Source organism: Pinus tabuliformis, chromosome 3_2 (assembly GCF_031772625.1).
Source record: "Pinus tabuliformis cultivar Carrire ecotype Pingquan chromosome 3_2, CPIR1, whole genome shotgun sequence".
NCBI lineage: Eukaryota > Viridiplantae > Streptophyta > Pinopsida > Pinales > Pinaceae > Pinus > Pinus tabuliformis.
Window position 1 is genome coordinate 429,145,563 of NC_142302.1, and position 72,089 is coordinate 429,217,651.

A 72,089-nucleotide genomic window follows, 5' to 3' on the forward strand; every position below is an offset into this window, starting at 1 on the left:
CCTACTTGATAAGTTGTCTTTTGATCTACTTGTTAAAGGTATAAACAGGATGTGTTTACAAACGTGACAAAATGCATGGCAGTTGTGTTTACAGATGTGACATAATGCATGCAAATTGTGTTTACAGATGTGACAGAATGCATGGTAGTTCAGAGGAATCAGTTCAAAGGAATTCTAAATTGGAATTTCAAGAACTATATGTGCGTTATGTTAAGCCAAGTTGCATATGCACGCGAGTTAAATGAAGAAAAGTACTGTATGGATTTTGCACCATGGTATTCTAAATACCAAGGGTTCTTACCATGGTATTGGCCCATAATAATGAGTGTGACAAAGAATATTGATCTCATTAAAGAATACCATCCGCATAACTATGGTTTTGACCCATGGTATTGAAAAGGGATAAAACTATATAACGAGGTGAAGATCAAAGTGCTATATTGTGCAAGTGATGGAAATCTTATGAAAAGTTAGATCAAAATAAAATATGGATGTTATGGGTTTTTTATGCTTTGCTTGATCTAAATTAAGTATACACCTGAGAGTTTAATGATGGATGAGATCCAAAAGATCTGAAATACCTATGCACGAATGAATACAACGATGGATCAAGATCATGAGACTTGAAATGGCTTTTCATTGTATGATATACTCATGGATTGAATAGATCTATGTATTGATTCATATTTTTATGTCTGAATATTATGGTCTGTGTCTTTCTGAAGTTCTAAATAGTTGCAGGTCAAAATTTGCATATCTATACGTTGGTTGGTCTCGAGAAAACAACAGATACATGTATTTTGGACTCTAAAAAGTAGTGTATACAAAGTAAGGGTTTTTGTTCATAAATGAATCATCAATTTTATGAGTGAGGCTACTTATTTGTTGTATGTCAATGATGTCCTCGTGATTGATCTGGGTTAAATGATAATGTCCGAAGTAGATAGTGTTGAATGATGAAGTTCAATGTGGTTATGAATAGTGTTAAGATTACTTGGTGGTTGTGATTGAAGATTAGGTTCAGTTCTATGAAAGGTTTAGAGTGTTGCGGTAGATCTCAATATTACTTAGTATTCTTTTCAGAATTGCAATAGTTAAGTTTTGAGTTTTTTGTATTTTAATATCTCTACACGGGTTTTTCTACCGAAAAGCATGTATGCGCGCAGGTTGCCTTAAGTGAAGTAGCATATGCATTTTGGAATTTGAATGATCAGGACTGTAGTTGATTCTGTGTGTTGATCCAGTATTCTGGGTTCAGTTCTGTGTACTGGTTACAGTGATTTGACTATTCTAGTTAATTGGTTTCATTTTGATTAAGTGTCAATTGATTGGGTTTTGAGTGAATGGTTGATCTAGTTTAATCATAAATTAATGATTAGGTGATTCAATTGTGTTAGAGGTTTCAGTGATTCATTGATTCAGTTGTGTCAAAAGTTCCAATGATTGGTTGATTAAAAAATTGATGATTGGTTTTCAATTATGTTAGAGATTGATGATTGGGTGTGAGTGACTAATTGATTTAGATGTGTTAGATATGGATGACTATGTTACATTGATGAGTTATAGTTTGATTTTTGATATTGAGCTTAAGTGTTGATAATGGGTCCAATCTAAAAATTAGATGAAACATGGCCTACAAGTTATGATGTGTTAAAGCAGGTGGATCCAGTGTGAAATTTCATGAAACATGGTCCATGGATGTTGCTGAGGTTTGGAGCCTTCATTGAGGAAGTCGAAGCTTCTTGGGAGTAGTAGATTATGATTAGATCAGGGCGTTGGAGCTCCCTTCCAGTAGCAGCTGGAGAACAAACGGAGGTTGTAGCCTTCTGCATGTTGGTGCCTGCGTACTGCTCTAAGTTTACACTAGTACAAGAACTAGGGGTTTTGAGCTCTCTTCCAGTAGCAGTTGGAGAATAAACAAAGGTTGTAGCCTTCTGCCAGTGGGTACCTGCATACTGGTATGATTTTGCACCAATACAAGATTGTAAAAATGTTTTTCTTTATATTAAAGAAGATAGAGATGACAACAGTAGGTGGTTTTTACCCACATTGGGTTTCCACCTTAAATCCTAGTGTTCATGTGTGTTGCTTATGTGTAATGGTTTGTTTTGTTCTTCCATCACATGGTTACTAATCAACTAATGTTTAATAAAGTACTGATGCACTATATGAAGACCAACATATGATAAATTAACTGAGTCATAAGTTTACTAGATGTATGCTAGTTGTCCTAAGAGCAATCGCATACACACACAAGTTACTTTCAATAAAGTCATGTATAGAAATCTGAATATGAAATGAACAATTTATTGATTTGAAAATAACGATTCACCCCGCCTCTCAATATTTTTCCCAACAATTGGTATCGGAGTGGGTCCTTTAGCAAAAGCTTGATTGCTTTGAGACAATGAGAAAGAAGCAAAAGAAGAAAGCACCTCAAAAGAAGAAAACATCTCACAAAAATAGTGATAGTGTTAGAGAAGATTGGCTATTAGATGGAAAAAATATTCAGATTCAGAATCACCTCAAAATGAAGATGAACAAGAAAAAGAATTATCAGGTACTCATTTTTGGTCCTCTAGTGATACGTTTATCTATTCATGCAATATCGAAGACAATGAATGTGACAATGAAACAACTGAATTTTCTCTTATGGGTAAATGTGAAAGAAATCTAATAGAGGTAGAAGTTAAAAGGATCATAGATAAAATTAAAGATCAACAAGATCTATTTGATAAAAGGGAATGTACCTACAAAGAAGAGGTTACAAGGTTAAAAGCCCAGTTGGGGGAAGGAAACCAAACAAGGAAGCAATACAAGGAAAAGGAAGATCAATGTCAAAGGCTACATGATGATGTGACATCATTCAAAAATCAATTGAATGAAAAGGATACAACAACCAAGGAACTTAAATAAAGAACTAGTTACTGTGAAAGTCTTGAAGATGAGGTCGTCTCTATAAAAGAAGATCTTGAGAGTCAAATAAGAAGAATGAGGAACTACTTCAATCATTTGAAGAATAAGAAAATGAGATTCTCAAATTAAAACAACAAGAGGAATAAGGAAGAAAAGTTGAAGAAATCGTGAAGAAGCAATATCTAGGAAAGGAAAAGCAATATCAGGTTGAGGTAAATATCCTAAAAAGTAAATTACATGAAACAGATAAACCTTTACAATTTCAAGATAGTACTAAGATTTTGCATAATATTCTTAGTAGCCAAAGGTCTCCTACCATCAAATATGGTCTTGCTTCTCATGAAACTATTAAAGGTGGATCTAGCTCACAAACTGAGGCAAGGAATTCTAATGCAAAATTTGAAATGCTCAACAAGGAGATAAGAAGTCAATCCCATCAACAACCGAGGAAAGAAATCCTTTAAGGAAAATCAATCTTTCCTAACTATAGAATTGTTAATTGATTCTTTCCTCTGATCATTAATGTTGAATGTTCTATATGTCATAATTTTGGACATTTTGCAACGAGGCATAGAATTAAAATGTTTCAAGGTAATAACCATCTCATACAAATATCATTAGCTTCCAGGTACTTTAAGGGATATTGTTTTTCTTGCAATATGTTTGGTTACAAATCCATTGATTTATATAGAAGTAATATGAAACATATAAGATGTTATGCTTCTAAAAATTTTGGGCATGTAGAAAAAGAATGCAGGAACAAGTATATAGATCATCATAGACAATATGGTAAGCAACCAAATAAGAAAAATGATATCAGAAAATCTAAACAATATGGATCGACCAATCAGAAAGAAATGGAAGATGAGATAAAGTGTGGTCTTGGTCTCTGCTCATTTGAAGACAAAGATGATAGTTGATGTTCTCATCACATGACTGGAGATAAGAGTAAAATGGAGTCTTTGATGAAGAACCATCATGATAATGGTATTCTTCGAACTGATGTTTCAACAAAATTTCTACTACTAGGTACAGTAAAAACATACTCAGGGGGAACTAAAAGCATGAAATTTCAGTATTCCTCTTTTCATACATGAATCTTATGAAGACAAGTCACATATATACACGAGTTAGAAATTGGATACTCGCATATATGTTGGTTTGATGAAGAAACAGTGGGACAAACTTAGAAAAAGGGTCTGATATGGATCAATAAATTATCAATTGTATTTTACGTTTTGATGGATCATAATTACAGTATCTTGATAATATTCAAAAGTTCTTTTGGCCCTCATAAGTTGTTGATGACTTGATGTATGAATAGTTGGTGATGATGCCTTGATGATTCTTACTGATGTATGAAATGATCGGATTTGATAGTGAACAATTGGCATAGGTTTAGGGGGAGCACTTGATATGCTTCTAATAATGCATTGTTGGCATTATTTTTTCTTAGAAGTCCTTCATACGTAATGATGCTTATCAATGAAGATGATTCTTATGTTACTGAAGTGTTCAAATGATACATCATTCTATGCTGCAGTCATGAGTTTCCTATGATGAAATTACAAATGATACTTATATTTCGTGAGCCACATAGTTGTTTTGATTCTTCTTATCAGATTTATGGATGATTCAGATCTGCATATAGTACATATGTTATGTTTCTTACATGGCGATATTCATAAGTTCAAGGAGAAGAAAAAATCTTGAGTACACAACTTCATTAGATGATGATAAGTGTCACTCATTTCTTTTATGATGTTATCATCATGCCTTCAAAGTTGCATAAATTTTGATATGGTGGAATTATGGATGAGGATTGTTGCTTTTGATGGTATCAAGAAAGTTTGACAAATGACCGTGAGCTCATGGTTTGCTTTTCTCATTTATGAGAAGCTAGATACATATTGCTATCTCTATACTGGATACATGGATGATTACTTAAATTGCACATTGGTAAATAATGTTGGTTGGCCAAGAAAATGGTGGTATTGCAAGTTTCATGAAGATGTGACTATTTGTAAACATGGCTTACTTAGTGACATAATGATGATGACTTCTTACTTTATGATGATAAGCTTGGTTCTCACATATGTTGATTATCACGGTTGATGCTTATCAGATGTGGGATGTTGGAGAACTCCCTAGTGATGATACATGGTTGATATATTGAAGGTTGTTATGGAAATATCACGCATTTCTTGCTACGATGGTCATGTTATGTTCATGGATGATGACTATGGTGTTTTCACATTTATATTATATGATGTGAATGGTTTTGTGAAGATTTAGCATTACTGCTTGGAGATATGGCATATGCTTAGTTGATTCATGAAAAGCTATGTTTTTGAATATAGATTAAGGTTTTTTCTACTAAATAAAAAGAGCAAGCTGATCTTGATAAGGTCAAGAAGATGAGTTGATCACAGATATATATGAAAATCTGTATGAAACATTCTTAGTCATAGGTTGACGATATTAAAGCTACATTGTCTTATCTTGCGAATTGATGATGTACATTTATAGGTTGTTATTCTTAGTGATGCTGGCAGATGCTTATGGTGTAGATCATATATGGTGTATGATAGTTGTTGATAACTGTCATGGTCTTGTTTAAGTCTTTGGTATTCTCTATAAATCTCATGTATATCATTTGATGTAAAGGTCATGTAAAGACCTATCATGTAATAATTGTCATATTCATTCATGTATGGACTTTTGAGATCATGTCAAATATGTAATACCACTTGGTTAGGTGGTTGAGTCAAATATGTATCCCCACTTGGTTAGGTGATTGATGTAAGTATCGTTCCTTAGTGATAGGAAGGGCATACTCAATTGATTCATAGAGTCATGTACTTCATTTTACATCCGTGAGAGATTTTGGCATGAGATTAGCGAGAGCAAAATCAGAGATTTCAACATGTTCTCACGGGGAGCATGGTTAGTATTCATATTCAGCAGTTTAGATATGGAAGTCTTCATTTAGCATTGGCCATCCCTTTGTCCTTGATGTCAAAGTGGGAGATTAGCTTGTTGTTTGGAGTGTAGATTGATGTTTTGAAAGCTTGGTACTTGGTTTAATGTTATTTATAGGTTGTGGTGACTGAACACTAAAGTGGTTGACATCAAGTCCAAAGGGGGAGATTGTTGGAATTATTATGCATGTGTTGTCCTTGATGGAAAATCACTTGTAACAGAACAAGTATATGGTAACTAGATGAATCCATAGGTTAATTTAGAAGAGATAGAATGATGGGACAAAATACCATAATTATGGGTCAAAGGTTTATAGATCAAAACCGTAAGTTTGATATGCAGAGATTATTGGCATTATGAATTAGGTGCTATCCTTAATGGAAATCTACCTGATGAGTTGTCCATGATGACGACCTATTTGATGAAATGGAATCCTACTTGATAAGTTGTCTCTTGATCTACTTGTTAAAGGTATAAACAGGATGTGTTTACAGATGTGACAAAATGCATGGAAGTTGTGTTTACAAATGTGATAGAATGCATGGAAGTTGTATTTACAAATGTGATAGAATGCATGACAGTTGTGTTTATAGATGTGACAGAATGAATGGCAGTTCAGAGGAATGATAGAATTGGAAGTTCAAGAACTATATGCAGGTTATGTTAAGCCAAGTCGTGTATGCATGAGAGTTTAGTGAAGAAAAATTGTGTATGGATTTTGCACCATGTTTCTAAATACCAGGGGTTCTTAGCATGGTATTGGCCAATATTAATAATGGTGACAAATAATATTGATCTCGTCCAACAATACCATCAACATAACTATGGTTTTGACCCGTGGTATTAAAAAAGGCTAAAACTATATAAGGAGGTGAAGATCAAAGTGCTATAGTGTGCATGTGATGGAAATCTTATGAAAATTTAGATCAAAAGAAAATATGCATGTTATGGGTTTTTGATGCTTTGCTCGATTTAAACTAACTATGCACCAGAGCATTTGATGAGGGATGAGATCCAATAGATCTGAAATAATTATGCACCAATGAATACAATGTTGGATTAGGATCATGAGACCAGAAATGACCTTTCATTGTATGATCTGGTCATGGATTGGCTAGATCTATGTACCGATGCATGTTTTCGTCTCTGAATATTAGGATCTAGGTATTTCTAAAGTTTTGAAGAGTTGCACAATTTTAGGTCAAAATTTGCAGATCTATACGTTGGTTGGTCTAAAAAAATTGTGTATGCACTCGAGTTGGCCTCTACAAAGTAGCATATAAAAAGTAAGGGTTTATGTTCATAAATGACTGATTAATCTAATCAGTGCTGCTACTTCTCTGTTGTCTATCAATAACGTTCTCATGGTTGATCTAGGTTAAATGATAATGTCTAAAGTAGATATGACTAAATGATGAATTTGAATGGGGTTATGAATATTGTTAATATTACTTGTTGATTATGATTGAAGATCAGGTTTATTTATGTGATTGATTTGGAGTGTTGCAGTAGATGTGAGTATGACTGAGTATTCTCTTCAGAATTGCAGTAGTCAAATTTTCAATTTTCTATATTTTCATATCTATATGCGAGTTTTTCTATTGAAAAGTGCATATGCATGCGAGTTGCCTTAAGAGAAGTAGCGTATGCATTTTGGCATATGAATGATCAAGACTGCAATTGATTCTATCTGTTGATGCAGTATTTTGGGTTCAATTCTTTGTACTGGTTACAGTGATCTGACTCTTCGAGTTGATTGGTTGAATTTTTATTTAAGTGTGGGTTGACTGGGTTTTCAATGAATGGCTGATTTAGTTATATGATAAAGTGATGATTGGGTGATTCAGTTGTTTCAAAGGTTTCAGTGATTCATTGATTCATTTGTGTCAGAACTTCTGGTGATTGGTTGATTCAGAAATTGATGATTGGGTTTCAGTGATTGGTTGATTCAGATGTGTGAGAGATGTATGATTGTGTTACAATGATGAGTTACAATTTGATTTTTGATATTGAACTTAATTTTTCATAATGGGTCCATTCTGAAAATTAGATGAAACGTGGCCTACAGATTATGATGTGTTGAAGTAGGTGGTTCCAGCGTGAAAAATCATGAAACATGGTCCATGGATGTTGTCGAGGGTTGGACCCTTCAGTGAGGAATTCGAAGCTTCATGTCAATAGTATTTGGTGATTAGATCAAAGGGTTGGAGCTCCCTTACAGTAGTAGCTAGATAACGGGTAGAGGTTGCAGCCTTCTGCAGGTTGGCGCCTGCGTACTAGTACATGTTTACACCAGTACAGGAACATGGGGATTTGAGCTCCCTTTCGATAGGAGCTGGAGAATTAACGAAGGTTTTAGCCTTCCACAGGTGGGTTCATGCATACTGGTATGAGTCTGCACCGATACAAGATTCTAAAAAGCCTTTTCTTTATATTAAAGAAGACAGAGATCACAATAATAGGTGTTTCTTTCCCGCATTGGGTTTCCACCTTAAATCCTTGTGTTCATGTGTGTTTCTTATGTGTGATGGTTTATTTTTTTCTTACATCACATGGTTACTGCTTAACTAATCTTTAATAAAGTACTAACACACTAGCTGAAGATGAACATATGATGAATTAACCAAATCATAAGTTTACCGAATGTATGCTAGTTTTCTTAAGAACAGTCATGTACACATATTGGTTACTTTCAGTAAAGACACATATATAAATATGAATATGAAATGAAAAAGTTATTGATTTGAAAATACTGATTCACCACCACCCCACCGCCCCCCCCCTGCCTAGTACCTTTCCCAGCACTTTGTGCTATAAGATAGACCAAGATTGGATATTAAATGAAAAAAATATCATGAAATTATTGGAAAATTTTGGAGGTCCACTAATTGAGAAAATCTCGGAATGTGTTTCCTGTCATTTAATGAAGATTCCTAGTGGTGGGAACTAGATCCACTTTTTGAATGATTTTGGAGGGGAAAGTTGTCTAATTTCAAGGAGAATTCTTCCTCATCACTTTGTATAAGTACCAATTCTAATTTTTCTCTATAATAAGGTATTTCTTAGTATTCTTGTGGAGAAAACTTGTTATTTAGCAGCTCCACTCTCATTTCTAGCAAGGCTGTAATTGGATTTATTCAAATAACGATGTTTGATGTCATTTTTAGCTTCTAAATCTTGCTTTCCTCCATAGGAATATGATTTTCCTTGGTCTTGGCCACCACATGAGGCTTAGATCCCTCTTCTACAATTTCTTTATCTCCTTTGAATGTCTTTTTCACTTGCATCTCTTATTTCTGCATTTACTATTCATGTTTCTTTTGTTGCAGGTCATATTGGTTAAATGATTGAAGTTGTTTGCTTCATAGGTTATTTATAGTGTCACAAGTTTTATTAATCCTTAGAACATATTCTAAAAGTCATATTCACCATTAAGCTACTTGGATTGGTTTACTAGTTCACAAATCTATAATTTCTGGAAGTCCCTTGTAGCAAAATAGTAGTAATTTTCTACTATTTTATAGAACGTGTTAATGAGCTTAATATGAGTTGAATCCACTTGAATTTGGTCATAAAAACTTTCAAGTTAATAATAAAATTTACCCCATAGTATTTTCGCTTGATTAGGCTAGGCATTTGGTAGGTTAACTAGCTCACTAGTTCTTGAATTTTCAGTTTTTAGAGTAGTAATTTTATACTATATTTTAACATGTGTTAGTAGGGGTATTTTGGAGTGCTTCCACTTGGCACAAAGTCCTACCAAGTCCTACTTAATAAAAAAACATTTCTTCTATCATTTTAATTTGATTTAATTGTGGGGAAAACTCCACAATTAAGCGTGCTTGAGCTAGAGGCTATCTGGGATGGGTGACCTCCCGGGAAGTCTTGGTTACTGGGTGCAAGCCCCAAAAGTGATGATTGATGCTATGTGATTCATTTTACTAGTTTCAATCCCACTTCTTCACCCTTGGGAGCATCACCCAATGCAATGAGTGCTAAGTGGATTATTCAAAAATAATGAGAAATTAGTCAGTTATGACTACCTGCCATGGAAATGGTCATAGATGAATGAATTTCTTAACGCAATTGAATCCCAAAAAATGATATCTAATATAATGCACTACGAAAGACCCTCAATACTTAAATACATAAGAGTGAAGGGAGCTCTACTTGCATGGTTCATGAGGCACAATACTTGCTAAGGTTTTGCAAATGGGGTAGCAAGCTAAGTGGGCTTGATTGTGGGGAAAACGCCACAGTTAAGCATGCTTGAGCCAGAGGCGATCGATGATGGATGACCTTTTGGGAAGTCCTGGTTACTGGATGCAAGCCCCGGAAATGATGATTGACACTTTCTGATTCATTTCACTAGTTTCAATCCCACTTCTTCACCCTTATGAGCATCACTCGATGAAATGAGTGCTAACTGGATTATTCAAAAATCATGAGAAATTAGTCAGTTACCACTACCTCTCATGGAAATGGTCATAGATGAATCACTTTCTTAATGCAGTTGAATCCCAAAAAATGATATCTAAGTTATCTCACTGTTGTAGCAAAACAGGGCCTCCTATCGCACCTTTCGTAACACGTGTAAACTTGACCATATTTACTCCAAAATCTCATTTTTTATCCCTTAGGATTGAATAATCACCTTCAGGCTTTGAACCATGATTAAGTAAGACCAAAATACCTATTAAGCCTCTCCTCTTCACCATTGCAATTCACCTCTGCAATTATGGTTAGTGGATAGACTCATGACTTGAAGAGCATAATGATGATTTTCATGATTACTTCATGAAGTACCTTATCAAATCCATTGAAAAAGTATATCTTTAATGCAATGATTGAAGAATGATTTCATTTTATTTCATACATATTAAGCGAAGGTTTCTATTTCCAACATTGTTATTTCTATTGCATAGAATAGGCTTGCATTTGATGTACCATTTCCACTCTGCAAATAGGTTAACGTTTCATTTCTATAAATAGGATTAAAATTTATATTCATGAAAAGTAGAATAGATTTTCCTTTCTACAAAAGTAACTAGGATTTTATCTGTTCAAAATTAATTAGTTTTCTTTTCTGCAAATAGAGTAACATTTCCAATTCTGTAATTAGTTTAGGCTTGGATTTCATAGCATTCACTTCATTACATCAGATCAATGAAAGGACACATTTCATGTTGCATATATAGTGTTGACAACTCTTAAGTTTTCACGAACCCCGGGTTAATAATTTAATTTTGTAGCCTTGGGAGTGGCAACATTCTTGATGCAATACGAGGGCTTATCATTTCTAATAGGATTTATATACCTGGGATTATAATATTTATCTTAGGATTTATCATAGGATTTTCTCATTATGAAAATTGATTATGATCAAGCATGGTCCAACATCACATTGTAACAAACATTGTCTCGATATGGAAATCAATAATGGTCCACCATTGTCCAACATCAAATTATGAGAAAGATTGTCTCCACATGAAAATTAACCATGGTCAACCATAGTCAACCATGCTTATTTTAAGGTTTATAATATTTATCTTAGGTTTTATATACCTTGGGTTTATAATATTAATTCCTTGGGTTTATTAATCTACAGGTTCATATTCCTGCGGTATAATATTATTCATTGAGTTTATAATAATAATACTAGGGTTTAATATAAATCCATTACGTTTGTAATCATGGTCAACCATGGTCTAATGTCACATTGTGACAAAAATTGTTTTGATATGAAAATCAACCATGATCAACCATTGTCAACCATCGTCAGCCATGACAAATCATGGTCAACCATGGTCAACTATGGTCTAATGTCTCATTGTGACAAACATTGTGTCAATATGAAAATCAACCATGGTAGGCCATGTTTGTTTTAGGGTTTATAATATCATCTTAATGTTTATATACATTAGGTTTATAATATTAATCCATTGGGTTTAATATTATTTCCTTTGGTTTTAGTATTATTCCCTTTGGTTTATATTATCGATACTTTGGGTTTATATTATGAAACCATCTAACAAAAAGATAAAAAAGATAGATCAACGACTTAAAAATCGGCCTCTTCTAGGGGGAAACGTCCTTTACATTACCCAAATGAATAATTCTTGAATGATACAAATGAAAATACCTCCTTTCTATATATAGGAGTCTAAGGGGTCATAATATAATCATAGTCAACATAACAATAATAATGTAAGGGCACAACAATAAAAATAGTGGGCTTCTATGGGGCACAATAATAACAATATGAGGACTACACAGGCACAACAATATAATAAGGGGGTTGCATTAATAACAATAAGGGGTTACACTAGTACTACAGGGACCTAACATTCCCCTCTTCATAAAAAAGTGTTATCCTCAATGCTTGAGTAGTTATGGATGCTTCTGTATAAAATTCTCTTCCTCCCATGTGGAATCTTCAGTGGGTAATTTCTTCCACTTGATGAGATAATTTGAAATTGATCGCTTTCCCAGTTATTAGGTTCTTGTTTCCAAGACTGCTTGAGGTTCCAATATGTTTTTTTTCTTCCTCGTCAAGTTCTGACAATATTGCTTGAACTGGGAGCTTGTGACCTATAACCTTCTTTAAGCATGAAACATGGAAAATTGGGGGCACTCGGGAAGATGCAGCGGACCCCATATGACCTCTGCAGTTAAGCGCACTTGGTCTAGAGTAGTACTGGGATGGGTGACCTCCCGGGAAGATGCAGGAAGCTCCTATTTGTATGCCATAGTAACAATATTTTTCAGCACCTTGTAAGGACCATAGTGCTTTGGTGATAATTTATTATCCTTCTTAGCTTGCTTGAGGGACATTTGTTTGTATGGTTGTATTCATAAAAATACCTAGTCACTTATATCAAAACTTATTTCACTGCAATGTTGATATACATGTTGTTTCACTCAATTTTGCACGAAAGTGAGGTTATCCTTTTTCTTCTTGATATGTCCTTCTATCTTGAGAGTTTGAGGAGTGGTAATTCCTACCAATGCATTACAAGATATGGTTGGATTCATTTATTCTTTGTCTAGAGTTGGTTCCTGGTGTATATCCTCTTCTTTTGATGTTTCTTGATCCTTTTCTTCCTCCTCTTCACAGTCAATGTAAAATATTTTCTTGTCGGCACACTTATGACCTTTAGTGGATTCACTATCACAACTATAACAAAGGTCATTTTCTCTTTTTTCTTCCAATTTTTGTGGTGTCAACCTTGTAGGTTGTGGAAGGCTAAGAGCAACAACAGTTCCATCTTTATAATTGTGAGTGGTAGGATTTCTTGTTGCCATAATTTTTCTTTCAATTTTTCTTTCCATCCTGAATGCCTTCTCCAATGAATTAGGTTCCCAAAGATGAAACTCATGTTGAATGTTATCCTTTAAAGTCCCTATGAAGGCATCAAACCTTTGCTTCTCTGGAATATCATTTACCCTTATATTCAATTTTTGGAAGTCCTCAATGTGCTCTACCATTGAACCCTTTTGTTTGAGATTTATCAATTGGCTAAAGGAGTTTCTCTTTATATCCACATAATGTGTTATCATTTCCTCCATGAAAATTCATCAAGTGACAAGTTGTTTATGAGAACAAAGCCTTTTATACCATAAAAACTGATTCAGTTCTAAATATATAGATGCAATACCTACCTTTTGTAACAGTTGCACATCATGTAGATCAAAATATTTCTCCATTTGTAGTATCCATGTTATGGGATTCTTGCCATCAAACTTCATCATATCGATCTTTGGAATATGGTGGGTATTCAATCCAATGTTAGATTCTAGCAAATCATGATTAACACTTATTTTTCTCTCATCATGAGTTTCCTCTACTACCTCTTCGTCATTAGGAGGCCTTTCTTGTAGCAGCTTTGCCCCACCTTCCTTCAAACCTTCCATGTCTTTCTTCAAATCTTCCATGCCTTTCTTCAAATATGCTTACATACCATTGATATTAGCTTCCATGGCACATGAAAAACTATTTACATTATCTTCGATCACATTCTTCAAATCATCCATCCAATTTTTATTACTAGGTGTTTCTATTTTCTTGTTTCGAGTCATTATTTTTATTTCTTTTAGGAGCTCGATATTTAAAAGCCTGCAAATGTGTAATTTTAGATCTTCAAGTTCCAAAATTTTGGCCTGTGGTAGCCCTCTGAGTCCTCTTTCTAACCCCATGAGTCTAATCAATATTGGATTCTTCAATAAAGAGTTATTCCAAATATCCTATAATGACCTGATTATAGACGAGTTCAGTAGAGCGAATGTGTATGACCTGCCCTGTGTCACTGTTTTGACCTTCGGACCTGAAAAAAATACACCAAAAATTACAATCCATCCTCTTTCTATAACTTCTTATGCAATTTCAATTTGATGCTCAGAGAGAAAGTTATGACAATTTTCCCACTCTCACCTGTTTGGAATGTAATTCGGGAGTATGCAAAAAACCTAAAAGGCTTGGACCATATCTCCGAAAATATAGCGAAACAAAACTTGAATTTCGGGCCCGAGCTTCACTATGTGGCGGCTAAAATGAGTTTTAATCTTAGAGTCTAGACCTTTCTAGAAAAAAAATTATATAGAAAATTCCACGATGACCTATTTGAGATGTAATTATGGAGCTGGTAAAAACCCTAACTTCCTCAGATCATATCTCAGAAAATACAGGGAGACAAGATCTGAAATTCAGACCCGAGGTTCAAAATGATTTCGGCTCAAATGGGTTTTTTTTTCTAGCTTCTGAAACTTTGTAGATAAAAAAATATATCAAAAATTCTATGATGACCTGTTTGGAGCAGCAAAACCCTAGAATCTAAAGCCTTGATACCAAATGTTATGAAACTAGCTTACAAAAAGATAGAAAAGATAGATCAATGACTTAAAAATTAGCCTCTCGAGGGGGCAATCTCCTTTACATTACACAAATTAATAATTCTTTGATGATACAAATGACAAGACCTTCTTTCTATATATAGGATTCAAAGGGGTCATAATATAATCATAGTCGACATAACAATAATAATATCAGGGCACAACAATAATAATAGTGGGCATCTATGGGGCACAATGATAACAATATGGGGACCACATGGGCACAAAAATATAATACGGGGGTTGCATTAATAACAATAACAGGTTACACTAGTAGTATAGGGACCTAACAATTTATGTATCTAAGGGTTCATATTCCAAGAGTATAATATTAATCATAGGGTTTATAATATTAATCCTTGGGTTTAATATAAATCACTTGGGTCTATAATCATGGTCAACCATGGTCCAACATCACATTGTGCCAAAGATCATCTCAATATGAAAATCAATCATGGTGAACCATCGTCAACCATCATCAACCATGGTCAAACATCATCAACCATGGTGCAAGATCACATTGTGACAAATATTGTCTTAATATGAAAATCAACCATGGCCAAGAATGTTGAAACATAGTCAATCATGGTCAACCATGGTCTAACATCGTATTGTGACAAAGGTTTTCTCAATATGAAAATAAATCATAGTCAACCATGGGGAATCAGGGCCCAGTGTCGTATTGTGACAAAGATTGTCCCAATATGTAAATAAACCATGGTCAACCATGTTTATTTTAGAGTTTATAATATTTATCGTAAGGTTTATATAACTTGGTTTATAATATTTATCTTAGGGTTTATCATAGGACTTTCTCGACATGAAAATCAATCATGGTCGACTACGGTCAAGCATCGCATTGTGATGAAAATTGCCTCAATATGAAAATTAACTATGACCAACATCGCATTATGACAAAGATTGTCTCGATATGAAAATCAATCACTGTCAACCATGGTCCAATGTCACATTGTGATAAAGATTGTCTCAATATGAATATCAACCATGTTTACGTTAGGGTTAACAATATTAATCCCTTGGGTTAATAATCCCTTTGGATTTTAGTATTCATTACTTCAGTTTATTATTACCTTGGGTTTACAATATAAATCCCTTTGGTTTATTAATATAAGGGTTCATATTTCGAGGGTATATTATTATTCATAGGGTTTATAATATTAATCCTAAGGTTTAATATAAATCCCATGGGTTTATAATCATCGTCAATCATGGTCCAACATCACGTTGAGACAAAGATTGTCTCAATATGAAAATCAACCGTTGTCAACTATCGTTAACTATGGACAATCATGGTCAACCATGGTCTTATGTCACATTCTAACAAAAAATGTATTAATATGGAAATCAACCACAGTCAACCATGATTCAACGTCACATTGTGACAAATATTGTCTAAATATTAAAATCAATCATGATCAACCATGGTCAAGCATGATCCAACATCACATGGTGACAAAGATTGTATCAATATGAAAATCAACCATGGTTAACCATGTTTATTTTACCATTTGTAATATTTATCATAAGGTCTATATACCTTGGTGTATAATATTTATCTTAGGTTTATCATAGGACTTTCTCAATATGAAAATTACTTATGGTCAACCATGGCCAAGCTTGGTTAATTATGGTCAACATTAGTCAAACATGGTTGAGCATGGCCAATAATGGTTAACCATTGTCAACAATGGTCCAATGTCACATTGTGTCGAAGATTGTCTCAATATAAAAATCAACCATGGTAAATAACCATGGTCACATTGTGACAAAGATTGTCTCTTGGTCCAACATCGCATTGTGGCAAACATGGTTGTCCATGGTCATCGATGATCAACAATTGTCCAATGTCACATTTTGACAAAGAATGTCTCAATATGAAAATCAACCATGGTCAACTGTGGATAACCATGGTCCAAGGTCGCTTTGGGATAAAAATTATCTCAATATGAAAATCAATCATGGTCAACCATGGTCCAACATGACATTGCGATAAAGATTGTACCAATATGAAAATCAACCATGGTCAGCTATGGTCAACCATGTTTATTTGAGGGTTTATAATATTTATCTTAGGGTTTATATACCATGGATTTATAATATTAATCCCTTTGGTTTAATATTATTCGCTCTGTTTTACTAATATAAAGGTTCATATTCCTAAGGGATAATATTAATTGTAGGGTTTATAATATTAATCTTAGGGTTTAATATAAATCGCTTAGGTTTATAATCATGGTCAACCATGGTCCAACATCACATTGTGACTAAGATTGTCTCTATATGAAAATCAACCATGGTCAACCATGGTACAATGGCACGTTGTGACCAAGATTGTCTCTATATAAAAATCAAACATGGTCAATCATGGTCAATCATGGTCATCCATGGTCCAATTCCACATTGTGACAAAGATTGCCTCAATATGAAAATCAACCATGGTCAACCATCATCAATCATTGTCCACCATGGTCAATAATGGTAAGGCATGGTCAACCATGGTCCAAATTCGCATTGTGACAAAGAATATTGTCTTAAGCTATAAATCAACCATGGTTAGCCATGGTCAGCCGTGGTGAATAACCTTGGTCACATTGTGACAAAGATTGTGTCATGGTCCAATGTTACATTGTGTCAACCATGGTCCACCATGGTCCATCATCACATTGTGGTAAAGATTGTCTTAATATGAAAATCAACCATGGTCAACCATAGTCCAACGTTACATTGCGACAAAGATTCTCTCAATATGAAAATCAATCATGGTCAAAGATTGTCCAACGTCACATTGTGACAATGATTGCCTTAATATAAAAATCAACTATGGTAATGTTATTTTTGGGGTTGATATACCTTGGGTTTACAATATTAATCCGTTGTGTTTAATATTATTCCCTCTTTTTTTAACACAAAATAGCTAATGAGTAAGCAAAAGTCTAGACCTCCTTATTGACCATGGACTTAGTGAAAACTTCCTCGGATTGCCTACTCCTAGAGCATAATCAATACACGTTACAACATGCTTCTAAGACTTGAATTTTTTTAGTATTAATTTCTTGAGTTTATTATTGCCTTGCATTAATAATATCAATCCCTTGAATTTATTAATCTATAGTTCATATTACTTAAATATGATATTATTAATAGGGCATTTAAAATATAATAATAATAATAATAATAATAATTTATAATACAATAATAATTATTATATTATTATTATAATTATATATTTATTAATATCAAATCCAATTCATTGTATATCAATAACATTTAATAATATATATAACAACATTTATTAATATAATTATGTTAATAACTACTTATTTTTAAAATCTTATTTATCATCCAAATTAAAATTAATACCGTTTCCTTTAAAGAAATTCTAAATATACAATTACTCCTAAATATACATTTAATAATCCTGTTTTTTTAAATGTATTTAAAGAAATACGTCCATATTTTCCGAAGCTGCTTTACGTGATCATCTTTAACGTAAATGTTCCATGAGTAACTGATTCCTGTATTCCAAAGGGCAGCCTGATAATATCAGGAAACTGCCCAGCATGAAATAGGGTTTACCTGAAATTGGTCAAAAATGACAACAAACTGGACCTTTCTATGTTTTTATCCAATTTTCAATTTCCAACGGGCTGGTACAGTAAACTCTCGTCTAAAATATGACCATTATATTTGGTTAGATTATTTTGCATCTTTTAAGTACGTGAACATTCTTCCGGTAAACAATACAGTGAAAAGCTGAAAATTCGTAGGTTGGACTCAAGAGCCTTACCGTCTAAACCGCCCAATCCCAGTAATAATAATAAGAGCACAGGCGAATAATGTGAGGCATAAGAGGCCACAATACAATTTCCATGTACGATAGCATGCACTTACCAGGAATGGAGAAAATAGCCACGAATCCAAACAAACAAAAAAGCAAATAAGCACAGTACTGCAAGCTAATAATGTCATCTCAGGTCAGAGGCCGCAATACAATTTACATCATTCATGGTTGTTTAACTATTTTGAAGTTTTTGGTGAAAATTTAATGAAATGTTTTTTTAAGTCTTATTTTAATTTGTTGTTAAGAATGTGTTTTCGAGTGTATTTATAGATTAAGTTATAACTCAAACTTTAACTTCAGAATTTTTTTAATAGATTATAAGCAATTTTCAAAAAAAAATATAACAATTTTTTTTATTAAATATAACCAATACACCACTTATAAGAATGGACAAAATAGGCATGCATCCAAACCCATAAAACAGAAGCACTAGGGATTGCAACAAGTAAAGTATTCGCGAACCGCTCGATCTTGAATTTTGAAAAGACAAACGTCCAATATAGAAATAATATCAAGGTTTTGCGTGTACACTGTAATCACATCGGCTTGGCCCATAGACAAATGAATCTTACAGTATCGTACTGGCCCATAGACAGATAATCTTACAGCATCTTAATCATGTAGATACCTCTTTTCCATAACAAATTTGATAAAAATATTAGCTCAAAGTTTATCTATAATTAGAGTTTTGAATAACAAATTTGATAAAAAGCTTAGCTGAAAGTTCATGTATAATTAGAGTCTCTGTAACATATTTGATAAGAGTTTAGCTGAAAGTTCAGGTATAGTGAATTGCAGCATGGTTCAAATTTGTTCACGTTTAAGTTAGGTGTACTATCATTATAATTCTTAGGTATTTTTTCCCTTTTTCATAGAAAATTCGAAGAAATCCTTTTTAATCAAAACTAACATGTTAAAACTAAAAACGTATTAGGTATTTTTTCCCTTTTTCGTAGAAAATTCGAAGAAATCCTTTTTAATCAAAACTAACATGTTAAAAATAAAAACGTACATGAAGAGTGATGTGCATGTTTGTCGTGCTTTTAAATTTTCAACTCCTAAATGCATCTAAGGTATATTAAGGGTGATGTGCATGTTTGTTAAGCTTTTAAGTTTTCAACTCTTAAATGGAATATTCCAAAGCTAAATTATATTATATTCTAATTTGAATAGTATTTTACTTTGTAAGAACTCCAGCGTAAATAAGGGGAAGCTATTGAGATTGAAAAAAGGTCCAACAATCTCAATAGAGCTTTAGTTTGCTGCCTCCCCTTTTTATCTTTTTCAAACTTTCGTTGCTCCCCCTGGAACCTTCGTTCCTCCTAGGATTTATCCTTCTTGCTTTGTGGTTTTTATTGGCTTTTTCCTGTCCTTCTCCTTTTTTTCTTGTTTTCTTTTTTTTATATATTTTTGTATTATTATCATTATTTATTTATTCTTAATTTTATTTATTTATATTATTTTATTTTATTTTATTTATTTATTCTTTAATTAATTAATTAATTATTTATTTATTTTATTTTATTTTTATTTATTTAATTATTTATTTTTAACTAACTTTTAGCTTTAATAGCTAACTTCTTAATTAAATTTATTTATTTATATTTTTATATATTTATTTATCTATTTTTATTTATTTATTTATTTAATTTTTCGTTATAATATATATTTATTCTGAGTAACTATTATCTTAAAAATACCTTATATATATTTTTATTGAAAGAAAGGTCTTCCATATAACTAAATCCTATTTAATTCCAATTTTTAATTATTAAATGATAACTTTTAGTTAACTATTAACTTAATCACCAATTTAAATTATTTTATTTAAAAAAATAAAAAATAAATAAAAATAAAAATAAATTTTTTTTATTTATATGAACGGTATGGTTACGAAATATAACTAACTATAGCCATTGGAGGCTCTACTCTGACTATTTAAGATGCAAAGCTTGATCTGTTTCTTCAACTTGTCCTGAAGATGAACCACACTTGTTGGTTCGAAACGCGTTGACAAAGGTGTTTCTACATGTCATTTAGGCGTTGACAAAGTTCTTTCGCGTTTACATCTTCTTACAGCATTTATGGATCACATAAGCCTCAATTCAACAACGGTATTTTACTTTGTTATAAATTTTAGAAGTTTCTATTCGGAATTTATTGAAACAATCGAAACACCCAGGAATTTTACTTGCTGAATCTACTCAAAAACTTGATTTAAAGTTTAATATTTTAATTAAAAAATAGTTTTGTAAATTCCTCAAATAAATATCCAAAATTTGGAATAATTAAACAAGCAGCTTCGTAAATCTCACACGATTCGCCCTGATATTATCTCGTTTCCTACACGAACATGTTTACCTCATAATATCTCGTTTACTACACCAACAGGTTCTTTAATTTCATAGTATTCAATATCATGCAATATTGCATTTTCTATATTTCTTCTCACATGGTGGGTTGGTACCTGAGTACCTGGTTATGATTCCTTTTATAATAACTTCTGAGTGGGCTGAGGATTTATAGTTTGAGATGGGTTGTTAGTCTTTATTAGAATGGTTCATTGAAAATAAGTAATTAATGGGCATTAAATGAGTTGGATGGTATATATTCACTATTAAATTTTGGCAAACCAGTTATTCAATAGAGTTGGGATGGTTGGTATATATTTACTATTAAATTTTGGCAAACCAGTTATTCAATAGAATTGGGATGGTATATATTCACTGTTAAATTTTGGGAAACCAGTTATTTAATAGAGTTGGGATGGTATATATTCACTGTTAAATTTTGGCAAACCAGTTATTCAATAATAAACATATACAGAAACAGCTAGTCATTTAATACCTGTTTGCACATTTGGAAATTGTAAATTTGTTTGCTGCCGAAATGGTGAGGACGAAAGCATATCACGTCAGTGACGTGAAAAGAACAAGTGAACATGCCGATTGCTTCCTAGCCAGTAATCGTACTTCCTCCATTCAAATTGAGGGAATACAAAAGATTGCACGTCTCATCAGATTAGGTTTAGCGTGGCCTGAAAGCAAACTTTGGAACCGCATTCGTCACCCCGGCTAGGTTTTTGCCTTGGATTCGGCATATTCTTATTGTACGTCGACAATATTGACCATAAATGGCAAATACGGAGCCGATGTCATGTCAGTAAGCCCTAGCCTATCTTTACAGTGCCGCACTGCGAATATTATGTACCATGTATTAAGATAAATGATGAGTATATATTACATTATGTGGTTGATTTATATTACATTATTTTATTATAATTTATGTACCCTGTATTAAGGTAAATGATTAGTATATATTACATTATATGATTGATTTATATTATATTTTATTATTATTATATTTATATTATATTTTATTATTACATTATATGATTGATTTGTATTATATTTTATTATTATAATTTATGTACCAAAATTCAATCTTCTAATAACTCTTACCTTTACGTCCTTTTCTATTTGATATGTACTTTACTATATCCATTTCATTTTCCCCTTGCTGTTTATTATTATTATCCAGCACCACTTTATTATGCAGCATCACACTCGATCGAAACACAACCATTCATCCAGCACCACTTTGTTATGTGACATTACTTGCAAAAACAGTGGTTGCCCTTGTGGATACTATTGCCCTAAATCATGATTTCATATCTGTACATACTCGTATCTTATCTGATACCTTTTTGGCACTGCAATATTTGCAGTATGAAGGGATTCTCTTTGGGTGACTTGATACATCTCAGATCACATGTTGACCTTATTTACCGCCACTAAAGATCTAAATGATGGCCATATACTCCATACGGAAGCAAGATACTGACTAGATTCAAATGATATCCATGTATGAATATCCACTAAACACTTTCAAATTTTCATATCTTACCACAAAGATCTCACTTAAAAAATGTACTAGATATGTCAACTACTTTGAGATTAATGAGTCGGGCCGAATTTATGATGCGATAGAAAATATTACAGAAAATGACTTGTGAAAGTGACTATCGAGGGCATTAGAATATTGAGGGTTTATTGACTTCACAACAACTTGTGGCCCATGTAAAACGTGTTCCTTTCTTATCTAGCACTAACTCGAGTATGAACGCAATACCAAGTTGTAATGATGCTTTCTGACTTCGTAAAACGTGTTCCTTTCTTATCTAGCACTAACTCGAGTATGAACGCAATACCAAGTTGTAATGATGCTTTCTGACTTCGGATAAATTCCCCACTCGAAAATGAAAAATGTTCCATACCCATATTGTTAACCCTTACATTTATTGGTGGCGAAAAAGTATGTGAGGAAGATGGTCGGTAGTAAATTCGCTATATTTAACTGAAAAGTTTGCTTTTGATGTTGTTGTTAAACTCGCAAGGACGCCTAGAATTATGTGTGAAGCGAAAGAAGGCTTTAAATTATGTGCGAAGAAAAAGGATCTCCAATTTCATGTGAGAAAAAAAATAAGGAATATGACTCCTAGTGTATTAATAGTGGAATTTTGGTTAAAAATCATGTCTTATTAGAGTAGCATCATGGCATTAACTATTTAGGATTAAGAACGGTTGTAAATAAAAAATTGTTTGTTATGTGGATAAAAATAAGGTGTGATTGTGTCAATTATTTGTATTAATTAAGTTATAATTCTAACTTTAAAAATCTTCGTGAGAATATTAAATATAAAGGATTTGAATATAGATTAAAATAAATAATTTGATTATTATTTTAATAATTTATAAATAAATATTATTAAAATTTATTTTTTCTTAAAAAATAATAATTAATATTAATTTACTGGATTAATAAGTTATTTATTTTAAAATAAGTTTTTCACAATATTAATTTAATTATTAATAATTATTTGGTGGATGGTAAGATTTAAATTTTAAGTAACATTCTAAAATATTTTGTAGTACTTATGATGATGATGATGATGGTTAACATCCACTCAGACCAAAATTTGGAAACGAATTATTTAGTTTGATTTAAGATTTTATTCCTATGCTCAAAAAGTTTGGAGAGAAGCCTCTCTAGCTCACTGTAATTTTGACAACATAAAAGGCTAGGAAGGTCAGCATTGCAACAAAGATTTTGAAACTGAGATCTAATGTGGTTGTATGCGAGGCACTCTAAGAGGAATTGATTTCCATCTTCGATGTTCGTATTCTCACAGTGATGGCAGAACCTTTCCACCCATGGTGTTTTAGGAACATCCCAATGACCTGTTTCACTATGGAGCTCATGAGAGTTCGTTCTAATCTTGGCTGTATTAATTTTCTTCTTTGACCTAGTTAAAACAGAGAGATAATTTTGATCTTCTAGGGTGGGGTTGATGACATCCTTATAATCTTAATTTTCTTTTAGCTGCTAAATCTTTCTCACACCACATTTTTTCTTTGAACTTAGAAGTAACAATATTTTTAATGTTATTAATGTGTTGCAATGCAACATTCTCATCAATCTCCCAATGGTTTAACCAGGCCCTGGTGTCTTTATACCAACCTCGTTTGAGCCTTAGGTGGTTTTGCCTGGAATTTAAGGCTAGCTTAGGAAGTTTATGGTCTCCTATGTTATTGAGTTTATGCTTGTACAATAGAAGCCTAGTCATAGCTAGGCTCTCGATAGGGAAAAGACCCACTTCTATAAGGAGCATAGGATAGGGTGTGTTGCTTTTAATTTTGAGGTTATACGTTAAAAACACTTCTGGATTTGCTCAATCTTTCTCAAGGATTCTCTAGAGATGCTACAACCACAAACCTCACATCCATATAAGATAACCGAAGTGACTAAAGTTTCAAAGAGGAACTTCTTTCTATCCCACATTATGAGGTTTGTCATTTTACAATTATTTTCAAGGCCAAAATAATATTTTCATCCCCCATTAATCCTTTTCTCAATGCTATAGTTCCAGTTGAACTTGTGACGAATATCAATTCCTAGGTACTTGTAGGAAGACACTTCCTCCAAATTACTATTGTTATACATAAAATTAGCATAAGTGTCCTTCTTGGATTTGATAATCATAACTTTTGTTTTGTCAGTGTTAACAATCATACTCATGGTAGAGTAGAAATCCTTAAGAAGTATAAGTTGTTTATCAGGATCAGATGGGCACCTTGCGAGAAGAACAATATCATCAGTGTACAGAAGAAGGATGATGACTATCCCAGCCAAGATCATGTCAGCGCATCTTGCTTCCTATAAACAACCTTCTAGCTTGTCGATGTAAATGCCAAATAGGGTAGGGGAGAGGAGGAAACCTTGTTTAACTCCGATATTACAATTAATATCTTTCGACCACTCCCCATTGCTCTTTAACTTGGCAATTACATTCTTGTATAACCTTAGAGCGACAACTCTCAACTCAAAAGGAACCTTTAGCTCTTCTAATCTGTTCCAAAGGCTATCTCTAGGAACCTTATCGAAAGCCTTTCTAAAGTCTACAAAGCAAGAAAATAGATTGGATTTATCATTATGAGGTGGTGTTGTTGAGTGCTGCTTTCTAAAACTCTCTTGGCCTTTAGCCTGCTTACCTTCACTTTCAAGCCATATGCTCAACTTCCTTTCCAAGATAATACCATACAACTTGGCTAGGAGAGGCCTGATCATAATTGTCCGATCATTAGAGGGGTTATTTGTGTCCCCACTTTTAAAAATAGGGATAATGAGGCTTTAAGTCCATGGTATATGGAACCCTTGCTTGACTGCTTGATTGAAAAGCTTCTGAATGTGGGGGATGAGGATAGGACCTCCAATTTTTAATATTTCCGCCTCATAACCTTCAATGTCTTTAGCTTTCCCATTAGCCAATCAATTAACCCCAAAATCAGTGTCTTCTAATGAGAAAACTTCTTTCGTTTTGAGTAGCGTTTCAAAGTTGTCCATGACATTTAGAGATTCATAAAGCTTTTTAAGATATGAATTCCAGTCATGTAAAGCAATTTTATTATTATCTTTAGTTTTCCTAGTTAGAATCTGCCTCCAAAATTTTTTTAGGAGCTACCTTAGAGAGGTGTAAGAGATTCTCTTGTCTTTTACGAATATAGTGCCTTTTTTTCCTTTTAGTTGGGGCTTTGTATATTTTTAACTTGCCAATTTTAAGAGATTCATCAACAACTTCCTTAATTGCTCTCCTCGCACTTTTACAATCTTTTTCATACCATGGGTTGGTTTTTCTATTTCTTTTATTACTTGAAACTTCAATTGAAAACTTGTTAATAGAATATGAGAGGATTGTAGTAAAATTATGATACAGATCTTCTATGTTGTCTATACTAGATAAAGGAAGCAAATTAGTTTTTAATTCATTTAGAAAGAGATCTTTTTTATTTCTATCAAAGATTGACTTCTTTTGGCTATAAGGATTATCTTCTATGAGATCTCTATGCATGACAAAATTGAGAGTTATAAGTAAAGGTCTATGATCAAAGTCAGGCTCGTGGTCATTTAAGATGTCAAAATTTGTTATTTTATTGTATAGAGGGAGATTGGAGATAAAATAGTCTACCACGCTGCTACCAAGCCCATGGATGCAGGTCTACCACGCTGCTACTATTCACTAATAAAAAGTTAGAGATTTATTTCTAAATTATTTATAAATTAATTAATTAAAAAGAGGTCAATCAAATGAATTATGTTTTTTGGGCATGTGTATTCATAAGTCATGGTATTGTAACAAATCTCTATTATAGATTAAGAATCTCCATGGTAAAGTTGTTGTGAATGTGCATGGCATGTATATATGTTTCACTTATATATTAATTTTTTTGTAAAGAGGATAAAATCATGTTAACCTTAGCTCTATCAACCTAGATCAAATTTCATCAGGTGCAAGCCTCTTTAAAAGTGAAAATTTTGAAAAATGTGAGAGGTTTTATCCTTATTGGCACTTGAGATATACTGAGGATCTATGGTAGATATTTATATATGTCAAATCCAGGCTAAGCATACAAGTAATTACACATCTCGTCCATATTCCTCTTTAGCAACACATTAGAAAAATGTTTTAACTATTCTTTTTGGATTGTTTTATAAAATATAAACATACTCTCCCTCTCTATAAATAAACATATATTTACATATATGTTTTTTTTATTAATATAATATTTTAAGTATTACATTTCAAAAGATTAAAACATACATGTGAATAGAAAGCATTACACATCTCATTCATCTTCAGCAACCACAATCAAATATTTTAATTATCAATCTATTTACTTTTTTATTTTATTTATATACCCCCTCTATCTTCACATGAAAACTCCATATCAAATATCCAAGGAATTACCAAATCCCCCTCATAACATGAGATAAGAGCTCTCTCTCTAATAAAATATTTTATATCATATTGAAATATTTTATTTATAATTCACATTAGTTTATTTCAATTAATTCATTTATATACTACATATAAACTAGATATTGAAAATTCAATAAGTTACACATAACCAATTTAATTTGGATTGATTTATATCTCTAGAAATAAAGTTGATATAGAATTAGATTGGATTATTTTATTTATGGTTGGCACGATAATATTTATTTTATTTCAATATAATATTTTTAAATTTCACATGTCAAATGAATATTTCTCCTATATTGGACTATAAAGAACTTTCGAGTGAAAATTATTATTATTATTATTATTATTATTATGATGATGTATTAGTTATTTTTTTTAAACAATGCTAGAAAAGGCTCACAGAGAGCCATTTGGACACTTATGGGTGGGGTAGTTAACTACCCAAGTTTCTTCATTGGAAATAAAAACTATCAAAAAAAGAAGGCCAAGATGGTATTGGGAACCTCAGGGAGGAGGAGAGAAGAAACATAAGGAGAAGGAGAAGAAAGAAAGTCAAAAAAATACTTTGAGCTATAATAGAATCTAGAGTTGGTTGGTCAATGGAGTCTCTCTCTAGCTTGGATTCTGAACTTTAAGTGTTGGTAAGTCTCGTTTTGATCATGTAGGCTTTGGGAAGAGCACTCATGTGTTTCATAGTGTTCTCGAAATTACTCTCAGTGTGAAGCAAGATTGGGCGGAGATGCACTACTAAAGATTGATCTCAAGATTGGGTGGCACATTGTTTTCCTAGCAGTCCATGGCATGTCGGGACAACTAGAGATTCAAATTGGTGTCAAAGAAATGATCTTGTATTGGTTCTTTTATATGGAACGGTAATAAGATATTTTTTTAAAGAAAATGTCGTGTCAGGGTGAATAAAAAGGGTTTTGTAGGAACTCGGAAGTTAAAGAGTTGTTAAACCGTAGAAATATTTATGTTATGTTGTTAAAGTGTAGAAATATTTTGTTCTATGACCGACACAGTGGAAATCTTGGTAAGAAAGTTAACGTAATATGAACATCCGATTCAATGGAATAGGAATGGGTAAGGTACCTTGAGAGTGATAAAGTGAGAGGGTGCTCCTACATGAGATGGGTTAGTTTTCCCAATCGTGTTGTTGGAAAAGCAACAACTAGGTAAACAGTCTCATTCCTTCACAGCCAAACCAAAGAGTCAAATAAAAAATTAAAATAAGATTGGGACAAGTTGTTCTAGACGAGTCTTGAGTTGTGAAACTTATTTCCTTAAAAAAAATTGAATAGAATCCTCGAAGGGGATTGGGTTAGAATCTAGGTCCAGCTAGGGAGTTGGCAACCTCGACACAGTGCATAAGCCACACAGGGTTGAGGATGTAAACTTGTGTAAGTAAAAAATTCGTAAGAAACAAAGAACATGGTTGTTCAATTCTTGAATAAAAGAAAGGGCACGATGACTCTCGGTATGTAACTCTTAAGAGACCAAGGTTATTGATAAATAGTAGAAATTATAAGCCAAGCAGACCATTTAACAAGAAATGAAAGAACGAGATACTCTGTGATAAAGAAAGCATTAAAATCAACAAAATGTTATTCATGTCGAACCGAATTTACATTTCAACAGGTCTAAATTATTTTTAAGAAAATAACCATGCTAGTGTCGAGATGTTTACACCGTAGAAATTGGAGCCCATGTCTTATAACCTGAATAACTATTAAAACACTTTAAAAATAAAATAAAACAAGAGTTCCAATATACTTATGAGAGTAGCCTATAGTGATACGTTTAACTTCTCTTTGAAATAATCAAAATTTAATTATCATACCATGACCCATTAGATTGAGAAATACAACAGTTCATGGGGTCACGGCGTGACAAAGTGACCCTTTCAACATACATAACTGAGACTATAATTGGGGCGAGACAAAATTCTCTGTTTCCCTGAATTATTCCTAGATTTTTTAAAACCACAACAAACAACAGTAACTATCCTAAACTTGTTCGGGTTTTCTTAAAGAAAAATACTGAGGGAGTAAGTTCGCCTTTAATTAGGAACGGTAAAATAAACCACACCTAGAACAAAATGCGAAGGGCGTCTATCACTTCCACATATCCAAAGTCAGAAAAGGATTGAAGGGTATAGAACCTTAAAGAGACTTACCTGCAACACAACACGAGAAAATTATAAATCAAAGTGCCAACCGAATAACTTGCCAACAATATTAACCATACCTTATGTTTTAGTTGAAGTATGAGACCTGTTGCGTGATGACTCAATCAAAGTATTTGTCCCTCCGATAGTATGATAAGCTTAATGTATAAGTTCTCCAGTAAAAGAAGAAATTGTGATTTATGTACTGTAACATAAAGCAAGGACCCTCGTTCATGGTATGTAATACTAAACAATAATTAATATATATATATATATATATATATATATATATATATTAACGAGCCCTAAATTAAGTTTTTGAGTTATCTTTAGAGATACGTGACAAGTGGTATCACAACCACATTTCAACACCGTGGCCTCCTTGGGTGATGAGGGAATAAAAAATAAATTGTGTTAACAGAGAGTTGAAGAGGAACATAATGAGGAGATTTGGACATACACAACCAGTAAGGCCAATGGTTGGAGTTGGCCTAGTGCCAATTGCAGAAGCTAACGCGAAGCTATAGGTCCAGTTGGGAGATGAATCTTGAAGCACCAATGTTGCATTGTTCGAAATAGTTCAAAACTTAAAAAATGAGATGGAAAGATTGAGTGCTAATAATGAAATACTAATTCAAGAACACAAAAGGATGATGGAGAGCATTTGTGACAAACAAAACCACAGACACCCTATTCCAAGCCCTGACCATGGAAATAGGGTTGGGACACATAGACAAAGAGATGATAACCTAAAATTTGAAGGAGATCAAGAAAATAATGAGGAGGAATTTGATAATGTTTTTGGTCATAAAGGACCCAAAAGATATAAAATCGAGTTGCACAGAGAATTTAAGAAAAGCAAACCTCTAATGTTTGACGGAAAGAAAGAAGATGTTGCTAAAGCCTCACTCATTAATATGAACAAGTATTTCTAGATTTACGAATATGACCACAACTTGAAGGCTCGGTTGGAAATTTACCAACTACAAGGAAAAGCCACCTTATGGTGGGAAGAGGTGAAGATAGTACGGAAAATTGACAAATATGAAGTAACCTGGGAATATTTCTAAAAACATTTTAAAGATAAATACCTAAGTGAATGATATTATGATGAAAAGGGAAATAAATTTGGTGATGTTAGATTGGCGTAGCTAACTATGGACAAATTTATAATGAAATTCACCTCACTACTGAGATATGTTCCTTATATACATGAAGAAAAGGTGAAATTCCAATGGTTCATCAGCAACTTACTTGTGTTCATGAAGGAACAGTTGGAATTTGGAAATCGCAAAACCATGGACGAAGTTATTAGAAAGGCCTGAATATGCTATCAACAAATGAAACAAAAAGGAGACAACATTAAATAGTGGATGGAAATGAAAGGGAAAAAACAATTGCAAAATGCTAAAGGGTTTAAATCCTTAAGTTTTAAACGGTCCTATAAAAATTAGGAGAACAAGAATTTAGGAAACATCGAGCAAAAATACAAGCCACAAAATGAATTAAACTCCATTGAAAAGTCTAATAAATATGAACTCAAAGCAATAGCTACACCCCCATTCCATTATTGGGGATGTGTAACAGCCCTCGTGAAAATTCCATGTAATAAAAATTAAAAATACTAACCACGATTGATGGGACACTTATTCCAAGCTGAATGTTGGGAAAGACATCACACGGGGTGGTCATTTAGTTGATTATGGCTAAGAAAATTGGCAAAGGCAAGGGTTAAGGCTCTGGAAAGGAAAAATGGCATTTTTGGCACATTTATTTATGCAAATAATGGAAATTAGGAGAAAATGGAGGTGAAAGGTCATAGGTTTCATATTAGGATGAAAATGAAGGAAAATAATGGAAAATGAAGAAAACAAAGACCTCATTAAAAAAATGTCTTCTGACAATCAGTTGGTAACATTTTTGTCAGTTTAATTTTGGAGCTCTCTCATTATTCTCTCTCTCACTCTTGGACAGTTAGAGATTTCTTGAAGCACTTTGGTATTGGATCAAGAAAGGCAAAGAAGGCAAGAGGAAGTGATGGTCAAGCCAGGAAAAGTAGGATCAAGTAGCTAGAGCAGGATCCTTTACAATTATTGATTTCCATGCATGATTTCCATTCTATATTTGGAATGCATGGTGTTGCATGTGGTTGTTTTCTATTGTGGCATGGACTTGACTAGGTGTGATAGTGTTTTTCCTCCTAGCCTTACCATTTTCTAATTGCCTTGATGAGATGGTTTCACATACTTCAGTTGAGCACGATTGCTGGATGGATTCAAAGTTGAGTGGGGTGGATCTTTGAAATGACAAACACATGGCCTAGTGGTCCCTGACCTGGACAGTGAATCACAATAAATACAATGGCCTAGTAACCCCTCAGCCAGAGTGTGGGTTGTGGTAAAGCCAAGATTTTATGCCTAGGTAGGCCTAGGAATCATTGCTGGTGAATGGAGGGATATACGGTAAATTCAAGAGGTGGATTTCTCTCCGTTGGGCCTAGTAGTCCCGAGGCGGGATGTATGGTAAAGTGTGGACATTGGGTCACGGTGTAGGGCCTAGTTATCCTTGGATCTGACTATGGATTATGGTAAAGCCTGAGAGACTAGGAGGCAATCAAATTCATCACGTTGTAGGTAGAGAACTCTGGTATTATCAATTTTTGTTTGGTTCTTATCAGTTGGTTACGCATCCCACATTTATGCTTGGAATATGGAATGGGGGTGATTGGATGAAGAGATATTTGGCTCAACCAATATATGGTCGAGTGGAACGTGGTCGTCCCATCCCCAGTTGGTTTCTACCTTCATTAATGAGAAATTCATTCCCTTGCTTTTCATGTGTAAATGTACTGGTTTGAATGTAGATTTTATGTCTGATGTATTTATGGTATTTTTGTTGTTACTATGTTGGTTATATATATGTTTTATGACAACAACTATCTATGGATATCATCATGGTTTTACTTGTAAATGAAAGAACAATGTAACTATGACCTAATAGATGATAATGCAACAAATGAGCTGAGAGAACAATGGTTCTTAGCAATTCTCAGAGAGGTATGTGATGCCTATGCTTAAATATGTTGTTTACACCTATAGATTATAGATTTGTGATATTTTTGACGAAATGCCAGTCATGGCTAGTAGGGGTCTGGTTAAGTGCTTGTTCACCTAATTTATTTTGTATAATTGTTTCCCTATTATTTTACTATTCTAAAGATGCCATTACATTTTAGGAAGTTACATTCTTGTTTGGTTACATTCTTGTATGCTTGGTTGCATGTATCCTTCTTGTAAGCTTGGTTTCAAGTATTGTTTTCTTATGCTTGATTACATGGGTTTATGCATGTGTGTCGTTGATTATGCATTGCTTATGCATGTTGATGTTTGCATGTCGCAATGTGTTCATTGGAATAATGGTTGTTGTTGTCATGCATCAGGTCATGGTATGTGTAGTCGATATGCTCATGCATTGATGATTGGACTCTAACTAGAATGACATTTATGTGTTGATGCACTTATTCATTATATGTCTATATGCTGTTATGATTATGTTATACATGTATGATGATAATTTAGTGATATTGCAGATAAGGTATCCTCCCTGAGTTCTGCTAAGGTACATTGGTTTATTGTGATTTGGTTTAGCTGACATAGTATTCCTTGTAGGAAAGAGATCAAATGGCTAGCAAGATGGTAGACTAAAAAGACTCTCCCTATGAATGGGATGAGTAGTGCGATGGGCACTCTTCTGATTTGGTAGACACATTGAAAAGCTTTAAGGAAGAGATAAGGAGTTGTAAGGTGGACAATGACAATATCATATAGGCACAAGAGAAACAAGCAGAGGTTAATGCAATACTCCTTCAAAGTTTGTCAGGACTACATCGACAAGGGCCACTTTGGATTAACCATGGACATGAGGACATAACAAACTAGGCATATGGAAGTAGGTCTCCTAGTAGACACAAGTCAGATAGAGATGACACGGTGATAAATGACAAGCTGTTGGACACTCTGGATAGGAGGGGTGATGAGGACAGGTTCTATTCTAGTTCTGGTTTTGACAGGCATCATGATCGACATCGTTATCATTCTTATAGGAGGAGTGATAGGGGATACTTACCAAATGAATTTAAGATAGCAAGGACACCTACTTTTTATGGAAATGTGAAGAAGCTGGAAGATGCAGAGGTTTGGATACTTGTGATGAAAAATTCTTTGAGTTGCATGAGTACACAGATAACGTCAAGGCCATAATTGATATATTCAGCTTGAAAGGTAAAGTAGACATTTGGTGGGAAGACGCGAAGTGGGTTAGGGATATCAGGACAATTGAATTGAGTTGGCAGGAGTTCAAGAGGCTTTTCAGGAAGAAATACTTGTCAGAAAGGCACTATGATAGTAAGGCCAAAGAATTATCTTAGCTAAAGATGGGGTCAATGATAGATGAAGAGTATATGACCATGTTTCTAGAGTTGTTGAGGTATGTACCATATCTTAAAGATATAAAGCTAAAGTTCAACGATTTTTCAGTTGATTACCATCATAATTTAGAGATAGGATTGAGTATGATGAGCCTCTGTCACTTGAGGAATTTATTGGGAAATTGAAGCATTTCTATGGGAATTCAAAGCATAAGAATAAATCTCAGTAAAGATGGAAAGTGAAAGACAAAGGTAAACTTAAATAGTAGCCGAAAAGAAAAAGGCATCAGAATGTAGATGAGAAAGAAAATGTGGCACCAAAAAAGATGTTTAATGCAGCTAGACAGGGACATGGGTCACAACAGCAACAAAAGCATAGAGGTGAGGGTATTGGCCAGTTGGAGTGTTGTACATGTTACGAGGAACATATTAGGAGATATTATCCTTAGAATAAGCATGCTAGGCCTAAGATATACATTTCATAGGAGGCGCAAACTATTGGGGATGTGGGTCAGAGTATTTCTCATATTTATGCAGCCATGGACAAAAGATAGGTAGAGCACTAGGCATCTATCATGGATATCGATGGTAATATTTATGGTCAAGTTATTTATATTTTGATTTACCCTGGATCTAGTTATGCATATGTTATTCCTAACTTGGTGGATAACTGTTGTTTGAGTAAGGAACTGTACACATAATTTTGGTTGGTGTAATTGGCTATAGGTACAAAGAAGCTAGTTCATGTTTGGGTAAGATCTTGTGCATTTGATTTGAATGGTATGCCTAGTGCATCATGTTTAAATGTATTACTATTGGGATCATACAATTTGTTGTTGGGCATGGATTGGTTGCATATTCATAGAACCAAGGTATATTTCTATGACAAAGAAATTGAGTGTGTGGATGACAATGGGAAACCAAGAATCTTGTAGGGAAAGATGAAATCCACATCAGTTAGGATGGTAAAACTATGCAAGCAAAGCATACTAAAAAAAAATGATGTGGGTTATTTGAAGTGCACATTTCTAGTGACAAGGGTAAGGAAGTTGAGGATGCAGATGTGTTGAGAAAGTACCTAGTTTCGCAACAGTTCAAGGATGTATTTCGTAACAAAACTATAGAGTTACCACCTCAGAGGGGGGTATACTTTCCTATTGAGTTAGTGCTAGGGGCAACTCCAACATCGAAAGAACCTTACAAGATGAGCACACCTGAGTTGGTAGAGTTGAAGCTACTGTTGAAGGAAATGTTGGACAAGGGATACATTAGGCCAAGTGTATCTGCTTGAGGCACACTGATATTGTTTGTGAAGAAGAAATATGGTACTCTCATATTATGCATTGACTACTAACAATTAAACAAAGTGACCATCAAGAACAAGTATCCACTTCTGAGGATTGATGACTTGTTCGATCAGTTGAAGGGAGAAACATTGTTCTAGAAGAATGATCTGAGATTTGGATATCACTAGGTACACATCAAATAGGAGAACATTTACAAGACATATTTCTGGACTAGTTATGGGAATTATGAGTTTTTTGTAGTTCGATTAGGTTTGAATAATGTTCCAACTACATTTATGTGCTTGAGGAATAGTGTCTTGCATCCATATTTGTATAATTTTGTAATTGTGTTCATTGATGATATATTGGTATATTCTAAAAATGAGGAAGAGCATGCTGAGAATTTAGCAGCAGTGTTGACGTTGAGAGATAATTAGTTGTATGCTAAGCTTAGCAAGTGCAACTTCTTTCAGACTGAGGTACACTACTTCGTACATGTTGCTTCCGAGGGAATTGTAGGAGATCCAGAAATGATAAGGGCCATCATGGAGTGGGTAGCTCCGAGGAATGTAGAAGAGGTGAGGTCTTTCATGGGGTTGGAAAGCTATTATAGGATGTTCATTAGGAACTCCTCACATTTCTCATCCTATCACATCATTGTAGATGAAAGGTAGGAATTTGGAATGGATGGAGGAGTGTGAGGCCAATTTTGAGCAGTTTAAGCAGTTGTTGACACATGCTCCAATGTTAAATATTGAAGATAGGGACAAGGGGTTTGTAGTATCAACAGATGCTTAGAAAAGAGGGCTTGGTGGGGTCCTTATGTAGGATGGATAGGTGGTATGCTATGAGTCATGAAAACTAAATGAGCATGAGCAGAACCACCTGACACATGATGAGTGATCATATTGGGTTGACGTATTTATTTGACTAGCCGAATCTGAATGCTAGACAGGCTAGATGGTTGGCCATAATCAGTGAGTTTGATTTTGAGATTAGGTACATCAAAGGAAGAGAGAAGAGGGTGGCATATGCTCTGAGTAGCTAAGCCACTTACCAACTATGAGCTACTATGGGATAGACTTATGTGATAGGATCTTGCATGCAGGCTAGCAAGATGTCTAGTATATGGATATTGTGCACATGTTGCCACAGAGTACTAGTATAGGTACATGTGATATTATAGGTACAAGCATAGGTGGTAGTAGAGGTACATGTACATGTACAGGTGACAATAGAGGTACCGGTATAGGTACAGGTACATGTACATGTATAGGTATAGGTACATATACAGGTACAGGTACATGTACAGGTATAGGTGTAGGTGCACAAGATGTGTACCGTTGTCTTACGATAGATGTATTGGTTAGATTCAGAGACAAAATATATGTGCCAGATAGTAGTGAGCTCAAGAAGGTGACCTTGAGATAGTTTCATGTGAAACCATATTCAGGTCACCGGGGTTATCAGAAGACATTGAGTGCAATGAAGAAATTTTATTGTTGGTCGAACCTAAAGAGGGATGTAGCAGAGTTTGTGGCTAGGTGTTTTGATTTTCAGCATGTGAAAGGAGAGTGTAAGCACCCAGGTGGACTGCTACAGCCGATTACGATTCCAGAATAGAAATGCAAGGTCATTCCCATGGACTTCATCAGAGGGTTGTGGAGGACAGTGAGACAACATGATTCCATCATGGTTGTTGCAGACAGGTTGACAAAGGTTGCACACTTCATTTCAGTGGAGTCTACATTCTCAGCTAGCGATGTAGCATAAGTATTCATCAAATATGTGGTCAGATTGCATGGTGTTCCAAATAATATTGTGTCGGATAGAGATGAAAAGCTCACTTCCAAGTTTTGGAAGGATTTTTTTGTAGTTTTGGGCATAAAGTTAGCCTTCAGTACAACTTATCTTCCACAGATAGATGGACAAATAGAGAGGGTCGACAAGATATTGGAGGACATGTTGAGGATGTATGTGATGCATCAACTGTGGAAGTGGGAGGAGCATCTTCCCTTGCTTGAGTTTGAATAAAACAATGGCTATCAGGAGTTACTGAGGATGAGTCCTTTCAAGGCATTGTATGGGCGAAGTTGCAATACTCCTATTAGTTGCAGTGATACAGTTAATAGGGTATTGATTGGACCAGACACGTTGGTAGACATGGAGTAGGAAATGTAGGTAATCAGGAAGAATCTAAAGGAAGCACATGCTAGGAAGAAGATATATGTAGATCGGAATAGCTTTTTCAAGGGGTTCTAGGTTGGGGAACATGTGTACTTCCACATCAAACCAAAGAAGAACTCGTTACGGAATAGATCATGTGCTAAGCTAGCACCACATTTTTATGGACCCTTCAATATTGTTGAGAGGATGGACGAGTATCCTATCGACATGCAATGCCTCCGATAGTGAAAGTCCATGATGTTATCCATGTGTCAATGCTTAAGAAGTACATTAAAGATGTTGATCATGTGATTGACTAATCTATATTACAGGTGGAACGAGATGGAGAATTCCAGCTGAAGCCTTAGTGTATATTGCAGAAAAAGGCGCTCATGCTCCAGAACCAAGCAACCAAACAAGTTAAAGTTTAGTGGAAGAACTTTAGGCCTGATGAAGCTACATGGGAGATGATGGATCAGATGTGAGCTATGTATCCTTCCTTGTTTTCTAGTTGAGGAAAGGTAGTTTTGGTATGTTTTTTTGGTACATGTCTTTGGTATATGTTTTAGTACATGATTTGATGATGTTTTGGTATATGTACATACGTATATGGATGTAAATACCTCCATGAGCTATGTTATAAAGATCGAATAAGCGATATGGGTGTCATGTTGGCATGTTATTATGTTATTATGTTATCACATTGTTATGTTGTCATGTGGGTTTGTATTCAACAAGGTGATCATTGTAAATACTGCATCGAGCAATGTTATAAAGCTCTATGAGTATTATGTATTCTTTTGAGTGGTTTTGTTGAGGTATATGTGTGATTGAAGACCGAGGATGGTGTCCCCCATGGGGGACGGTTTTGTAACAACCCTGGTAAAAATTCCATGTAATAAAGTTAAAAATAATAATCACGGTTGATGGGAATGTTATATACCTAGGGGGGATAACATGGGGTACAAAGGGAGGTATCCAAGGGAATAATAATGGGATGGGCCATAGTAATAAATAAGGTGGTTAACCCATATCATGTAAGAGACCACAAGTAGTTAGTAATAATGTAATGGGCCCATGGTATTAGATAGATGGTATTGAGGGAACCATGGTAATGACCCATGGTATTGTATGTATGAGGCCTATAAAGAGGCTAGAGACTCCACATTGAGGGATGTGAAGGATTATTGTATGAACATGCATATGGCTTGTCGAGTGTTCTCCTTCCTTAAGGAGTGAATATATGGTGTTGCCCTACCTTAAAGGTTTGATCAATAAAGTGAATAATTTCTATCTATTTTCATTTTCTTATATTTTCATATCAGATCTATATCAAGTGGTATCAGAGCACTTTCCTCGGCAAAAAAAGTGGTGAATTTTTCTTATGTTTTGCAGGAAATTTTTGGGGCGGCAAGTTTGCAGATTAGATCTATATGTTTTGGTGCAAGATCTACAAAATATAATTGCAGATCTGGATTCTATGTGAAAAAGTACCCGATTTCAAAAAACAAATCGGTCGAATCGGAGTCCGGATGAAGGAGATATCGCTGATTTAAAAATCAGTGGGGTTGCAGACAATTTTTCGGGGCAGCGAGTTTGCGGCACAGATCTAGACATCCTAGTGCAATATCTACAAAATCTAATTGTATATCTGAATTATTTGTGAAAAAATACTCGATTTAAAAAAAAATCGGTCGAATCGAAGTCCGGATGAAGGAGATATCGCCGATCTAAAAATCAGTGATGTTGCAACAATTTTTCGGGGTAGCGAGTTTGCGGCGCAGATCTGGACGTCCTAGTGCAAGATCTAAAAAATATAATTGCAGATCTAAATTTTTTGGGAAAAATTACCCAATTTCAAAAAAAAATCAGTCGAATCGGAGTCCGGATGAGGGAGATATCGCTGATTTAAAATCAACTCTTTTTTGCAGAAATTTTGGTGACGACAGGAGAGTTGTAGTGCAGATCTGAAATTCCAGTGCCTGGATCAGGATTTCTATCACATGGGTAGATGCAGAATGGTTGTTCCATTTCCAAAAATAGGTCATAATAGGGATTCTAAGCAATATTGACGAAATTGTGGCCATTTCAAATTTTCGCCAAGTAAGTGAATTTTTCTCAAACCCTCTTCATGGAAAATTTTACTGGAAAAGATGATAGCCCTACTATTGAAGAATACATAAAACAAACTAAGTCAGTATGGGCAAAAAATTGGAAGGATTCAGTGTGGCTTAATTTCAGAGATGAGGCTTACAAATGGTATTTCTCACTTGACGACAAGTAGTTGTCCAAACTTTCAGATGTAGAATTTGAAAGTGTCCTTTTAAACAAATGGTCTCGGACTAGAAAAAAGGAGAATGAGACACGTAAAGGGTTATTTTCTATGGGTGTCTCCTTATTGCAGGTTCATGGATTGATTTAGAAGGAGAAAATCGTTGTATCTATAAATCCTAGTTGCAAGCACAATTTTATGAATGTTAATTTGGTAAAAAAGTTGCAAGTTCGAGCAAAACACATTGAAAACACACAAGTGGATGATGAGGATGTTCAAGTGTATAAGGATTTGAAGATTTCTATGGATAAGTATGTGTGGCGTGGTGATTTTTATACTTCAGAGATGGATAATATGGATGTTGTTTTAGGATATCCTTAGATGGAATCCATGGGTACTATCAATATTAATGTGCAGAAGAAATTCGTGAAGCTCTGGTATAAAAATAAGAAAATTACATTACAGGATATTTCCATCAATAAACAAGTAGAGTCCATGAAGGTTGACGTAGAAGATGTTCCAGGGACTGACATATCAGATGATGAGCCATTGATGATCGACAATCAAACACAAACAGAGGCTGAAGCAGAAAAGGATACAGGTGCTGATACATCAGATGAGGGCTCAGTGGTTGAAGTAATATTGGAAGATAAGACACCACAACAGGCACCACAGCAGGCACCATAGCAGGGTGAATTAAATAAAAAGACACCGTGGGTTAAAACTTCAACATATCATCACCCACATCACCCCGCAAGAAAACAACCAACAAAATGGCAACCAATTAGCCACAAGGACAACAACCCCCGCATGACAGATAGAGAGGAGCGAAGATCCACCTACTACACATCAACACAGAAGAGCTACCACGGTCAACTTCCATCTCAAGCGAGCGAGGCACGAGCAAGATCGAGGGTTCACCTTTCTCTTGGATGGATAGATGCAAGTGCATGGTACCAGTGGACTACTCTTTTGAGTAGATCTTATTATTTGTGTTCTTCTCATGTTTCGGGGACGAAACATGTTAAGGGGGGTGGAATGTTATATACCTAGGGGGGATAACATGGGGTACAAAGGGAGGTATCCAAGGGAATAATAATGGGATGGGCCATAGTAATAAATAAGGTGGTTAACCCATATCATGTAAGGGACCACAAGTAGTTAGTAATAATGTAATGGGCCCATGGTATTAGATAGATGGTATTGAGGGAACCATGGTAATGACCCATGGTATTGTATGTATGAGGCCTATAAAGAGGATAGAGACTCCACATTGAGGGATGTGAAGGATTATTGTATGAACAGGCATATGGCTTGTGGAGTGTTCTCCTTCCTTAAGGAGTGAATATATGGTGTTGCCCTACCTTAAGGGTTTGATCAATAAAGTGAATAATTTCTATCTATATTCAGATCTTGTTATTTCTTGGGTTTATTTTTATTGTCTTATATTTTCATATCAGATCTATAACAATGGGACACTTATTCCAAGCTTAATGTTGGGCAAGATATCCTACGGGGTGTTCATTTGGTTTATTATTGCTAAGGAAATTAACAAAGGATTTGGAAAGAAAAAATGGAATTTTTGGCACATTTATTCATGAAAAGAATGGAAATTACGAGAAAAGGGAGGTGAAAGGTCACATGTTGCATGTGAAGAGGAAAATGAAGGAAAATAATGGAAAATGAAGAAAAGAGAGTCCTCATTAATAAAAAGGATTTTGAGGATCAGTTGGTAACCTTTTTGTCAGTTTAGTTTTGGATCTCCCTCATTATTCTCTCTCTCTCTCACACACTCTTGGACACATAGTGCTTTCTTGGACCACTTTTTTATTGGATCAAGAAAGGAAAAGCAGGCAAGAGGAAGTAAAGATAAATGAAGGAAAATTAGGATTAAGCAGTTACATGAGAATCCTTCACAGGAATTGATTTGAATGTGTTATTTCCTTACTATATTTGGCATGCATGGTGTTGCATGTGGTTTTTTTTGTCTGTCATGGCATTGGTTTTTCCAAGTTTTATATTTTTTTTTCAGCCTAGCCCCCTGACAGCCTTGATGAGATGGTTTCTCATACTTCAGTTGAGCTCGATTATCGGATGGACTCGAAGCTGAATGGTCGGATCTTCAAAATGACAAAAACATGGTCTAGTGGTCCCTGAATCAGACTATGGATCACGGTAAAGCCACTGCCCTAGTAAACCCTGAGCCAAACTGTGGGTTGCGGTAAAGATATCATTGTGTGCCTTAGTGGGCCTAGGAATCCTTGCCGATGAATGGTAGCATATACGGCAAAGCCAAGAGGTGGATTTCTCTTCGTTGGTCCTAGTAGTCCTGGGATGGGATGTACGATAAAGCCTGGAGAGTGGGTCTTTGCCTAGTGATCCTTGGATCAAATTGTGGATTACAGTAAAGCCTGAGACACTAGGAGGAAATTAAATTCCTCACGGTGTGGGTGGAGAACTCTGGTAGCATCCATGATTATTCAGTTCTTTTCAGTTAGTTATGATTCCTACATTCATTCTTGGAATATGGCATGAAGGTGATTGAATGAAGAGAGATTTGGGTCAACCAATCTATTGTCAAGTGGAATGTTGTAGTCCCATCCCCAGTTTGTTTCTACCTTCATTAATGAGAAATTAATTCCCTTAGTTTTCATGTGTAAATGTATTGGTTTATATGTGGATTTTATGGTTGATGTTAGGGTATTTGTTTTGTTAGTATGATGATTATGTATATTTTATGACAACATTTATGTATGGATCTCATTATGTTTCTACTTGTAAATGAATGGAAAATTTATCTATGACCTAATAGATGATAATACAACAAAATAGATGAGGAAACAATGGTTCTTAGAAATTTTCATATAAGTATGTGTTCCCTATAATTAAATATGTTGTTCACACCTATAGATTACATATTTGTGATATGTTTGACAAAATTCTTGTCATAACTAGTAGGGGTCTGGGTAAGGGCTTGTTCAACTAATTTCCTTTGCATTGTTGCTTCCCAGATATTTTACTATTCTAAATATATCATTCCATTCTGGGTAGTGACCTAGGCTATGGGCCTAAAAAGGTGGCTCAAATCCAGGGGATGCTGGCACGGAACTAGACAAAATAGTCCCTAGACGCTGGAATGCCTATAACATGAGAGTGTCCAAAGCCTCTTGGATGCTCATAGGCCTATGTTGTGAGATCGTATTGGGGTCAAGTGATTCAAAATCTCAGTGGGACCCATGGGATAGTTGGCATGAAAGTTGGCCTGGCTCCTAAGGGTCCTAATGGTAATTTTGAATGTTTGTATGGTGTGTTTCCATCAGTTCCACTTCCTTAACATGACTTACAAGGTCGAATCATATTAGAGTGGCCTCTCGTCACATGTTTACCCCAGCTAGCAGGTTGCTTGGGTAGATGTGGGAGGAGGGTGTTCTAGGATGTGGGGGACCACATTATGTCAAAACCTTCCCTTACCAAAAAGGAACAAAACCGACAACCCAGATTCCAGAAGGGTCTACAGTGTAGGATATAGCAAGAACTCTACCTAGAGTTAATGATGCACTTGATGACCAATAGGAGAAATATCAACCAACCATGATAGAGTTTTAAGGTAAAATATTTAACCATGTTGTGTTTATTTTAATTGATTTAGGGGCTAGCATAAGTTATATCAGCCCCAAGATAGTGGAAAAGTGTCATTTGGAATCAGTCAAATTTAAAAGCTTATGGCTAGTAGAACTAGACACGGGAACTAAAAGAAGGGTGACAACTAAAATAGATAGTTTTCTAGTATTGTTGGAAAACTAGTTAATAACTACAAATTTAAATGTTTTACCCCTATGATCATATGACATTTTAATCGACATGGATTGGTTAAAAAACAATTGTCTCCTATAAATTTTAAGGATAAAACAATTATTTATTTGAATGTAGAAGACATGAGACAAGAGGTGGAAGGCGTACATATCTCTAAAGCTAAGATCCATTACGACGTCGCAACTAGAGAAATTTATTAGTAATGGTTTCCAAGTTTATGCACTACAAGTGGGATACACAAATTTGAAAGAAAAGATTGCTAGCTTACGGAATCTACCCATTGTGTAAGACTTTGCTAATGTTTTTCCTAAGGACATTCCTAGACTACCTCCTAAAAGAGACATAGATTTTACCATTGAACTTATTCTTGGAGCTACTCCCATATCTAGAGCACCATATCGCATGAGTGTTCGAGAACTAATTAAAACCAAAATGCAACTGTAAGAATTACTGGATAAGAAATACATTTGTCCAAGTGTGTCATATTAGGGAGATCCACTACTTTTCGTCAAGAATAAAGATGACACCTTGAGACTGTGTATTGACTACAGACAATTAAATAAGTTAACGGTCCAAAATAAATACCGCTTACCCTTCATTGGCGATTTATTTGACGAAGTAAAGGGGGTGACTATGTTTTCTATGATTTACATGTAATATGGTTACCATTAAATAAGAATAAAGGAGGAGGATATATACAAAACAACTTTTAGAACTCGCTATGGGCACTATGAATTTTTGGTTTTTCCCTTTGGATTAACCAATGCTCCAACAACGTTGATGTGTCTCATGAACAACATATTCCATTAATACCTAGACAAATTTATGTTGATTTTTAGAGATGATATTGTTGTTTACACAAGAAACATGGAAAAAGAATTTGGAAATTGTTTTGCAAACCATGAGGGAGCATCAGCAATATCTAAAATACACTAAATGTAAATTTTTCAAAGAAAAAATTCAATACTTAGGGCATGTTATTACTAAAGATGGGATAGTTGTAGACCCAAAGAAGATAAAAACTATAATGGAAAGGCATGTTCCTAAGAATCTTGCTAACATAAGATTGTTTATGGGCCTGGATGGATATTATAGGTGATTTGTTAAAGGATTTTTGATTGTGGCCTATCGCATTACCTCTTTGAAAAAGAGGGGAAGAACATTCAAGTGGATGACTAAGTGTCAAAACGACTTTGACAAATTAAAACACTTACTTACCACTACCCCTATTTCAATAATTACTGATGCAGATAAGGAATTTATTGTTTGTATAGATTCTTGTAAGGAGGGAATTAGGGGAGTAATAATGCAAGAGGGAAAATTTGTAGCCTATGAGTCTCAAAAACTAAAAGAAAACGAACATAAATATTCGGCTTATGATTTTGAGTTAACAATTGTAATCCACACCTTAAAAAATTTGTGACATTATTTTCTTGGAAAAAGATTCATATTGATGAAATATCACAACAATTTAACTAATTATTTTAAGAAACCTACTTTAAATTCTTGACAGGCATGCTTGATTTCTTTTCTAACCGAGTTTGAATTTGAAATTAAAATTTTGGATCATAGGGAGAAACATGTGGCAGATGCCTTGAGCATAAAAGTGAATTGTGTGTACGAGGTTTTGTTTAGTGAAGTGGAAACTAATTTGAAAGAATAGATTAAAGAAGTTGCTAAAAAATATCTTGAATATCAGTTCTTGTGGCATCAAGTGAAAGATACAAATAGCAGTGAATGACAACTTAAATATGATTTCAATGCAGAGAACATGTTGAATTATCTGAGGATGATGTATGTGCCCAATCAAATAAGTATCAAAAAACTAATCTTGAATGAATACCATGAAATTCTCTATGCAACCCATTCAAACTATCAGAAGTTGATCACTACTTTAAGAAAGGAATACTTCTAGCCAAGCATGAAGAAGAAAGTGGTTGAATATCTAGCTAAATGTCTAGAATGTTGAAAGGTGAAGACTAAACACCAACACCCAACAAAATTTCTTCACGCATTACCCATTCTCTACAGGAAATGGGAAATTATCACACTTGATTTCATTACTGACCTACCTAAGACCAAGAAACAAGATGATTAAATAATGGTAGTAGAGGAAAAATTGAGTAAGACTGCAAATTTTATTCTAGTGCATTCTACTTATAAAAGAAATTCAAATTGCTAATATATTTATGAAAGAAATTTTCAGGTTGCACAAAATACCAAAGTGGTAATATCTTATAGAGATGTCAAGTTTATATATGTGTTCTAGAAAGCTTAGTTTGGTGGACTAGGTACTCAAATACAGTTTACTATTGCATACCACGCTCAAATAGATGGGAAGAGTAAACGAGTAAATCATGTACTTGAATACATGCTAAGAATCTACGTGATGCAACAACTGACTAAGTGGGAAGATTATATCCACTTGGTGGAGTTTTCCTACAATAATAGCTACCACACCTCCCTAAAAATGAGTCCATTTGAAGTGCTATATGGACGTAGGTTTAGATCACCTATTAGTTGGAGTGGTCCAAATGACAAATTGATGCTAAGACCCAATACAGTGAAATAAATGGAAGAATCAATGAGGAAAGTAAGAGTGAATTTGAAATCTTCCCAATGCAGACACAAAATGTATTTTGATAAAAGGTGAGGCTATTAGGAATTTCAAGTAGGAGACCACATGTATGTAAGGGTAAAACCTAAGAAGAGTACTTTGCGTTGGGGAGGTTGTGCCAAGCTGGCCCCCTGATTCTGTGGTCTTTTTCAGGTCTTACCCCGAATTGCACTTGTGGCTTATCATCTAGCCTTTTCTAGCCACATATAGGTTCATAACGTATTTCATGTTTCATTGTTAACAAATATATATATTTATTTTTCCAAGAAAAAAATCTAACTTTTCATTGCAAAGAAAAAAAGTTACATTGTATATGTTGTTAGGCATTCAAATGATTATATGATTTTTAAGCATAGAGTTTCTGAGATGTTGGTTGAGGGATGCACCCTTTTTCCATCTTGATTATCTATTTATGAGTCACTGATCAATTTTGATACCAAGGCCTCCTCAGAGAGGAAAACAGCCCTGGTTGATGAGTTTCCTGAGCATCAAAACCGCATCATTGGTCTCTATTTTCAGCTTGAACTTTAACTGATGGGGTTGAATAATTCCTAGGTCTCCTCAGAAAGGAAAAAAATCCAAACAGGAATGAGTCAGCTGAAAATTGTATGAATGTTTTAGATTGTTATGGAGTTAAAAAGTGCAAGTAACTGCTGTTTTGAATTGAAGGAAAAAAACTGAATAAAGGAAAGTGCCTGAGCCTAAGTTGTGGACTTGGAGAGAGTGAATTTGAGCATAGGGTAGAAGATCCGACACTTGGATCTCATCCATCTCTGATTCCTCTATCCGCCAACTGCCCACATCTTATTGCAGACTCGCTTTAGAAAGCTCGTCTACAAAATCATTGCATTCCCTCTAAATGTGACATAGAGAAATGTTATTAAAATAAGATTTTAAATGCAATGTCTCTTCTAATAATGGAGATAGTATGTAATTCTGAAATATGCTTGTTCCATTGAACCATTTGACAATATTTAGAGAATCCCCAAAGATTTGAATTGTAGATATGCCCAGATGGGTAAGCCAGCAAAGAAGGAGCTTTAAGGTTGTCAGCTCTGCGAAGTTGTTAGATCCAGTCCCTATACCCACTTAGGCTTTGATACATCTATGAGGTTGTAGGTGGATAATCAGCCCAGTAGGAAATTTGTTGTTTTGGCTAGAGGCCCCATCGAAATATGCCCAGGGAACACCTTCCTTAATTCACTCTTCTTTAACCGGGCAGGGTAAATCATCATGGGCGGGTTCATGAATGCTTGTTATGGTAGATGCACTTCCGATAGTTGTGTTCTCCACCGAGGGTATTTGATCTTAAAAGATACTTTTATTCCTTGCGATCCATAACCCCCAAGAGATGATTAGGGGAAGGTTCCTCATATTTTCTTCAGGGTATTGGTGCCACCAAGATTTCTAGCCTTCAACGATCGTACACCCATTCCATGAGACTCTTCTGTGGATCAATTCCCTGACAGCTTTCCAGACTGCTTTGGAGAAGGAGCAATCTATAAAGAGGTGATGAATTGACTCAGAGGCAATTTTTCATATGGCACATCTCTCTGGACATGACTTATATCTTTTCTAAAGGATGTCCCAGGTTGGAACCTTCTCCTTGAGGATGCACCAGAAGAAAAATCAAGCTTTTGCTGGGCATTGTAGTTTTCGGATTGAGGTTGACCACCAATCCTGATTTCCGCTGACTTTCTTCGTCATTAGGTACTTGGATCCTTATTTTGGGGAGTATTTACCTGAGTTTGCATGAGCCCATACTAGCTGATCTGGTTTATTTCTTAGTTGGAAATTTGATCAAGATAGCTCTGTGGTGAAGGTGATCCATTCCCCTCTCCATTGATGGTTGAGGTTTAGGTTCAATCCTGTAAGCCAGGCTTGACCCCAGATGGAGGAGTGGCCATGGTTCTCAATCTAACTAAGATTATGAATGCCTCTTGTATTGAGATGGTTGATGAGTCGCGGTGATAGGATGAAATCTTCGTTGCATCCAACCCAAGGATCCTTCCCTATTCAGACATGTTCTCCATTTTCTACCTGCCAGGATAGGCCTTGTTCAATAACCTTAAAGCCATCTAATGTTGCTTTCCACACCACAGAGGCACTGCCTTTCTTTTTAGTTGGGATTTTAATCCAATCTTCCAATGGCATTGGATCAATGTATTTTCGTTTGACGACCATAGTCCAGAGGTTCTCCATTTTGATAAGACTCCATCCTAGGTTTGCTGCTAGTAATGGCCCAAAAGCGGTTAAATATTTTATTCCCCATCCGTCCCAATCCTTTAGCCTTGCCACCTTGTCCCAGGCCACCCATGGTTGTATCGAGTCTTTCTTTGAGCTTTCCCATAAGAATTTGCTGGAAAGTATTCTGATTTTTTTCAGAATCCCTTTCGGGACCTAGGTTAGGGCAGCCTAGTAAACAGGTATAGCTAGTAGGACTTGTTTAATAAGGGTCAGTCTGCCAGCTCTAGATAGCCATTTGAAACTCCAATGGGTGATCCTTGATTCAATTTTTGCAATCAACGATGCCAATCCTACTTCCTGTATGAGCAAGGCTTTAGGAAGAACCCTAGGTATTTGAAGCAATCTTGAAGCCTCCTATCTTCAAAAGGAAAATATTCTTTGATTTGGTTTACTTCCGGTCTATTGAAACCTTCTAGCAATAACTATGATTTATCTTTGCTAACTTGTAAGCTTATTGCCTTTAAGAAGAGATTTAGTATCCTTTTTAATTCCCGAGTTTCAGACCTTCTTCCATTAGTGAATAGTAGGATGTCATCCACAAACAGGAGGTGGGTTATTTTTAGGTTGACTGTCACTTCAATCCCTTGGATATTACCTTTTCTTTGCGCATCTAGGAGCAGCTGGCTAAGGCCTTCTGCCGCCAGAAGGAAGAGGAGGGGACAGAGGGGGAATCCTTGTCATAATCCTCTCTGGCTTTGAAAGAATGAGGAGGTTGCTCTGTTAATGAGTACTGTAAATATTACACTAGTTAAACATCCCATTACCTAGTTTATGAAGTCAATTTGAAACCCCATGTGCATGAGAAGCATCCGAATGTACATCCAACTGACCATGTCAAAGGCTTTGGAGAGATCTATTTTCACGACTGCTCCTTTAATTTTTTTCTGGATGATACTGTGAATGGTTTCCTGGGCTACTACAGTAGCTTCATGGATCTGCCTCCCGTTTAGAAATTCGAACTATTCTTTTGACATGTCCCTGGATAGAATTGGTTTGACCTGAAGGGTGTTATAGACATTTTTGTGCCTTACAGCATTGAGCATGAAATGTCCATAATCTAAGGGATCCAAAGTCCCTAAACATGTTGTTACTACCCCTAGAGGAACAAGGCTAACTAACCACAACAATTCACAGAAGTTCTCCACCTGAAACCACTCAAAAACAAGTCAATTCAGGATCATGTCAACTGCTCCACTGAGCATCTGCGCTAAATGTCAACTGCTACACTGGCTACCTGCATTGAATGTCAACTCCAACACTAGCTACCTGCGCTGAGCGAGTTTGGACATGTGGCAGAGTCATTCCTCAAGGTGTCAATACTCAGGAAGCTTCCAAAATGACACTTGTATCAGGGAATTCGACTGGTGATGAGTAAGAGGTTCCAAATCTCCAAGTGGAAGCAAGAACCTCCAAGTGGACTCAAGAACTGAAAGAGGGAGAGGACACTAGTCAGATCTCAAGCTGACTCATCCTCTCTCCAAATATCTATATATGGATCTCACCTCCATGGGATCTAGAGGCTGGAATTTTGTGAATGTAAAGAATTGTTGTTGGTTTGAGACTGGAAACATTGGGTGCTTAATGCTTTGAAGGGAGCTGAAGAAGGAATTCCATTCTGCTGGGAAGGAGATGCTGGATTGGAGCCCTCTGGGTTGTATCTCTTCCTGAACCTTGTTATCAATCAATAAAGCTATCTTGGTTTTCTCCTATATACTGGTGTATTTGTATGATTGCATTAGTGTATTTGATTTGTTTCTAATCCTGAATCATTTATGAATATGTATATTTGCCTTTGTGTTGTGTTCTTCTCTTGTCGCAAGTAGTTGTTCTCTTGTCACAGGTAGCTGTTCTCTTGTGATCTCGTGGGAATCAAGTAGTTGTTCTCTTGACCAAGCGAGGAGGCAAGTAGTTGTGAACACCCAAAGAGAAGAGGATCTAGATCGAGGGACAAACGGAAGAGAACGGTAAGTCCATTGATCTCCCCTCTTTCACATTTCATAAAGGAAAGAACCAGAATAGCTGTATCTGTTTGTTGCTAAGGCACTCTCACACCTTAGGTGGATAGGATCGTCCTGCATAGGCATTTTTCCCCACAACAAATTGGCGACTCCGCTGGGGAGAATCTGTTTGTTCATTTCATTTGTGTTTCCGTCATTTTTGTTTACTTCATAGACTTGACAGCAACAATCGAACTGCATCTTTCCCAGATGCAAAGTAGAAAGTTGCTGCTTTGATCCAGTTGGTGGACTTGTCTATGGTCTAATCAATAGATCCCCAAATGATATGATGATCCTTTGTGATAGTCTTTAGTACTCTCTCAAAGCATCCCTCTGTTTATACCTTGCTTGTGTTTCTGATTTGGCCTGAAACAGTTGATTTTTGAGCATTTTATGACCCAGAACCCAGGGGAAACGAGAGTTTCTCCTTCAGCGCAACTGCTGTGAAGGCAGTCTGCATTTCAACGCAGGTCCCGTGAGGGCTACCTGCGCTGAATGTCAAGTCCTCAGTGTTGGACTTGCGCTGAACCAGTTTAGCCTTGTGCAGCTGGGGTTCTCTGTCCTCTGTTGCCCTGTTTTGATCTCTGTTTTTTGCAGCCTTTAACCAGCATAGGTACCAGTCTGATAACCTCTTTTCTTTGCTTAGATTCCACCCCTTTTTTGTACAAAAATAATGTGAGTGTTTTTATGTGTTTGTGGCGTCACTTACAGCTTTCCTTTGATTTAGATCTGATTGACTGTGATCTTAGAAGAGAGTTCATTGGCTGTTTGTAGATTGATTATAGATTTAGTTTTTCTTATTGGTTTGAATTTGTCTCTTTTAAGTGTGAAAACGAGTATTCATTTCGAAAATCGCAAAGTGATTGTAATCTCTTCTACCCTTATTGATTTCGAAAAAGTGAACTTGTTTGTATTGATCATTTAAAAGCAAATTCAAAGTTGTACAAAAAGCTTTCTTTGTAGGCATATATACTAAGAAAGTGGAAAACAAACACCTGCATTGTGCATTTGCATTTGATAAGTTTGCATGTTGGATTTAGGAAGAGTGCATTAGAGTGTGCTGATTGCTCTTTGAGAAAAGATAGTTTCTTTTCCCTTAGTAGCTAGGATTTTCAAAGTTGAAAAGATTATAAAGCTTGCTTATCATCTTTAGACCGCAGTTAGGAATTTGTATCATACATCTCGTGGTGAACCTTGAAAGGCAAACTTTAAAAAGATCAACCTAAAATAAACTGAATGAACCTAACAACGCTTTGTAACATAACGCACAACATAGAGGTCTAGGCTAGAGACGTGTTCCGACGTCGTTAAGCCTAATGATTGTCGATCTCGTGGAAGGTGGGTGATTCCTCCTGAGGGACGATAGCGCTAGTACAGATTGTGCTCCCACGTACCGTCGCGTATATATTGGGAGACCCCTATAGGCATATATCTTTTATCCTTAGGAAGCTGTGTCGGCCACCCTACTGATCGCGATGCAGTGAACACAACATTCACGAAGATTGACCGCCCGTACCCTAAAAAGTATTCTGCGGTTTTGCGAAAAGTTTGGCACACCCTCTGCCTAGATCTCCAGAGCAGTTTCTTTTGGCCTTTTTCACACTCTATAACAGAAAAAGTCCATCCGAGCATTTGTCACTTCGGGCTCGTTAAAACATCGAAGGAGACTAGAGTCATCTTTAGCTTTTTCTCGACTCTTTAAAAGTGAAAAAGCAAGTTGTGTCTAAAGCGTTGTTAACAATTTATTTTAAACGGAACAATCACCCTTTAATCCTGCGTTGATCTTTAGGTTGAAAAGATGGAGCACATCAACCAAGGGGTTCCCCTTGGTGGAAATCCTAGTCCCTTCTCCTCTTGGGGAGATGTTGGTGCGCCCCACATGGTGACATTGTCGCTTCCAGGACTGACAATTGGCCTACCAGTATGGCTCTTTTCAACCAATGTCGTTCAGAATACCACCATTCCTGAATAGTCGAGTCAACAGTTAGATCAGACAAGAGTTGCCTCCCAGCCTTCCACTTCATCTTCCTCCCCTCCTTCCTCTTCGTTTGACAGAACTGGTAAATCAAAAAACCGTGTTCCTAAGGAGAAGAAGGAGAAGAAGAAGAAAGAAAAGAAGAAGAAGGAGCCTAAGGCGACTGGGGGCAAACAAGTGTCATCTAACAAAAATCCACACACCGCACTCGTAAGGCCTAAATCGCCATGCGTCATATGCAAGGGAGACCACTTCCATAGAGATTGTCCCTGTATCCCCCGGATACTAAGAGACTGGTCCCCCCGTTTGCACAATTCGGTAGCATCGACCTCTGATAGCCATGTCGACTGCTCACCGTCAACTAGCGGGAGTGAAGCCCCAGGACAGAGCGGGAAAGCTAAATTTCCCTGCAGACTGTGTGAAGGCGATCACGCCATCCACCGTTGTCCCTTCTTAGACGAGGCAAAAAGAGTTTTGGAAGATCGCTCGATTTTATGAGCGCAACTTCCTCCTGGATATCAAAAACTCTTGCCAAGTCCCTCGCTAGTTGAGAATCCGACTGACCCACCCAGGTGGTCAGCCGAAGCACCTGTCATTGAAGATGAACCATCTGGATCCATGCCTGACGAAAGTCAAAAGGTTGATACGGCAGTTGACCTGGTTTTGCCTTCAGAGGCTCTATCTTCGAATGACACCGTCACAGAGGAGAATCAAGACGACACCGTCCAGATTCTCTTCATCAGCACTGACTCTGATGATCAAGGGGGCAATGCCACCATTCCTTTATCGCAGGAAGGAAGTTCATCGGCGCGCTATCCAGCCGTATATTCGGTCCCACCACCAAGCAACCTAGTTGTGTCCTTTGACTGGAACCAACTAGGCAGACCCCGGTTGCCAGCCAGTATACCATTCAGAATTATTTGTCAAATATACAGGATGGTAATGGCTGGCACTATCATTGATGAGGGGGCATCTGTGAGTATCCTTTCCTCTATTGCTTGGAAAGCGCTTGGTTCGCCAGCGCTTTTGCCTGAGACGAGAAGTCTATCGGGCTTTGATAAAGGAACCAGTCGACCTTTAGGTATCCTCCCCAATGTGCCCATAACATTGAAAGGGAAGACCGTTCAAATGAACGTGATGGTTGTTCAAGGACCCTTGGATTATAACCTACTCCTTGGACGAGACTATATATATTGCATGGGAGCTATAGTCTCCTCACTCTTTAGAGTAATGTGTTTTTCGCATGAAGGAAGAATGGTCAAGCTCGTGGACCAACTTTCGTTTCCCGGATCACGCATCACAAATAGTCATGTACCATCCCTAAATGGTCTATTCATGCAAGAAGTGTCTCAACCCACGGTCCGTCCTCCTGATGAGCGTGAGTAATCTGGGAGGATATGACTGGAACCCAGGGGGCATGCATCCTGGCCTGCTTCGGCAGGAAAACTTTGGGTATAGGGTAGGTTTCCGTGGGAGAATATGACTAGTCCGTACCCCGTCCGTGGATGGAAGAGGGGTTGTTCTAGAATAGGATTTTTTTTGTCAAAGTTACGTGTTTGGCGCCAGAGTCATTCACCCTTGTCTATTTCGGTAGACATTGCCGAGGAAGTGTTTTGTTTGAAAGAGTAACGAGACAATCTTTGGGTAACCTGAAAGAGGTAAGCCTCTCTCTTTAAAACAATTGTTTTGAAGGAGGAGAAGTAGAGGTGACCTTGAAATCGTACTTTATACCTGGGGGCATGCAAACCTTTCGGAGTGCAAGCAAGGGGCAACTATTTATTTTTTAAATTTTTAGGACCTCTAACCCTTTAAACTCGTAGGATTAGTCGTTTCTGAACTTGCATAAAGAAAGGATAGGGAGCAAAGCTTAGTGAGATGAAGCGCCATAAAAAATAGAATCTTGATGAGACTGGGTAATCGAGCAGTTTTAGCATAAAGTTCATGCTCGTTAAAAAATAAACGCAAGATCCGAGCAGTTTTAACGCGGTCTTCATGCTCGTTAAAAAATAAATATAAGCAGTGAGCAAGAGTTTCCTCCAGTGTTTAAGCTCATTTTAAAATAAAAAATGAACCTATCCCGGTAAATAACCACTGTGATCGTAAATTTATCAGCCATAAAAGCCTTGTTCGTGTTTGCACCTGCCACCTCCACTTTTCATTTGGCCGATCGTTCACCTCCATATGATTGTTTACCCATTTTGAGGAACAGCTGCGAAGAGTGATTGCACCTAGCCATCCTTGTGACACTGCCGTGATTGGAAAATTCCAACCTGTACCTGGAATTTGCTGCTATCCCTGTTTATCACTCGTTCCTCAAAAGACGAGTCTTCTTTAAGCTCTTTTCAACTGACTCGTAAAATATGAAAAGATTGCCGAGTCTTGGCCTTCCAGCTCGTTAAAGGACCGGAAGTGCTATCCCTCCTCTAGATTTTAATCTTTTTGGACCTGAGGGATTATTGCACAAAAAGATCGAGCACTTGTTTTGTTTGGCTCGTTAAAACTATCGAAAACTCATCCCTTCTGTATTGTTTTATACTTTTTCGGACTTAAGGGATTAGATGACGAAAAAGGAATTTTGGAGTTGACTTTATGTATCTTTTCAGACTCTCTAAAAGTGAAAAGAACCGAGTTATCCTTGTCGTTAGACTCGTTAAAATTATTGAATAGTGACAAACTTGTCTTTAGACGAGAACGAGTTTCCCTATCGCTAGGCTCGTTAAAACATAGCGATGGGCTTGCCCGAAGGGTAGGTTATAGCACAAGCATATGTTATCCTCCTCAAGCTTGACAAAAATAAAGAGGTACTGGTCAACAATGACTGGGGAAAAATTGGGAGAAAACTAAAGAGAACTTTGATGGTAGCAGGTCGCTCTTGAACATGACACTTTTCCTCCGTACCACAATCGGGTTGGGTTGTCTCATTCACTGGTCACATCACCATGGTCTCGCCATACCATCCATATTTGGGGTAATGCTACCAATCCATCGCATCAGTGTTGCCATATGTTCAAGAGAAGTCGTTCAGAAAGAGTCAGCCGGGTCCCATCCACTGCCATACATTATCCTTCATCCATTCATGACCGCCACCCTGAATCATATGTCACAGATCATTTTCACCTCCATTAAAATCATTAGCTCCGTTCCGTGTCACTGATGTGGGATTCATCAAGGCCCTCCTTTGACGGATTGCTTCTTGTCGACATCAGCTCATTATCCAAGAAGTTGATCTAGGAACAACCCCCTCAGTACTTTGAAGCTTGCATGCCTCAATGGCAAGTTTCTCACTTCCGGCGACAGGTATACATCAATGACCTTCGACCAGAAGATTTTGCGTGGTGTTCGACGCCAAGTCCTTTATTCACACCACGTGAATTGTACTGCAGTACCTTGAGGGTCATTATCATTATCGGTGATTCCTCTCGCGCTTGTTAACGGTTTACATCATTGACCGGTAATCAAGCGATGTCTTTCCATGTTCGACTTCAGCGCAATTCTCACATGGATCGACTTGTACTTAGAGTGAAGATCGAACGAGTTTGAAGACCCCAGATCTATTTTCATCCATCCGGGCTGCGATATATATTCAGGAAAAATAAAGACATTTGAGATGTACATCATTGCAGCAGATGATCATCCTATTCAAAGGATGATAGTTTCGCCAAAATTATCAGTCTACCATCAGACGATCTTCTGTTCTATGTACAAAAATGAATTTATAAAGCTGAGCATGGGAATGCCCGACTCAACTAGATCATGAAAGCAGTATGAATCATAATGTATTGTGTTGTATCTTATTACAGGTCTCCTCCCAGCAAATGGATGAACTTCGGACCCTCCTGGATAAAGCATTTCACCCGATAAACGGCCTCATACTTTAGGGGGCAACTGTTATAGACATTTTTGTGCCTTACATCATTAAGCATGAAATGTCCATAATCTAAGGGATCCAAAGTCCCTAAACATGTTGTTCCTACCCCTAGAGGAACAAGGCTAACTAACCACAGCAATTCACAGAAGTTCTCCACCTGAAACCACTCAAAAATAAGTCAGTTCAGGATCATGTCAACTGCTCCACTGAGCATCTGCGCTGAATGTCAACTGCTACACTGGCTACCTGCGTTGAATGTCAACTCCAACACTAGCTACCTGCACTGAGCAAGTTTGGACATGTGGCAGAGTCATTCCTCAAGGTGTCAATACTCAGGAAGCTTCCAAAATGACACTTGTATCAGGGAATTCGACTGGTGATGAGTAAGAGGTTCCGAATCTCCAAGTGGAAGCAAGAACCTCCAAGTGGACTCAAGAACTGACAGAGGGAGAGGACACTAGTCAGATCTCAAGCTGACTCATCCTCTCTCCAAATATCTATATATGGATCTCACCTCCATGGGATCTAGAGGCTGGAATTTTGTGAATGTAAAGAATTGCTGTTGGTTTGAGACTGGAAACATTGGGTGCTTAATGATTTGAAGGGAGCTGAAGAAGGAATTCCATTCTGCTGGGAAGGAGATGCTGGATTGGAGCCCTCTGGGTTGTATCTCTTCCTGAACCTTGTTATCAATCAATAAAGCTATCTTGGTTTTTTCCTATATACTGGTGTATTTGTATGATTGCATTAGTGTATTTGATTTGTTTCTAATCCTGAATCATTTATGAATATGTATATTTGCCTTTGTGTTGTGTTCTTCTCTTGTCGCAAGTAGCTGTTCTCTTGTCACAGGTAGCTGTTCTCTTGTGATCTCGTGGGAATCAAGTAGCTGTTCTCTTGACGAAGCGAGGAGGCAAGTAGCTGTGAACACCCAAAGAGAAGAAGATCTAGATCGAGGGACAAACGGAAGACAACGGTAAGTCCATTGATCTCCCCTCTTTCACATTTCATAAAGGAAAGAACCAGAATAGCTGTATCTGTTTGTTGCTAAGGCACTGTCACACCTTAGGTGGATAGGATCGTCTTGCATAGGCATTTTTCCCCACAACAAAGGGATATCACCTTTGCTATGATTTTATAGATACAGTTACAGAGGGAGATTGGTGAGAAGTCCTCAAAAGAGGAAGGGTCTTCGTTTTTTAGAATGAGGGCTATGAAGTTTGAGTTGAAGGGAGGATAGATTACCCCTTTTCTTCTAGATTATTCAACAACTTTAGTAAGATCTTGCCCTAATTACTCAAAGAAGTGCTGGAATAGCTCCACTGTCCATCCATCTAGGCCTGGGCTTTTATCCTTTGGCATTTCTTTTATGATTCCTTCCACCTCCCCCTGGTGACTTCTCCCATTAGTTCGAGTGAGTCCTCTTCTTCCACATAACAAGGAAAAGTCTATGTTGTTTGGATTACTTCCGCTAAGGAAATTCTGGCTGGGGCTATGAATAGGCCTTGAAAAAGTCTTGTGTCCATCTGGGATAGGTCCTCAAAGGATCAAGCCTCTCTTCCACCCTCTTCTTTTAGGTGCCAGATGGTGTTCGAGTTTTTCCTTCCTCTGGCATAGTTTTGAAGGAATTTAGTGTTCTCATCCACTGCCCTTAGCCAAATGGCTCTGCTTTTCATTCGCCATTGTTCTTTTATTGATAAGAAGATTTTATTCCTTTGGGATTCCTGCTACACGATTCTTTCCCTTTTCTCATGAGTTTCATAGCTATCATCTTTAGGGATTTCAAGCCATTGGAGATTCTTTCCTATTTGGATGAGATCTTCATCTTATTTCAGTTTCTTTTCCTTGGCCCAGCTCACCGTGGATTTTTTAAGGTGCTTTAGATTATCCATGAAGAGGAATTCTTTACCATCGGAGTCTCTGGCCCTTGCAAGTCCCAAATTTGACTTAAAGTGAGAGTCAAAAGAGTCCTCTTGAAGCCAGGCAAGATTGAATTTGAGGTGGGCTACCGGTTTTTTGGGGGGCTTGGATAGTTCTAGCAAGACTGGCATATGATCTGAGTGATGGGCCCCAGAAATGGGTAATTATATGGGCTCATTTACCTCTTAATTCGAATTAATCCACCATTCTCATTATTTTATTGCATTTTTTTATCATATTTATGCTAATAGAGTGAATTGGGTTAGTCATTATGCCAAAAAGTCTAATGTGTGTTTTGTGCAGATTTTTGGTCAATTTTGAGACAAAATCAAAGGTTTAATGAGCACTTGGCAGCCAGATTCATGGAAGAACAAGGGAGAGGATTTGTAGGAGGGTGTCCCCTTCATTTATGAGCCCTTACATCGAATTCTCCATCAAAAACTCTGAGCATAAAGCCAAGGGGCAGCCAAGCAAGTCACGTAGGACTGTTGTTATCTTTAATTCTAGGAAGCCGAGTTCCTTGATTTTAAGAGGATTGTTGGAGGTCCCCATTTTTATATATAAGAAGGCTTAGGGCCTTAGTTTTTTTAGTCAGATTTTAGTTATATTTTAGCCATTTGATAGTCTATTTTCACAATTTAGTGCAGCCTTGTAATCAACTCATTTTCGAGCTTCTTCTTGCAGGCGATTTTGTGATGTAACTATTATTTTTTGATCAATGAAGATGAATCCAACTTTGAACCAGCTCTGATCTTTCTTAGGGGGCTGTAGCTCTTGGGGTTGGGCCCAACCCAAGTGCCCAGTACCTCCTTTGTGTACTTCTATGTGTTTTTATTGCATTCATAGAATAATTTCTGTTATTTAGGTTAAATCTTGCTTTGTTACTTAGGTTGTTTTTGATGATTAAGATAGTTGTTCTTGCTTCAGGTTGATTTGATAGTTTGATAACAGAAAATATCCACAAAAAGGCTACCAAGTAGTCCTTGATCTCCTTTCTCCCTCCTTGGGACCATGAATTGAGACAAAGGCACACTTGCTGCCACAAAAACACTGTTCTTGCCTTCCAATGAAATTGCTAGTGTTAGATTTTGAGTTGGAAAAGTTGATATCAGTTTTTTTTTCATGCTTAGATCTGTTCTTGCTTAGTTTCCATATCTTTCTTGCATAACTTCTCGTCCATCAAGTTCTGTTCATCACTCTTTTGGTTTCTAGGTAAGAATTAGGCCAAAGTAGATAAATCTCTATTTTTTTACTCTTTGCTTGGATCAGTTTTCGTAAGTAGTGTGGAAAACACCTATAAGACACTCCAACCTATCCTTCCTCCATCATACAACTTGCTGCAACCTCTCTTTCAAGATTTCCTTCACTCACTTGCCATACTCTTCAAACTTGCCCTAATTTCTACATTTTGTGCAACATTGCTTCCTTCACCTTTGAACAAATCCAACCATCTTCATCACCCCTGAGCTTCATTTACCAGGTACTAGACCCCTTAACATCCCTATCCATCCTTCATTTCCACTTTCCCGCTGGTTTTCCACCTTCAACCCTCTAAAAGCCACTTTCGACCTGTTCCTGTAGAATTTCTTGTAGATCCCCTATAGCCTCCTGTAGAAGTTCATGCGAGTGATTTTTCAAAGTTCGATCATGGTGGAAATATCCAGAAGGGTCTTAGGGACTCCTTAGGTCCTCTCCACACCTTCCCAACCTCCTGTAAATGCCCACTCCATTTCCTTTCGCCAATAAACCTCTGCACAATCACAAATAGCTAAAACACATGCATAATAATTCTGCATAAAATTGCTCAAAAATACAAAAAGATTATTTTTCCATATTTTCTTTTAGAAGTAGCTTAAACACATGCATTTTACCTTTTCAAGAGTAAATGGAATCCATTTCAGTAGTTTACATCTCTTTTCTTTCATAAGTAGTGTTCGTCGGTAAAACTAGGGTTTGCTAGGGTTTATGTTTCCTTTCATCTTTCATCTTCTTTCTGCAAGTAGACTAGCCTCTTTTGAGTTAGATTCCTTCCATCATAGTTAAAAGCTTCTTCTGAGAACTAGTAGAAGTTGGCTCGAGCTCCTAGCGAACTTGTGCCAGCTGATCAAGTGACACCTTGCAGTAAGAGCTACTACTTGTGCATATAACACCGTCGCTTCCAAGTTTGTTATGAACTACCAGGTTGATAAATGTAAAGTAGGGAGTCCCAGGAGTTGCAGCATCATTGCTGCAATACTGGAGCTCACCATCTTTTTGGTGTCATTGCCAAGGAAGCATAAGAGTATTTTGTGATTACTGCTTTTCTTCTATTTTCTACTACAACCTTCTACTAAGTAGTTTATTTCAGCAAGAGTAGAGTAGTTGTTCCATTGTGATTCTACAATTTCAATTATAAAAAAGTAGATTAGACATTTCCTACTTTCATTTCAATTCTGCAATTTCATTTCAGCAAGCGTAGATTAGCATTTCCTGCTTTCATTTCAATTCCGCAGTTTCATTTTAGCAAGCGTAGATTAGCATTTCCTGCTTTCATTTCAATTCCATAATTTCATTTCAACAAATGTAGATTAGCATTTCGTGCTTTCATTCCAAATCTACAATTTCATTTCAGCAAAATAGATTAGTCCTTTTCTTCTTTCATTTCAAATCTGCATTTTCATTTCAGCAAGATAGCTTTTAGTTAGTTGCAGTTCAATCTATTTAAGTTTTGCAGGTACAAGAAAAAAAAAACAAAAATCAACCAAAAATATTTCCTTTCATGCTTCGTAGGAGTAGAGATAATTCAGAAAAATGTTTGCACAACACCCCCACTGCTTCACACAGCCAACCTTCTCTCTTCTTCGGTGGCTGCAATCAAGAAACACCCTTAGGTAATAGCTAGACATATTTGAAGAACCTATAGGGGAAGAAGAAGAAGAAACCCATTCCTCTAGAGCCCATGGATGAAAACAGAAATGTTGGGAGCAATACCTTTTCTTCCAACTCATGCATTGAAGGTGAAACTGGAAACATGTGGGAAGATTTCAAGAGCGAGCTGAGGCAGATTCTTGCCATGCATATCAAAAGATATCGAGAGGAAGCTGAGAGGGTTTTGGCCATCTTTTGTCCTAGGTGCACTAGAAATCATCCTAGGAACGAATGTCCATTGCACTCCATAGAAGTGTGTTTTGTCTGTGAAGAAGACCATCCTATGAATTAGTACCCTTCCTTGCCTGGAATTAAAGTTGCATACCAGAGGGCCAAAGGCGCCACTGAACCACTCTATTTCATGAACCAAAGGAGGCCACATGGACATAGACCTTACCAACAGGGAATGCAAGGGACATCCTAGACTTATTACAAGCCCTACCAAGCCACTTCCATGCCTTCTTGGGGTCCCCCTACTCATCCTTCCTGGTCCACACCCTCTCCTTGGTCGTATCCATCTCAATATCATGCTCAACTAGCTTCTCATCCATTTCACCCCTATGCTTAGCCATAGCCTCAATGGAATGCACTTCATTAGGGGTGGAGGCCCCAGTACAACTCTCCTCCTACTCCTTTGCCTCCACCACCTAATCAACCACAACCATCGCCTCCTGCTCCACCAAGTCAGCCCCAAATGCCTGCTCAACTGAACTCGAACCCAAATAACAGGCAGGCTTAGCAAGTATATAGTGGGAAACCACCTGCCCAACCACAACCCCATCCACATCCATCTCAAATGTACACCCCCACTCAACTACCCGTACCACCATTTCAAAACCCACACATTGGAGTAGCTCAACCTAATTACAATGATGAGGCACAACATGCCCAAACGACTCCTCTTGAGCTCAATGATATTCACCATAGCTCAGGAAGAGTATTGCAAAAAAGAGATTATATTGAAAGCATTGAAGAACCACATCTAGAAAAAGAAGATTCAAAAGAGGAGATCAAAGGACCATGGGCTACACTTGATGAAGAGAAGACATTAAAATCAGAGATCGAGAGAGCTCTCTCATGGTTACCATCAAATCCTCCATGTATTCAAGAGAAAAGTCAGCAAAAAGAGGAAGATGTGAAGGTCATGATAGAAGAAGACATGAAGAATGATCTAGATCAGTAGAAAGGCCAAGGACATTATAGTTATATTTAGATATGGTTCCAGACAGTCACTAAGTTGTAGCAGTACTCTATTCCTCAACTATGCTTGATCCCTTCAAAGTCAAATCATTTGGTCTCTGAAATCCAGATATCTCTTAAGCATGCATTTCAAGCCTCCACATCATTTCGTCTATCATCTCGATGTGAACATGGCTCCATTGGAAGTATTCTTATACTTGAGAATGATTTTGTTTTTCAAGTATGGTAGGGTAGAGAAAAAAAGAAAAAAGGGAAAAAGGAAAAAATGAAAAATAAGAGAAAAATAAAAATCTAAGGTGAAAACCTCCTTAGAGGCGCCTTAGATTGGCTCATTGATTTAAAACCTCAATGAGGTTGTCAATGGGTTATAAAGAAGAGGAAAGAAAAAGGAAATAAGATCCCTGGGTGAAAACCTCCCTTGGAGGCACCCAGGGCAGGCAATTAGGATTAAAACCTCCTTGAGGCGCCCTAGTTGTTTTCAAAAAAAAAGAAAAAAAAGGAATTTTCAGCTGTATTGCAGGTTTGCAAAACTTCAGGAAGCAGCAGCAGGTGCCAAGAAAGCTATGAAACCAATAACAACACCTATCCTACCTTCCCTCACCCTTATCCATCATTCTTGACATCCTTTCCACCTCACTATGCTTCTTTTCTGAAAATTGTGTTTTCTACAGGAGGATCCTGTAGAAATTACAGAGAGCTAGAAATGGACTTCAAAATTAGTTTGAGGAACAGGGAAGCTTCATAAAGGGTTTATAAACCCTCCTACAGTCTTCAAACCTCTCTTCCATCATTTCCATGCTTGCATCACACGCCAAGCTCATTTTTCTTACTGTCCAAAAACCTGCAGAATGCTCTGATACAAAAATACATAGAGCAAAAATTTGTTTTTTACTTAGATTGAAAACCGTGCATCCATTTAAAAAATTGTTTCATGGGGAGTTGTATAGGGATGATGGAAGCATGCCCAAGTAATTTCAGCCAATTCCAGTGCACGGTTTCCAAGAAATCAACCTCGATCACCTTCAACCATTTTTGCATTTTCTCCATATCTGTCCATCCATTTAAAAACCTATTTCATGTGGATATTCATATGGGTGATAGTAACCTACCCAAGCAATTTCAGCCAATTCTAGTGCATGGCTTCCAAGAAATTGACCTCTGTCACCTTCAGCCATTTTCAGTTTTTCTCGAAATCCGTGCATCCATTAACCAAAATTTTGCTATGGGAGGTGTGCATAATGATGATAGAAACATGCTCAGAAAGTTTTAGGTCAATCCAGTCTATCATTTGGGAGCTATGGACAAAACAAGTTGCTGCCCTGCAAAAATCTAGGATCAACAGCATGAGGGTGCAAATCTGAAGGTTGAAATAGACTCCTGTAGCTTAGATCTAACTAGAGGATACATGCACAAGAAAAATAGCCACACATCAGACAGTAAAAAGCATATAGCAGAAGGGATACAGGCATGCAACAATTGAATATGAGCATGCAGCAGCAAAAGAACCAAGCAGCATGCACATTTCGACTTATAGGTAAGTGTCTAAACCAGTTCCTCTATTTGCATCTGTATGATTCAAAACTTCATAAACGAATGAAATGGTTGGATTAAGCCAGAAAGGTGGCCAGTTAACTGGACACCCTCAGCTAGTTCGATTGCACTCATCTGGAGATCACACAACACACGTGTATAGTCAACTCACAGGAAATAGTGGCAGATGTTTTGAACTCCAGCGCAGTTGATGTCAAGTTATTAACAAATAGAAAACATGAAGTTTCATAATAGCACTACAATGGGGACCAAAGGTTTGCATGGGGCCAACGTAAACTTGGCCAACTCACCCTCCATCACTGGAAGTCTCCATAAATAGCTGTAAGAACTCATCTTTGAAACACTCTCACCACCTTTGTTTCCATTTTATCATCATTCCCACAGCTGCAACAAGCTCTATACTACCTCCATAGCAGCAAACTAGTCATTCTCTGCCATTTTTCAAAACCCTCCTGCTTATGAGGTTCTACAGGAACGACAAACACAGTCTACAGGAGCCGGAATATTTCTACAGGAAGGGCAGAGAACAACTCTGTAGAAGGAAAACCCGAGATTTTTCTCAAAATTCGAGCTGGAAACGAGGTAGGCTTAGGAAACCTCTCAGCATATGACTTATTTGAATAAGGTGGTGGATTAAAAACACAACAGTGGATTGAAAAGAGAGAGTGAAGCTTAAAAGTTTGCCTGCATATGTTCCATGAGTTTTACACAGTTCTCTATTTTCTTCTCTGCATTCAAAGTCTGTCTCCTCCTTTCTCAAATTCTACTGTAAAGAAAATACATGCAACCGTAGAAACCAGCCTGTGTGTGAAAAAACGAATTTTACATATCTATCTACTTGTTGAAAAGAACCTATGTCCTTATCCTCTATTCTGTCACAAAAAAAAATAAATTCTTTTCAAAAACAGAAAGTCAAATTCAAGATAACAGCAGTTTAAAACAAGGGAATTATTGCAATTTGATATTGTGAGGAGAAGCACATGGGAAATTCCTTCTTTGACTTTAGTAAAAGATAGAAATCAACTATCCTCTATTTCAGTGTTGCCTGCTTTTCTCACTTGAGCATTTTTTTTCCAGTTAAAACACAAAAAAGAAGCACTCAACACCATGCCAGGAGGATTCATGAGAAAAGGACCTTTAAACTCTAGCAAATTTCCTGAGCACCTTGAGGTGGTGGCCCTTTTCACCAGGGCAAACTGGATATCCTTGTTTGACATAATTCAGGGATATGATGAGGAGATGACTGAAGAATTTTTGATGTCCCTAAGACCACATTCGAAGACACATGCCACAGTTAGTTTTAGGGGTTTGACCCTAGAACTTACACTTGATTTTATTAGTAGAATCACTGGTCTCCCACTAGGGCTCCCTTGGAGCAAAGAGGAGAAATCATTGGGACAAGTTGCTAAGAAGAAATTTTTTCTGCCTGAGGAGCATCCTGTAGAAGATAAAAACGGGGTCACAAGGACAAGCTTGCCTCCTCTCTAGAGTGAAGTTAGCTACCAAATAATGAAGTATATCACATGTGAAGGGAGGTTCAACATAATTTATTGTTATCATTTTAGGTTGCTACACGAATTGAGATATGGGATGGACTTTCCTCTAGCTAAAATGTTGAGCCTCCCATATTTCCTCCTCCAATCTTTGATTGAATGTGGCACAAAGCTAAATGCAGGGGTCCCAGATTAGTTGGCCCACCATGGGCTCATCAAACTATTGGTGGAAGATGCCTTACACACCTATACTATCCCCATAGCTTGGGAAATTTTCAGAAATATGTCGAGGGATTATGACCTCAAAACTTTCACTGAGGACATCAACCCATCCAGCAGTGATGAGGAGGAGCAAACTGAAGAAATTTAGAAGAACAATATTGAGGAAGCACATGACATTCAAACAGAAGGGAAAATAGAGGAGAAACAAGAAGAAAAAGAGGAATTTGACAAGACTACTAGGCCTAAGGCAGAAAAGGAGACAACATAAAAAATAGAGAAGAGGAAAAGGACAAAGGTTGGGAAGAAAAAGGCCAAGAAAGCCCAAAGAAGACTGTCACAGCCAAGGTAAGGACCCAGCAAGAAAAATAAAAGACACACCCTGAGATATTAGTGACATAAGCAGAACCAGTGGACATAGGCAAGGCTTCAGGAAATGAAGGAAAAGAACAACAGAAGGAAACATCCCCTGAAATGTTGGCAAGGGAAGCAACAGCTATGCTTGCTGCATTAAGCACACCTCCAAAACAAAAAGGAAAAAGAAAAAGGCAAACCTCCATGTATTTTATAGCCAGAAGGAGCAGAAGGATCAAAGTGGGCAAACCCTAGCCACCATCAAAGGAACCAATTGTCATCGAGGATACACCCACTAAAAAGAAGGAAGAATCTCCTTCCAAGATATCTATCACCTATGGAAGAGGAAGCCCCAAAACCTCCACCTGGAAAGAGAGAATCAAGTTGATGGACTCAAAGGCAGTTCTACAAGAAGCTGAAACATCTCTACAGGAAACTCCAGCAAGTTAAAAGAAACTGAAAAGTTGGAGGAGAAGGCAACAAAAAAGTCACAAGAGGAGATCAAGGCCAAAGAAATACCTGAACCAAGCCATCAGCCTAATTTGGGCTCCTTTGCAATCTGCTAGAGGGTGGGAAATCATCCCATAGAAATTTGTTGTGCCCCTATTCTTTGAATTGGAAAAAGAAAGGGTCAGAACCCACACGTGGATGCAAATCACTAAATCTAAAGGAGTTGAGGACATAAGCCACATGGAGGACAAGCTAAAGGAATTAAGAGGGGAGTTGGCCATGGTAAGGCACATAGAGAGCAACAAAAGAGCCCATCTACAGGAATAAAATGAACTACTGAAAAAGCAGTTACAGCAGTAGGAAATTCATAAGGGAGATAGGTTGTCCATCTTGGGAGGGCAGCAATAGCAAGAAGGTCCCCTAGCAGACAATGAAGCAACAGAGAAAGAACAGCAAGAGGGAGAGCCACAAGCTGATGTTGAAATGCTAATGAAACTACTACAAGAAAAAATAATCTCGGGCAGTGAAGTGCAAAATTTTAAAACAGCAGTTACAGGAAAAAAAAGCCCAAATGGCCTACATGGCCAGCTGGGCAATAAAAGCCTTGGAATGTAGAAGGAAACCAGCGGAATAGGAGGAGCAGTGGAAGGACATGGACAAGAAGGTAGAATTTTATGGTACACATGAGTAGACCACATTGGAAGCTTGGGATGATAGGGAGGCCACCAAGGCCATCAAAGATGAAGAGATAGATTAGTTGCTCAGAGGATGAGAAACACCTTCAGTAGGGGGGTGATGATGAGCCCCAGAAATGGGTAATTATATTGGCTCATTTTACCTCTTAATTCAGCTTAATCCACCATTCTCATTAGTTTATTGCATGTTTTTGATCATATTTATGCTAATAGGATGAATTGGGTGAGTCATTATGCCAAAAAGTCTAATGTGTGCTTTATGCAGATTTTTGGTCAATTTTGAGACAAAATCAAAGGTTTAATGAGCACTTGGCAGCAAAATTTGTGGAAGAACAAGGGAGAGGATTTTTAGGAGAGTGTCCCCTTCATTTATGAGCCCTTACGTCGAATTCTCCATCAAAAACTCAGAGCACAAAGCCAAGCGGCACCCAAGCAAGTCAAGTAGGACTGCTGTTATCTTCAGTTCGAAGAAGCTGAGTTCCCTGATTTTAGGAGGACTGTTGGAGGTCCCCATTTGTATAAATAAGAAGGCTTAGGGCCTTAGGTTTTTTAGTTATATTTTAGTTATATTTTAGCCATTTGATATTCTATTTTCGCACTTTAGTGCAACCTTGTAATTAGCTCATTTTCGAGCTTCTTCTTGCAGACAGTTTTGTGATGTAACTATTATTTTTTGATCAATGAAGATGAATCGAACTTTGAACCAGATCTGATCTTTCTTACGGGGCTGTAGCTCTTGGGGTTGGGCCCAACCCAAGTGCTCAGTACCTCCTTTGTGTACTTCTATGTATTTTTATTGCATTCATAGAATACTTTCTGTTATTTAGGTTAAATATTGCTTTGTTACTTAGGTTGTTTTTGATGATTAAGATAGTTGTTCTTGCTTCAGGTTGATTTGATAGTTTGATAACAGAAAAGATCCACAAAAAGGTTACCAAGCAGTCCTTGATCTCCTTTCTCCCTCCTTGGGACTATGAATTGAGACCAGGCACACTTGCTGCCACAAAAACACTATGTTTGCCTTCCAATGCAATTGCTAGTGATAGATTTTGAGTTGGAAAAGTTGATATCAGTTGTGTTTTCATGCTTAGATCTATTCTTTCTTAGTTTCCATAGCTTTCTTTGATAACTTCCTATCCATCAATTTATGTTCATCACTCTTCTGGTTCCTAGGTCAGAATTACGTCAAAATAGATAAATCTCTGTATTTTTAGTCTTTGCTCAGATCAGTTTTGGAAAGTAGTGTGCAAAACACCTGTAAGACACTCCAACCTATCCTTCCTCCATCATACAACCTTCTCCAGCCTCTCTCTCAATATTTCCTTCACTCACTTGCCATACTTTCCCAACTTGCCCTAATTTCTACATTTTTGTGCAACATTGCTTCCTTCACCTTTGAACAAATCCAACGATCTTCATCACTTCCAAGCTTCATTTACTAGGCTCCACACCCCTTAATATCCATATCCATCCTTCATTTCCTCTTTCCCACTGGTTTTCCACCTTCAACCCTCTAAAAACCACTTTCGGCCTGTTCCTGTAGAATTTCCTGTAGAACCCCTGCAGCCTCCTGTAGAAGTTCATGAGAGCGATTTTTCAAAGTCTGATTGTGGTGGAAATCTCCATAAGGATGCTAGGGACTCCTTAGGTCTTCTCCATGCCTTCCTAACCTCCTGCAAATTCCCACTCCATTTCCTTTCGCCAATAAACCTCTGCACAGTCACAAATATCTAAAACACATGCATAATAATTATGCATAAAATTGCTCAAAAATACAAAAAGATGATTTTTCCATATTTTCCTTCAGAAGTAGATTAAACAGATGAATTTTACCTTTTCAAGAGTCAATGGCATCCAGTTCAGTAGTTTACATCTCTTTTCTTGCATAAGTAGTGTTTGTCAGTAAAACTAGGGTTTGCTAGGGTTTGCGTTTCCTTTCAGATTTCATCTTCTTTCTATAAGTAGACTAGCCTCTTTTGAGTTAGCTTCCTTCCATCACAGTTAAAAGATTCTTCTAAGAACTAATAGAAGTTCGCTTGAGATCCTAGCGAACTTGTACCAGCTGATCAAGTGACAACCTGCAGTAAGAGCTAGTACTTGTGCATATAGCACCATCGCTCCCAAGTTTGTTACAAACTACCGGGTTGATAAAAGTAAAGTAGGGAGTCCCGGGAGTTGCAGTATCATTGCTGTAATATTGGAGCTCACCACCAAGATTCCCCCTTCACCCACCCACTGACAAAAGGCTAGGATCTTTGCTGTTGCTTCCTCTCGTCGGAGGAAACAGTCCAGTCTTTTTGCGACACCACCATCCCCAATTCCCCTATTTCTCTAGGTAGGTCTAACCTTCAACAAGTTAATGTTAAACAATTTGTTATCTCTCAATAGATTGGTGAAAAAATATGATAGTTGGTCTTCTTTGGTCGAGGGACCACAAGTTTCGGAGCAACCTATGGATAAGTTTAAATCTCCCTCGATGACGAAGTTCATGTTGTTCAATAAGGATTTGGAGAGGAGGGTCTTCCAGAAGAGGGCTCTTCCTTGGCAGGGCCCGTAAATGTTTACTATCAATAGAGTGGTGCAGAGTTCTTGGTAGTAGAGTTCCATCCCCATTACCTGGTCCATCCCTCAATAATTTAGGGCTTTGAATTTCCCTTGCTTAAATGCCATGGCTAGACCCCCATAATGACCTTTGGCATCTAAGACTTGGATGATCCAACCTGGTAGAATTTCTAACAGTGATTTTGATACTTCTTTGCCTGCTACCAGTGCTTCTTGAAGGAAGAGTATATCCGGATTGTAAGTCTGCATTACTTCTTTTAAGGCCAACTTTTTAGGGTTGTGGGCTAAGCCTCTGCAATTACAGGAGAGAATGATCATTGGTTGACCTCAGGAGGGGGTTTTTCTGCTCTAAGCGCCCCAGAAATGAGCATTTTCTTTCCATCTGCAATATCTAGCTTGGCTCTTAGCTGAGCCTTGGATAAGTTTTTTTCCTCCCTCTTGTCTTTCGGTCTCCTGGCTGGGGGGATTGCATGTTGATTCCTCCCACTACCCCCAACACTCAACATGGGGGAGGTTTTCTGTCTCAAGGCCTGAGGTTATACGGATTAGATGCAGTAAGGGTTTTGTCTCTCTGAAGGGTAGCATTGGTTAAGGCATATTCACAATTCAGATCTAAATTGGGAATGGAGGTGATTATACTCTCAACTTGCATATTATCTGAGCTTAGAATTGGAGCAGCAATTTTCTGTTGCCTGGAGGGACCAAGAACAGGTTCAACTATATGTAAAGAAATTACAGGAGAAACAGAAGGTAGGTTTAAGGCTAGACCCATACCCTCTTTGTCGAGTGAGTGACTTTCTTCTATATCAGCTAGAAGATCCTGGTTCTTTGAATTCCCTTCGAGCTAGTAGGGTGACTGGTGCTCCTGGATGGGCTTCAACTACTCTTCTGTGTTTATGTCTAGATCCTTCTGGGGACCATCTATGTCCATCAGTTCTTCCCCCTTGTTTCCTTCCGGGGGTTTGTTTTCTTGAGTTTCCATTGTTGATCCCCCTGTCTCAGCCTTCTATTTCGTCCCTCGACGTCTGGGTGCCATAGGGCATTCTTTTTCCAAGTGTCCATAAATGTGACACCTATGGCAGTGGAATGGAAGGTGCTCATAGTCAAGTTGTTGTAGATATTTGAACTCTTTATATTGCAGCTGGATTTCTTCTGCCAATCCTGCCCGTGGGGTGAGGCTTACCAAGATGCGAGCCATCCCCAAGTCTCTGGTTTGTAAAAAGGACATGTCATTTTCCATGTATTTCCCCAGGTGATTCCCATTAGACCTGAAGACTGATTCAACCTAGAGAAACGACGGGGGCCTTAGCAAGCAAACCCAAACTGGTAGCTCATCGACTCGTTCCCTCTGGGCGTCAAAAAAAGGGTTCCATCACTTGAGTAGGATCAGGTTCCTCCCAAATGCCCAATTTCTTTCCAATACCCAGTCCGCTACTTCCTTTTTCACAAATTTTACCATAAACCATCCCTTTGCGAGTGTTGAGACTTGAAAGGCTGAGTCTGGGGCTTGCTTCTAGTGATGGTAAGCCCACTCCTGAATGAAGTTAGCTGAGTGTTTTTTCCCTCTTACCCTTCCAACCAGCATCAGATCCGTGACTTCCATGGCTTCGTCTATTTACAAATTCATTCCCAGAATCAGGTTTGCAACCGATTCTTTTCTCTTAATTATTTTGGGCTTTCTCCTCTTCTCCCCCACCTGCCTCTGTCGTGTCCCTTCCTCCCAGTCCTGAGTGGTCACTTCCACATCTTCTAATTCTACCTAGAGTGTTATTGTTCTCCTTTCTTCTTGGGTGAGCCCTCTTCCTTTATATTAGTCTACCTTCTTCTTGTCTGTCTTCGCTTCTTTCCTCTGCCCCTCTGAGATCTACTTCCTTCCCTTGCTTCGGTTCCCCCTCCATTGTCTTCCCCTCTACCTTAACCCCATCTGATAAATTCAGAAGCCCTACAACACCAAACCCCGAGGTCAGAAATTGTTGTTTTTCCTGTCTGCAGGTGAGGCGATTTTGGGGTTTTACATCCTGATCTAGACTCCAACGTTGTTCTACAATTGTTTCTTGTGCCACTCCAGGCTTCAAGCCTGCGTTATTTCCTTCGATGCTTCCGAGACCACAACTTATCACGATGTATTCTAACCCTTTGGAATAGAATAGACTAAGAGGATGGGGGTTTTCTTGACCTACTTGTAGGTTTTTTGATGCCGCTCCTACCTATTCTTCTTGAGTCTGCATCTCCTGGATGAAGGGGAATTCTTTCTAGCTATTTAGAAACGATAAACCTAGGGTATCCTCTAGTAGGCCTAGGGTTCTCTTCTATTCCCATGCCTCCTCCAAACCTCGAGTTTCATTTCTGTGTCATCCAGCTAGATGAATACACTGTTCGATGTTTTGGTCTGTGACCTCTAGACCCTAGACCAATAGGATGTCACTAGGTTCGGGGTCTAGATCAATGGTGTCATTCAGGTTGACCATCCTCTTGATGACTGCTCCTTGGTAATTGCTGGCTACACCTTGGTAACTGCTAGGCTAAATATGACCCATGTTCAAGCTTCCACCGTTAATGTGTTACGGGTTGAGAGCAGTATCGCTACTAACCTTGCTAGTTAACCCCGTTTTGGTTCCCAGGTCCATTTCCTTAAGCTACACATGGAATTTTTTTGTTGTTTGGGGATGAGATATCATTAATTTGCAGGATATACAAGTAAATAATTTATAAAATGCATATCTATATATATGTGTTATAAAAATGATAGCAACAAGGAATAACAATGATTTAATGGTTATGGGTATAGGTTGATCAAGATGGAGAGTTCCTGGTTGAACACCTATGCATCCTATATTAGAGAGACGTATTGATTTAGAAGTAAGTTATCGCCCTGGGTAAGGTGCAATTGAGGAAATTTAGCCCAGTGGAAGATACCTGGGAGGATGAAAAATTC